The sequence below is a fragment of the Coloeus monedula genome, assembly GCF_965178545.1.
Source record: "Coloeus monedula genome assembly, chromosome: 12".
NCBI classification, from domain to species: Eukaryota; Metazoa; Chordata; class Aves; order Passeriformes; family Corvidae; genus Coloeus; species Coloeus monedula.
In genome coordinates, this window is record NC_138792.1 from 13,501,369 (window position 1) to 13,572,384 (window position 71,016).

A 71,016-nucleotide genomic window follows, 5' to 3' on the forward strand; every position below is an offset into this window, starting at 1 on the left:
TCACAGGCATTTGATGCTTTAAATCAGCTGTGGAATGCTGAAAGATTCACTTGATTTTAGGAAGCCATAAGCCTTTGAGAAGTTGGAGAGAAAGACTTCTTTGCTTATTTTCTCCTTTGGAATCAAAGATGTTCCCTTAAAAGTGAAACACTACAGAGTTGCAAAAATTTGAAACAGTATGAGTAAGCATCGTTTTGCAGCTTCTTTGATGGAATTGGTCAATGGTTTGTGGTTTGGTTTTTTTAAACAGTATTCTGTAGCTGACTTACATGAACATGATTTTTTTGCAGGGGAGATTTTTAAGCTCCCCATGAAACAGTAGGAAGGCAGAATATAGTGTTATCCACTTGCTTTTTTGGCTTAAGTGAATGAAATCCTCTATTTTTCTTTACATAATGATCTGAAGGCATTTTGTACGGGGAATATTGTGACTTCAAATTCTAGGCACAACTGAGTTTTATGTGGAATCATCCCCACCACCCTCCAAATCACAAGCAATACTTTCAGAATGAGATGTTGAACATGTAGAACAATCCATCTCCATGTTAGATGGTTGGATGTTGTGCAGAAGATCTTAAGAACAGCTTGTTCCATTCATGACGAAAATCAGATGGAAGTGTGGCATTTCAGGGAAACTTTACTTTGAAAATTACAACACTAGTACACAGCTCAAGTTTATACATTTAACATCTGCTTTCTGAAAGAAACGTTAACAATTTTGAAATGATATTAAACATTGTTTTAACTTTTCCTCACAAAAGCATAAAGTCATGGAGGGGAAAACTTAACAGGCAACAATAAAAAAAGGTTAAAAACAACTTTTCCTTTTAGTAGTCCTCTGGTAGTAAAGATAGAACAGCTTCCACATTTGAGAAGTAATCTGTCTTGGTCCAAAAGTTTAAGAGTGTTTTTAGTATCTGCTTCTGCCTCCACCTCTATCGGATCTGCTTCCACCACGGCCACCACCTCTGGGTGCCCCACGGCTTGAACTACTGTAAGAATCCCGAGGAGGTGGATAGCCCCTTTCCATGGATGGGGGAAGACCCCTGTCTTGTCTTCCAACACGATCACGGCCACTTGAGTAGACATCACTTCTGCTGCTTGAGTAACTTTCTCGGCTTCCATATCCATCTCGTGTGCTGCCGTAATCATCATAGCGACTGCTTCCACCATATGATGGCGGGGGCCCTCGAGCAGGTGGAGCACTACGTGAGTTACCTGCAGGGTCAATGGTCAGGTAATATGGCAACACCATAAGTTATATAGAACAATTTCAAATCTGAATTTACAGAATTGCTGTACTAAAATGTTTACTGCTACTCTTTCATATGTATTGAGATGGTCTTAATATAATCTGCCACACTAATGGTATTTAAAGTGCGGATTGCATACCAGGCAGTGAGTGGATTTAAAGACTCTGAAGGAATGAAGACGGTGTTTGTTTATTCAGGCAGGCTCTTTAACTGGGTATTCCAAACAGCTTGTTATTTTAGAGAAGAAACTCAGACATATTTTCCAGAGATAGTTGTCATTCTGAACTGTAGACTTTGCTTCTTTAGCTTATTTAACAAGATGATCAAATGATAACCAACAACTGCACTTTCACTGTAGGGGAAAAAAAGTGTGCCACTTCCCCCTAAAACACAAGCGACCTAGTGAAAGTCAGATTTTTTTGACACCTGTACAGTTATATGATCCTCAAAATGGATTCTTACCATAACTCTCATATGAATCTCTGTAGGAGCCTCCACTGGGATGATCGGAGTAGTCTCTGTCACGTCCACCACCATATCCATCACGATCACTATAGGAGGAAAGACTACTAAGACTTAGTACAAATCACTAACACTACAGGCAAGAAAAAATCACTAACACTACAGGCAAGAAAAAAGTGACAGGGGGAAAAATCCAACAGTAGGTACCTATATCCCCTGGAGGGGTACTCATCACGTGAACTGGAATGACCATAATCACGATATGCGTAGTCTCGGGGAGGTGGTGCGTAGTCCCGGGTATCCCTGGAACTGGGATAATCTCTGCTTGAATAACTACAAAGAACAAAAATTGAGATGTTAGCCGTATGTCCTAACAGAAGGTCTGGAATCAAGATCCTTCTCTGAACAAAAAATGCTTCACTAAAATAAAACAGTGTAAGAATTTACCCATCTTTAGTGCTATAGCCATCGTCTCTTGGAGACATGTAGACATCTCTCCGTGACGGCATTGGTTCTCTGCGTGGAGGACCACCGTAACCATCTCTTCCACGTGATACAGGAGCTTCAGAGAAAACAGTCCACATTTTAAATTTAATTAGCATTTAGCCATACAGAACACTCAAGGCAAGTGTCAGTAAATAGTTTAGAGCAATTTAATAGTATCTCTGGAGCCTACATTTAGAACACTTTACATTTCTGCTTGTACAGTTTTAAAGCAGCACCAGAACAAACATACTCAAATTGCACTGAATTGTTCCCAACAGCTATGAAATCATATTGGTACAAAAGGAACCAAAAATTATTAAAACAATATACTATCACACAGCAGACTGAAGTTAGAATCAATGATCTGCACCAGTTCCTAAAGGAAGACAAAGGTGCTACAGCTGACCAAGCAATTAATTTAGTCAGGAAGTCTTTACCTCTTCCTCCCATACTACTGCTACGCACTGGTCCTGAAGGTGCCGATCTTTTAGGTGGAGGGCCTCCACTTCGTGGAGGTGGACCTCTCTTCATAGGAAGTGGCCCTCGAGAAGACCCTAGAAGGATAAGCCATGAACGAATTATTATTTCTGTGATACTCACCTGCATGACCCTAAAGCCTGAACTACAACCTAAAGGTGCCATTATTACCACTACATGATCAACAGTAAACCTCTAAAACTAGACCTCAAAGCCTTCTCTTGTCTTCTAGCCACTATTAAATGCTACTGGCAGAATTGAGAGCCAAACTTTCCACAGCCTAAATTCCTGTCAAGAACTGTCTTTTAGAACTTATCCAAAAGCTACAGGGTGTGACACAAGGGAGAAAGACAGCTAATATCTGTAATCAGTCACAGCTGAAATGCTTAACAAGTTACTGTTCTCAGAAGACAAGAGCCACCTGGGAAGATGTACTAGAGAAGAGCCTACAGAGAGGGAACAGAGGCACTACCGAGTCTGTAGAACCTACTACACAGACTCTTCAAGAGAGAAGCTTCATTACTTCCAGGGTTTTTTTTCTGCATTACAGTTTTTACCATTACACCTCAGGTGCTGCTTGCTAGCTCTTTTAAGTGAGTTTTGTTTTGATACTGAAAAGTCTGAATAAATAGCTGTATCTTAATGAATATCCAGTATCAAGTAATGTACTACCCTTACACTTCAGAAAGCTTCAACTCAACAAACAAGGTTTAGCTGCCCTAACTCTCCCTCTGATCTGGAAGGATCAGCCCTACACTTTTCTCAGTTTAGACCTCTTGCTATTAAGAATGAAAGGCAGTTCCCTTTCCCTGGTGGTAGAGAATCACTTTTTCAACTTGAATACCAGAAAGCTTCCTTTCTCATGTGCAAGGCAGGAGTTTTGCTTTTCTTTCATAGGCAAAAGTCAAGTGGAGTGTTAGTTGTAGAAAGGAATCTTCATATTTGGAAGCCTTTTCTTAAGGTGTACTTGCCTAATCAAAAATTTGACTAAACTGCCGAGATCATATTTCATCATTTTAATAAAGAACAAGGAGTGCACTATTCAGCTGTTTGACTTTTTTTTTTCCAGTAGGATTATTGTCATCTTCCAATGGGATTGTCTTGTATGTTGTCGAAGTATATAATGAGAGAGGTCAATACATACCCAAGTGACTCCCTCTTGAAGGTGGTCCTCTTGCGCCACTTCCGCCTCTTGCACCTCTAAGGCCCCTGGGAGGACCTCTGCTTCGGGGAGGGGGTGGCGGCCCACGCCTACCACCACTTTCAAAGGATGGCTTGGTTGCTTGTTCCACTTTAATTGCCTTCCCATCTAATGACTAAAGAAGAAGCTGCTTTACTTACTGCTCAGTCATGTTTGTATTTCTTAAATCAAGCCCCTCTTGCTTCACTATTATAGGGCTTCCATTTTCTAAGTTAGAGCAATTCTAGAACTGATTTCAGTCTTCAGTATTAGTCCCCAAGTACTCAGCAGCATGTTGGGCCTAATTTCAATTTCTACAGTACTTCATTCTTGTGGTATTGATGGAAAAAAAACCACAGAGCAGCATCAGAAAGGACTTTCAGTGAAAACACAAGTGTCCAACGATTACGGCAGCCCCACGTCATTTATTCTGTAAACGAAATATGATATATGATCTACAATTTACTTTCAATTGCCACGTACTTTTGTACCAAACTAGGAGTGCACCCGTAGGTACAAGATTAAGCTGAAGATAACTTAGCTTCAGTCGGGATTTCTGGCAATGGGGAGGCCGTTTAGCACATTTTCTTGATGTCCTGATAAAACGGTGATCGCTGAAGTATACAGAAGTTATGTCAGCATCTACACAGCAGATTGAGTATGACAATTCACCCCTTTTTTTCTAGTGTTTCAAGGTGGGTTTTCAATCAAGGTGACTGTCACAATTTACACTATTACTTTTCCACAGTGAAGGTGCTTTGTGGTTGGGGTATTTTTGTTTGTGGGTTCTGTTGTGTGGTTGTAATTTTTTTTTTTTTTTTGGTAGGATAAAAGTAGAAGCTTTTTCTGGAATATAGACCTGCAATACCAGGAAGTCTGCAGCCAACTATTATACCTCAAACATGAGCAGGTAGTAACATGTTGAGTAATTCAACCTAGTTAATCAAATTTGTGTATAATCTTTAGATACCACATGTTTGGATATTACAGCAAAACCAAGATCATAAGCTCTGCTGAAATTAGGTTACTGCATGCCTATCCTGGCAAACATGGTTTATTTGCTTTCTTTAGCAGTTAAATATTTAACTCTGCCATGACAACTAATTAATTATCAGGCAGAAAGTGTTCATCGCACTTCTTTGCTGCAATAAATGAACACAAACATGACTGCTAGTAATGTGTTAATCTGCACTGCTAGTAGTATTTTATTGACGTACTGAATGTTTCTTGTTCTCTATCAAAATCTAGCTCTCTGAAAATTCACTGTAGTAGTGCATGTATTTTGCCACCTCATGGAGTTGTAGCAATTCTTTGAAAACCTGTGCATACATACACAGGTCCAACTTGATCCATTGTGAGGGGAAAAAGTAAGAAATACCAGCAAAATCATACTGGTCTTGGCTTTGACTTCATGAAATACTTTACTTATGGAAGGTTTCTCAAAGAGCCTTTTGGTGTGACAAACTGAAACATCCCAGGAGTGAGCATTAGTACCTCCAATCACTGGAACTTCTCAGTTTGCTTAATATTGATTTGCCATCATAATTAATCTCTCAGTTTCATCCTTCTCAAGCAGGAACAGTGGGCTTGAAGCCTTAAGGTTTGCTATGGCCACTGCTGTCCTCAATTTCATGGAAGATGCTTGACAGCTTGTTTCAAGTTTAGAAAGCAAACACTGTCCCCTTCTGCTAGCATGGGTTCTGAAAACCTGAATGCTGGGTTCAAGTTCTTTCATTTCTGTTATGTAGGAGGTACAGTTTTCCTTATAATTTCTCCTCCTATTTTCTTCTGCCTTGTACTTACACATCTTACCTTGGCAAAAGATAGTTTCTTTGCAGACTGCTTTACACAAGCAGTCTTAAAAAGCTATTCCATAGGTCCAGAAAGACCTTTCACTAGGTACAGGAACATTTTTTTGTTAACCAGAAAATATTTGTCATAGTTTGTCCTATTTCAAAGCAGAGGGGACAACATTTTACAGTTTCTTAGCTCAAAGAAAAGTCTTATCTCACCAAACATAAAAGTCACACAACCCATCTCAGAATAAGGAAGCTTTTTCAATGAGCTCAAAGCACCAGCTGTCAACATGAGCACTCATTAGTTTTTTTGTATAACCTTGATTCAGAGTGTTATAGCAGCATTTTTAGTATGATACAAGCACCAGAAAGTGAAGTCACCTTGGTGCTAAAAAGCATTGAATTTAAGATACAAGTCATTTAAGGACAATAATAGATTGGCAATCAAAGTCTCCTATATGTGGAATGAATAATCTGTACAGATTTGTAAAGTGAGACAGGGAACCTTAACCAAACACAATTAGAGAACTAGCCTGCAAACTGTTCCACATTCCAACAGAAAAGATGAATGAAATTTGCATAATTTTGGGAGTGGGGCAAGAAATCAAGTATTTCAAAGAAACTGTTACAATAACTTGAATGAAGCTGGTCCTAACACCACACAGGGCTTTCCTCTCCAATGGATCATTTCACTGGTGATGCTGCAATGACTCCATTTCTCCATGTTCCTTGATGGCACATTAAGTGAGTTTCCCTTAAGATTCACTTCTTAAGAGGCCAAGCTTCTGTGCATTGTATCACTTCTTCACCAAAGAACATAAAACACTTTCTGCCAATTAGAGTAAGACAACCTTCTGCAGTGTTGAGTACAGTTTACACTGTAGGGATTGTAGCATCTGCTTCGATCCTCTTAACACAGAACAGCTGGCTTGGCAGGCCTACACTGGAATTAAATCTTTGGTTTGTGCTGATCTTTTGCCTGAGGTCATATCCTCTCTTTAATTATCCATTTCTTCTTAAGGACTTAGAAGATCATGAGAACAGCCCACTGCACCCAACAACCACTAGACCTGGGAGTATCCACATTTGTGTCCAGGTAAGCATGTGCATTTCGTGGCATCAGGATGTAGACTTGACTGCCATCATTTAAGGTTCTTCTTAAAGAAAGCTGGGAAGCTGCTACAAAGTACTTCTACATTTCTTTTGCACTGCTCAGGCATGTTAGCATTGATTCAATTCAGCAGACAAAGTAATTGAAAAAAGGAAAAATCTCTACCCCAACTCTAAAATAATTATCTCCTGATCTCTTTCTGCAGGACAAACTTATCTTCAACAAGCAAGCTTTGACTGGTCTATGCTTATCCCAATATAGAGTGAAATATAGTTATTCACTTATTATCCCTCACCCAAATTGGTGCAAAACTCAGGATACATGATTTTCATAAACATTTGCGAAGTAAAAAATCAAATGCAAATTCAGTCTTGCAGAATCTATTGGAGTCAGCCTCTTCTACTGGCTACAGCTTCAAATTCCTTTGGGATTACAGAATGAGCAATCGACAGGCAATGCAGAACTCTTCCCCCTGGCTAGACAGATCGCCTAACTCCTTACAGACTGCTTGAACTGCAATCTGCACAGTGCTTCTGCTGCTGCTTCTCAAGTGCATTAAAATCTCAAGAATGCTCCAATCCATCTTTTCCAAATGGACAAAGAAACCTTCAAGTTGTGATTTATGACAATGACCTCTTCTCACACCAGGCCTCAAACACTGCTCTTCCTCAGACCTTTAGTGCAGAGTCCTTTTGGAGTACAAGCAGTAACTGTTGTCCAGAAGGCTTTAAGATGAGAATGAGAGACCACCTCATGAATATCTTTCATATCCATGGTTAAAGCAAGTTGGACCAGAGGACATTCTAGGCCAAATCCCATTTGAGAATGTTCTTTTCATACACTACTTGCTGTTCTAATTTCAAAGCAGATGAAGGTACTTCTAGATTTACAGTGAAGACAAACCATGAGAACAATGATCCACAAGGCCATCCCTTCTAGCATTTCTTGACAGTAATGCAGGTTGTGCATTCCAGAACAAGTAGACATTACCTCAGCCACAAACATTGTCTCATTTAGCTACTTTACCAAGCAGTACTCTCCCAAATGTTTCCAATGTGACCAAACACATGCCACAACATTCAAGATGTAGAACAGTTGGTGATTATTTTCAGAAGGATTTTGATTTGCAAGCTGCACTCCACCAACACGCAGATTAGTGACTGAGTTCCTTTCAGTCTGACAATTACCTATTGGTCCTTGAAATTACCTTATGTGAGGATTCAATGACTGTTTCAGAGAAAATAAAGTATTTAAGCACAGCAGTAAACAAGTCTTCAGAACTGTGGCAAACTAGACGGTGAAGAAATAAAAGTCAATAAAAGGAGCACCTCGAAAGATGTTTAGGCTGGTATAGAAGGAACATCATTTGAACTTGCCACTCTCTGCCTTGACAAAAACTACTAGCTTGTTTGAAAAGGAAGCAAGTCTTCAAAGAAAGTAACCCTGATTGTGATAAGGTTGTCATGAAGCACCCAGAAACATCAGTACATGGAGTAGAAAACCCACTATCCTTCTATAACACATAGCCTGCTACAACACAAATATGACGTTTTACTATTTGTGTTCATGAACACTACAAAAAGCTCTTTTTTTTATTCCTAAAGTTACTTTACTTACTGACTGCAATAACTGATATTTTTCTTTCACTTCAACTTCTTGTACTAAGAAGACAAACATATCAAAATCCCAAGTGTCAATTAATCACAATCACTAAATGTTTCTTCACCTTACTTGCATGCCATCTCAAGAGACACTGCTTACAAGGCCAATGCAGTGTGACCTCAACACAACCATTCAGATTATGCATGGAAAACCAGAGTCTGCAGTTCAAGTGACCTAAGATAGCTTTCACTGCCTGAAGAGACAGCACCTCTATGAAGATAAGCAGCTGTTGACCATAAAATTGCTGACTTACATCTACCTTTTAAAACACATGCCACAACAGATACAGATTACAGCAGCCTACAGTTCTTTGACAAACTATCCTGGTATTATCTTGGAACTTGTGCTTCAAATTCCTGTATTTTTATTTTTAAAAACATTACATTTCTTATTTCTCTGAAAACTAGACCATTGCATTTTAGGGTGTAATGAACAAATTCAGTCGCTGGCTAACTGCAAAGCTATTGCACATTAACTGGAAAGATGCTCCTCACACACACCAGGCAGATCGATGATGCAAGTCACAAATGTAGATTATCCACAGGATACCAGACAGCTCATCAATGCTCCAGCACAGCAGGGAAGTCACAGTCAACCCATGTTAAGGGAACCGTTAATAGTTTTCAGGTAAGTCACTTCCCTGAAGTGTAATTTACAAAGTACTGCATTCAAATATGATCAAAAAGAAAAAAACCAACCCAAAAATCATTATTGAAACATGCAAGAATGAAGAGCTGATTGTCAAAAAGCCCTCCATCACTGATTAAGGAACAATAAGAAAAGAGAGTGTAGCTGACTGACAGCCAGACTTCATTTTCTATTGTCAAATCCATGAACAGGAGAAACAAATTTCGCCTTCATGGAGACAAAGATATTTTGTCAAATTTAAAGTTATAACTTGTCTCCAGGATGTTCTAATCCATTCTCTTTCCAACTTTTATTGCAAGTTTATTTACCCCAAAGATTAATTGTCCTGGTCAGTAGCAAAAGCAATATATAATTGGTTTTAATTCCTACCTTTCCATTCATATCTCTGGCAGCATCTTTTGCATCTGCTGGACTCTCAAATGTGACGAATGCAAATCCCCTGGACTTGTTCGTTTCCCGATCTTTCATCAAAAGGACTGCAAAAAACAAAGTCACATCAGCTTTCCCTGTAATTCCCTGTAAGGAACACTTAACCTTTATTTAACCTTTTAAGCTCAGAACTTCTTAGAGGACATGTAAGCGCCATCATTTCAGATGATCAACGCCAAAAAAGTCATCATAGCTATGTTGCTGTTTGTTTTTATTATTATCATCTTAAAAAAATTTCTCTTTACCTTCCACAATGCGTCCATATTTGCCAAATACAGCCTCAAGGGCTTTCTCATTAGTCTCTGTGTTCAGGCCCCCAATGAACAGCTTCCCAGGACGATCTGCTTCAACCATTTTGATTCCGTAAATGACCTACTAAAAAGAATCAGGCCATTATTAACAAAACATCAGACTGCAATAGAGACCTCATAGTACATAAATGACTTCTGTCCTCAAAAGTACAAGCAATTTTTTTCAGAAAGATGTTGGGTAAGAAATATGAGGTATAAAAAACATTTTAAAAATCACAATTTTTTAAATGGAAGCAGTATTAACAGTTCCTTCTTCAGATTATATAGTGTGTTTCAAGGATATTAAATAGAACTTTGAAAAGTGGAACAAAGCACTGTTAAAATGAAGCCATATTGGTGCATGTGAAAATTCTTCCAGAAGTGCTGTTCTTTTTGCCCTGGATGGCAATTCTAGCACACCTTTCCTTTAAATCCTGGACGTTTCAAGTAATTTACTTAATAAGTCGAAGTAACACAAAACTATTAACTCTTAAAAGCATCTCGGGTGAGTATTTCTAAATTAAGCTCATTCTCTGTATTACTTTAAGTAATACAAAGCCTGTGCTGAAGTCTTGGCCTACACAACGTGTGAGACTGAGCAGACACCAGACCACCACTGCAGTTCTACACACCAATGTCACAGCTACTGCCGCGGGGGCGGGAGGGCTTAAAAAAGAAAAACAACCAAGAGCCGAAGACAAAGCCAAACCTCTCCGTGCCTGGCAGGCCACCCGGCGCCTATGGACAAGGCGCTGCCCGCGTGTCTCCGGCGCGATGGCGGGAAGGCCCGGGACGACTCCGGCACACACGGGAGCGCGGAAAAAGCACCCCTGAGGGAGCCGCGGCGGGGCCGGGTCGGGCCGGGCCGCACGGGGCCCGGGTTCAGCCGCGCTCCAGGGCACGGGGAGCGGGGGGGGCGTTGGACCCTCCACGGGCTCAGGCACCGCCACAAAATGGCGGCCACCTTCGGCAGCGGCTCCGCTCCGTCCCCGCGCCCGGCGGCCTCCTCGACGCTCACCCACCGCGCGACCCAGCTCCGTCCGTACACACCGGCGCGGCGCTCCTGCCGTGCCCACCTCGCTCTCCCCGGGGATGCTGAGGAACCCCCACAACTAAAATGGCGGACACCGTGCCTCACGCCGTCGGGACCACCCTCGCCCCACCGCAAACGCACGGGTCCCGCCGTCCTACCCGGAGCCGGGCGGGAAGGGAGTGCCGGCCAGGTCCGGCTCTGCCGCGCCTCTACTCCGCCGCAAGCTGCGCGCCACGCGGCCCCCACCCCGCGGACCTTTCCCCGCGGATCCCCGCAGCACCCCGCGGTGCCGCCCGCAGAGTCCCAGTCCGCAGCCGCACTCACCTCCACCCGCACCGATCTGCAACTGCGCAATGGGGGCGAACAAAGGCGCTGCGGGCCTTTATATCTTGACGTCACCCACCGGACGGAGCCCCGGATGCGGCGGCGGCGGCAGCGGCAGCGCCGAGCCCGGTAGGGGGCACCCGCGGCTCGACGGGCCGCCGGGGGCTCCCGCCGCGGCCGGGGGTCAGCGGGGCCCGGTGGGGACGGGGGACAGCGGACAGCGGGGCCGGAGAGTTCCGTCCTGCCAGGAGCGGGGAGCAGGCCAGGGACCGTGAGCGGCGGGAAAAGAGCGGGAGTGGGCCGTGGGAAAGACGGATGTGCCTCGTCCCAAAGGAGTGAGGCCACATATGGAGCGCTGTATCCAGTTCTGGGCTCCTCAGCACGAGAAGGGAGCTACTGGAGATAATAATCAGCACAAAGATGATTAGGTGTCTGGAGCATCTATCTCTCTTACGAGGAGAGGTACGGAAGCTGGGCCTGTTTAGTCTAGAGACGAGAAGAATGAGAGGGGATCTCACTAATGCATATAAATATTCCAAAGCCAGGTGCTGAGGGAATGGTGCCAGAATCTTTTCAGTGGTGCCCAGTGGCAGGACGAGGAGCAATGGTCATAAACTAAAATACAAGAACTTCAACATGAGAAAGAACTTTTCCTTGAGGGTGGCAGAAGGTACCAGAACCCTGGAACAGCTGCCCAGTGAGGTCATGGAGTCTCCCTCTCTGGAGACATTCCTGTGTTATGTGCTCCAGGTGACCCTGCCTGGTCAGGGGGATGGGACTGGATGATCTCCCAGAGGTCCCTTCCAATGCTAACTGATTTTGTGAAGCAGCCGACCTATCACTGCTTTGGAAGGAAAATCACAGCAGTATCAGTTTAACTTCGAAGTTTGTGCAGGAGCTTAACCCAGTTCGCTCAAACAGCCTTAAAAGCATTTTTAATTACTTTGATTAAGACATGTGCATGTCAGCACCCCTTCCTTGGAGAATAACAGCAAACCAAAACAAGTGTGGTTTAAAATTAAATGTGTTGTTGATGGCACAAAGTTTTGCCATTTTTGTTCAACTAACTCCATTTGTTAATTATTTATACTCAAAGTTCAAATGTGATTTTCTTTGGCTGGCTAAAACTGATAGTGGAAAACTTAGGAGGAAATCTGCTCACGGAAAAATTGGCTAAATTTTCATTATTTGAACCTGTAGATTATCTAAATTGATATTAATCTGTCCTCAAGGCCTATTTTCTTAATGCCACCCAGTCTAATCACTGCAAAGTCTTTTCTCCCTTGCAGTTCTTGCTTGCAGTTCTCCAGACCTTCATTTCTGGGAGATGCCACAGAGTCTATGGACTCTACAGGCACTGCCCAGTGCTGTTACAATTCCACAGCTGCATAATTGCTGCATTCTGATAAGAGAACAGCATACTCTGTTCTTATCTTCAGTTTTTCAGTCTGTCAGATACTGATATTCAGCTGCTGGTGGTGTTATGGGAAGCAGAAGGCAACATCGCCTCAGACTAGCTCAAGGATGTGTTGAAAACACAAAGGAAGGGAGTTCTCAAACACTGCTCTAAACTCCAGTATGTACTTGAAGATGTCACCTTTCCAGTGTGGATGCTGTTACTGTGAAGGGGAAAAGGGAAAGATGACCTTCGTAAGGAGGTGGGAGGGCACTGCCTATGATATCAATGAAGTTGCCGAAGAATGGCATTACCAGATACTTATCCAATTACCATATGAAAAAAAAAGCTTCAAATTCTAGTTTCAATACAAAATAATTTAAGCTTCAGAGCCTCCCTGGGATGGATAGTGAAAACGGAACCAAATTGTTAGTTCTATAAGAAATATGCTAAAAATGGCCTCCGTCAAGGTGGGGTCTCTGAGTGCTTTTCTGACCCACAGTGTATTTATTGACTGCCTCACAACTGGAAAAATAAGCAAATGCAAACAAAAGTCTCTTTTCCCTCCTCTGATTAAAAGAGTAAAATATTTCATTGACAACTCCAGGCTTCATTTTATTAACATTTTGTTAGCACATACTGTACGTGTAGTTAGGTGGGATTAGCATGAACATAATGACATTTGAAACAGCATTTGAACATAAATGCTGTAATTGTATCAGGGCCAAATTCTTCTGTCCATTGTCCTAAAAGGTATCTTCATGAGGCTTCTCATCAAAACCTAGTTGCATCCTCATTGCAAACCGGAACAGTATTTTACAGTCTCTCACTACATAGTATATGTATGGTCTTGCTCCAAATTCAGTCAGATCTTTTCCTAGAGGATTAGAGGCTATATTATTCTTTAGTTCTTCTAATTCTCTCCTCTCCTTTTTTTTTTTTTTTCCTGTAATTTTGAATTTTTGAAGAAAAACTACAGAAATCATCAGGGAACAAACTGCAGTCTGAATGAAAACTAATTCCTCTTCAGTAAGAAGTTCAAGGCTGAAGAGCTCTGACAATTTCTTTTGCAAATGACCTTTCAACTTAGAATTTTCTGATAGGAAATTAGGTAGTAATAAGAGTTCCTAATACTGGCCCATATGGAATACGAAACTTGGATGGGACAGCTGGGGAAAGAGAGAGCAGGAAACTTAACCAAGGTTTACACAGAGGACAGTTGCTCCCTAACTAGCATAGATATACTTGCCCTTGCATTATCACATTTTTGAAAGTAGAAGAAATGTAATTAAGTATGTTACAAACCCACGTACATATAAGCTGATTCCTTCCTGCCTTTTCATTGATAACCCTAAAAATGAGTCCAGTAGATGGGAGAGGTGGACAACATTCCACGAGGGTAGTATTTTATGGATTTTTGTGATAGCTTTCAACGAAAATGTCACTCTCTCGAATCCTAGGATGTTTAACAATGTAGTTGAATTTACACTGCAAACTTGTTAATGCAGAGGAAAGTGCTTTGGATCTCCCCTGTAGCATGCTGCATATTTTCATCAAACATATTGGCCTTTTACCAAGTTCATCATGCTTTGGGTTTAAACTGGATAAAGGGTTTAGGAGAGCTGGGGGATGGGGACTAATGAATACATAAATAATCTGATCACAAAAGACTCATTCAGAATTAATAAAAAAGGGAATGTAATTCACTCTAGATATATAATCAAAAACAAATAACTGAAAAATCAGTTTAATAGTTTTGTAACAAAGAGTACTGTCAGTTGATAGGTATTTATAGAAATTCAGGAATTTTCCTCTGTAAAACTCAGACTAGAGTAGATGAGAATAGCACAAAATAATTGTTTCTGGCACTGACTCCGCCAACCATTTCTAAACTGGAATTCCCTAATGTGCTTCTCCCAGATCACCTATTTGAGAGCTCACTGTGGCTCCTTTCAGTTTAGCAATACAAGGTGGATCATAGGTCCCTATGACGTAGCTGGAGCTGCCTGAAATGACAACTCTAATTTACAGGCTCAGCCAAAAAGACACGAGAATTCCTGTGCACCCTTTATTCTTTTTCCTTTTGCCTGTTGCTGTTCTATGGTAAGGGCAACTCACTACAGATTGATGAATTGGTTAAAATTATTGGACATGGAGGTTTTGCGGGGTACTACAAATGTAATGTCACAGTCTGGAAACAAGAGTGGCAACGGCTTGCAAAAACAGGAAATAGAGAATGAAAGAAGAAGGTGTTTGCTATCCAATATTGACAGCAATGCCTTTAGCACAATGTCTCAGACAGCTGTGAGTACCAGTCTTGCCATGGTAGGACAGAGCTGGGCTTGCAGCCATCACTTGTACTGACCCTGCTCCTCAGACAGGTTTTGCAGCTGTTCAGAGCGCTGCTCCTGCCATCACCACCTGAACAGGTGACTGTGGAGCTTGGCATCATGTTTGTGGCACCACTGTGCCTGTGTTGTACCAAGAGGCCATGGGGCACATCCCACTGTTGTGGCTGCAAACATCACAGGCTGCAACAAAAAAACATCAAATATAATTCTTCCAGATTGCTATATGAAAACTTTGATTTCCACCCCTGATTTCTGAGCTGGTAATATCTGATTTTAGCCTTTCTCACTCACTCTCTACAACTGCCTGAAAATAGGATGTAGCCAGGTGAAGAAGGCCAGACTACTCTCAGGTAATGAGAGGACATAGACTCAAGTTGTGCGGGGGGAGGTTTAGGCTGGACATTAGGAGGAATTTCTCCACAGAAGGGGTAATTAGACATTGGAATGGGCTGCCCAGGGACGTGGTGGAGTCACTGTCCCTGGGGGTGTTTAAGGAAAGACTGGACGAAGCATCCTGTGCCATGATCTGCTTGACATGGTGGTGTTGGGTCCTATGTTAAACTCGATGATCTCAGAGATATTTTCCAACCTAACTGATTCAGTGTTATTTTTGCTGGGGGCTAAAACCTGGAAAGAGATTCTGGTATCACGGAATCCTAGAATGGCTTGGGTTGGAAGGGGCCTTAAAGATCACCTAATTCTACCACTCCCACCTCACCCGCCATGGGCAGTGACGCCTTCACCTAGATCACGTTGCTCAGAACCCTGTTCAATCTGGCCTTGAGCACTTCCAGTGAACCATCCACAGCTTCTCTCTGCAACCTGCGCCAGGGCCTCACCACCCTCCCAGGGAAGAACTTCTCTCCAGTAGCCCATCTAACCCCGTCCTCAGGCAGTGGGAAGCAGTTTCCCCTCACCCTGTCATTTCCCGTTTCTCAGAATGCCCTCCCCAAGATGGCGCCCGGCACTTCCCCCCCCTCACCGCGCAGCCGCTGTGGCCCCGACCCGGCCGTGACGCGGCCACCCCCGCCTCTGACTGTGTTGGGGCCGCCTCCGCAAGACGTTACCCGGGGTGGTCGGGGTTGCCGTCTCGCCTCATGGTGCCTTTGCCCGTCCAGGCTGCAAGATGAGGCTGCTGGCTGCCGCACTCTTCCTGGTGGCGCCTCTCGGCGCCGCCTTCTACCTGCCCGGATTGGCGCCCGTCAGCTTCTGTGAGGAGGGTGAGGAGACCGAGAGCTGCAAGGTGAGAGTCCTCACGGGCGGGCCCGACGCGGGCCGTCCCCTCGCTCTGCCCCGCTCGGGGCTCCCGCGGCGAGCTGGGTCCGCGGGGTATTTCCAATCCCGCCGCACGCGGGTGTCCTGCCGCGGGCGGCAACCTTTGCTCCGGGAAGACAGACACCTCCCGCTGGTATTCCCTTTTCCCGCTGAACTTTCCAGCCAGCGTCGGGAGGACCCTTAGTTCCTTGTTCCTGGCGTGGCCGGGGCCTGTCAGCAGCCAAGGGTAACTCCGCCATGGGGTAGCAGCACTTGCTAGTTAGCACGCGTTTCGTACCAGCCACACTTAGTTTCTGAAAGTCCGTATTTTCATGCTTTTTCTCCTCCTTTCCTGTTTCAGTCACTAATTGAGCTCTTCGTGAACAGGCTGGACTCTGTTGAATCAGTTCTGCCATACGAATACGATGCGTAAGTATATCCCAACAGGTTTCCAGAAGCGTTTGGAAAGGCGCTTTTCTGTTACCGTAAGGGTGGCTGTATTTTGGCTGTAGCGATGGAAGAGTGAATCCAGCACTCAGTGGCAGGAATGAAGTACAAGAGGGTGGGAAGGATGAAGGCCACACCTGTGCCACCTGACAGTCCTCTGCTATTGTTAAAAAAAAGGCTGCCGAGTTTCTTACGGGTGCATTTTTTTGAGCTGAATACAAGATTTAGTGTTAACTGTTTGACATATTTGAAAGTTCTTTCTGTTTGGCAAATCTAGGAGGTCCGATGCTTGGAGTTCCTCTTTTTTTCCTCTTAGAAACTCGGAGACCAGTTACTGTTAGCTTTCCTTTTTTTGCCAAAGCTCTGTAGCTTATTCTTGGTTTGTTGGTCTTGGTTTTGTTTCATTTTGATTATTTTCTATGAAAACTTCTGTCTGCTTTTGCAGATATTCATAGGCCTACAAAGTAATGATAAACAATATGATTTGCAGTCTTGCTGCTGGGCACAGAAAAGAAAACTTCCAGATGTTTTAGGTCTTTCCCTGGGCAGTGCAGCAATAGAAACAAGACCAGAGACTAGCTAAAAAATCCCCGTGTCTCTCTTCCTGTTAAATTTTATGGAAGCCAGTGAATTTAGGACCACTGATTGAGGAAAAGTACTTATGTAACAAAGAAAAATGTGGGTTTGTTTGTTGTTATGTTGGGGTTTCTTTATGTAACCTGCTGTTACCTGTGTTTAATGAAAAGCCAGAATGGTTACATTCTCCCATATTCAGCAGTTTCGGGTTGTATGTAGTTGAAAAGAATTGGTGAATGGTGTTTGACAATGTGGCACTGTAATACTAAAATCACTTTCCTTCTTTAAAATGTGTTTCATGTTAAATGCTATTTGTAAATATTCCTTTAAGAAAGGGTGTAGTTTTTTAGAAACTTTTTGCAAGAGAAATGAAAAGTTCGTAGCACAGTCCCTTTTTTTTTTCCCCACAAAATGAAACATTGTATTGTTTGTTGAAGTTGCCATTTGTAAAGGGTGGGTGGACTAAGCATCATGCATTTTGTTAAAGATACTCTGGCACGTGTATTGGTTGAAATTGATATTAAAATAGATGCCAGCTTTCTTCGCAAAGGCACTCAGATTTTTTGCTAGCAGTGGCTGAACTGTCAAAAAAAAAAAAAAGGAAACTACTGTTAAGGACATAATTTAAGAATTTGTTTTTGGCTGGTATTTACAGTTATATGTCAATTAAAAATAAAAGGGAAACTTTGCTACTTTTTTCCAGTTTTGACTTCTGTCAAGATAAGGAAGAGAAAAGACCATCAGAAAATCTTGGACAAGTGCTGTTTGGGGAGAGAATAGCATCATCTCCATATAAGGTTATTTTATGCCTTGAAGTTGACCCTTTTTAAATTTGATAGCTGTCATTCTGATGGCTGTAATCCATAGACATAGCTGAAGATTTGATAACTAGATGATTATTTTTGTTTATATTTTTAAATATAAGCACTATGGAGTTTATGTAATAAAACCAACACTCCTCCCAGCCCAAAGGCATCTTAGGGTGGTTAATTACAATTAGGAAACTGAGCCAGTAATCACCCTTCTTGCCTGTTGCTCTGTGGTAGAGATGTCCAGAAACTATATCTTAGGTAGTTATTTAATAGCTGGATGTAAGGTGTGTTAGGTGATCTGAAATAATTTGTTTATTAAATGTAGCAGTGGAGACTATAAAGTGATGGTTCAGAAACTGTTTCGTATACTTGGTTGTAGTATTGGGCAACTTTCAGAGTGGGAAGGGGAAATTACGTTATCGCTCACTTGCAGCTTTTCTTTGCTTGTACATGCTTAACATCTGTTGTCTAAAACTATATTTTTCATGGTTGATGCATATCACTTGGGACCTAATGTAAAATAAATGTAAGGAAATATTTTGTGGTATGTGGTATTTTTCTGTATTAGCAATGACCAAATGTAGCATATCTAAAAAAGCTGTGCCATCAACTTGGGACAGTTAGTAGCAGTGGAGGAGCTGTGGTCAAACAGTGGCTCTTGGTATTTGAGAGCTATATGGTGTTCAAATGCAGTTTCCAGACTGGGATTTGCCAGTGAAGCTGAAAACTCTGCTATGTGTGTGTGTGATGGTTGCTAGATAATCCAAATCTGTGTGAGAAAAAGAAGCAGCAGTTTCTGGGCCTGCTGCTGCGTAGTCATTAGGGACCTGATCACATCTTTTCATTAGTCTGTTAAGCAAGTGATGTCCCTTCCCTTGTATGAGCTGCACTTAGAAATCTCCTTGATTTTCTGAGCTAATGTAATTTTAAGTGTTATGTCCCCTGGTCACAAGAAGCTTTTAAATATGTAGCATGATGGGTCATTTGGACTGGATACATATTGAATAGATTAAGTGTTGTAACAATTGTTTGAAATGGCTGCGCACTACAGTAATTAGAAAGTGCTGTTCCTGGTTAGCATTTGGGCCTTGATAATATTAGAATTTTCAGTTGTGTTTTAAGCTCACTAACAGGTAAATCCTAGCTAGGTTAGAAGTTGGAGATGCAAATGTGAGCATGTTTGTGTTAGATGATGTCTGTGCTTGAAGTTTAGATGTTGTGCAACCTGTGGTTTTGGCATCCTTGTCTGACTTGGTTGTCGTGGGGAAAACCAGCTAAAGGTAAAGTGAAATATTCAAGAAGGGTGTAGTGAAAGGCTGTTTTAGCAGATGATGAAATTACCAAAACAAAACAAACTGGTAAAAGAAAAAGCAATACCTTGTCTACTAATTTTCAATTTTCAGTCTTCGGGGTTTATTCTTTAGAAACTTTTATAGCAAGGAGGTGAGGTAGCTAAAAAAACCCCCCTACTTTACCTGAAAAAAAAAAACAAACCCCTGAAAGAATTTTGAAGCAAAATTAAAGTGACTCTTTGTTGTGTGCTTTTTTTTTTAACAGTTCACTTTTAAAAAGCAAGAAACATGCAAGAAGGTTTGTACAAGATCATATGATCCAGGAAACAGTGCTGACAAAAGCAAACTGGCTTTTTTGAAGAAAGGAATGCAATTGAATTATCAGCATCACTGGTAAGCCAAGACATGTGCTTGAGGTTTGGTTTACTTTCTGCTTTTGGACATTTGTTATATATGTTTTAAGTGGTTGCTTTCTTCCTTCTGTGTGATAGTTGTCTCTCTACTGTGCATCTTGTAGGCACTACTGAAAAGTGTGTGCATTACATGAATGTGAAATGCCACTGTGAAGTGAGGTGCATCCCTTTCTGAGGACATGTTCTTTGATGATTTCTGTCTAGGATTATCGATAACATGCCTGTAACGTGGTGTTATGATGTGGAAGATGGACAAAAATACTGTAATCCGGGATTTCCAATAGGATGTTTTGTTACTCCAGATGGTAGAGTTAAAGATGCTTGTGTTATAAATGTAAGTGGTGGAACTTTTTTTTGTTAGTATAGGGTGGTTTCATTTGTGGTTTTAAGCTTTCTTTTCCTGAGAAAGAAACATACGTTTGTAACATGATTAATGTTCAGACTGTGGGCACTAACAGCTGAGTGCTGCTAGTGTGTGCAGTGTCTCGCTGATACAATTGTCCAAATAAAATGTTCATACATGTCTTTGACCAATATATGTTTTATAAAGCTATAAAATAATGGTGTGGGTGTTTAAAAGCCTTAGAAAATTGAGGTTTTGTTCTGAAATTTCATGTGTATCCATCCTAGTACCTATTCAATCTTTGTCTCTGTCATGTTCAGGTGCAAGACGTTCTTTTATCAGTATCAGATAGAAGCTTTCTAGTGAAGTCCTAGAAATGAGCTCTGTGTTCTAGTTGCAAAAGTTACGTCTAGCACAGTTTACAAGTTAAATGTGTCAGGGTTTTCCCAGATGGCTGAAGGATAACAAACATAGCTGTGACAGGGAAAATTATGTTGACAGTTGGAAATGTGTCAGTCATCCCAGGGGTTTCCACTGTGAACTAGTACAGTTACAGATAATAGTGATAGAGTTTTATCCCTCCTGGGTGTAGGACAACACTCGTCTTGGTGAGGAGAGAGCTCTCCATGACTCTGCTGTGCCACTTGACCTGCTGCTCGTGTGCAGTGCAGTCAGTTCATTTGTATGCAGCAGGTCTGATGCTTCTTTGAAGTGTTGCATTTATCATGCATGTTCAGTTTACTCTGTCTGCAGTCACCTTCCAACTCAGTTACTCCTCAGGCTCCCCAGGCTCTTGAAAGTGATCTTTTATACAGGTGTATTAATGTTGAAGTGTTTCCCTTTTTTTGCTCCTTCATACAATACCTGCCTCATTTTAAAGTTCTTGACTTCTTGCGCCCTCTCCTGTTGGAGAAGTTGCTCAGTCTCCTTATTATGTTTTGTAGTCAGAGTTTAACAAGAAGAACACTTTCTACCTCTTCAACCATGTTGACATAACAATCATGTACCACAGCGGAAAGGATGAAAACTGGCCTGGTGCAAGACTGGTGATGGCAAGACTGAGACCACAAAGGTAATTGTGCATTAAAGCAGCAGGTCCTGGTACTCTGGAGTCCTAACAGCAGTTCCAAAGGGAATGGTTCCTTAGAGATGTTATTGGTGTTAATAAATTCTGAGGAACGTGTTATTCTGACTTTTGGTAAAGCTTTCATTGTGCTGGTTTATGTCTGGAACTGTTTACAAGGACAGTTCCACAACTGTAAATGTAATTTAACTTTGCTCTTAAAGTGTTCCTTGAAGTGCCTTGTGGTGGAAAAGCTGCTTATGCAGACTCTTAGAACCTGACCCAAACAACAGAGCTTTTTTTCATGTTTTGATTGATTTGTATCTGGATATGCATGTTTTCAGATACACTGAGAAACATCCTTTCACTGAGTAACAGTTTCCCATGTTGGATCTATTACCTGTGTCCCAAATGTACTTTGGATGAATGTACAGGTGTACTTTTTCCTGTGTAAGTTTGGATACTGAGGTATAGGTGAAATACCATCTTAGCATTGATATTCAGAACTGCAGATGACAACTAATTTCCTAAGAAGACTAGCTGATTTTCTCAAACAGTAGCTTCTTAATTTTTGTATTGACCAGAGTGGAGGTGCAACAACTCAGAGGTCAGAAGAAGACTGAAGCAACTATTTTGCCTCTAGTCAATCTGTTCATACACAGTTCATACTTATGTATATTTGAAAACTGCAGTCCAGTTATAAGATTTCAAAGTAGGTTTTTTTTTTAATAGCTAAACTTTTCTCTCTTTCCTATAGAAGTAAGTTAATAAATGACAGTACTGCAGTTTCTCAAGTCATGCAGACATGCTTGGTACAACACAACTTGATTGTACTTGGTTTTTCTCTTGAAAAGGTACAATGTGTTTTTAGTGAATTGTACTTGCTATGCAAGTTCATTCCTTCCATGAGTGCCAGGAAGGTTCTACCAAACTTACTCATTTTTCATTAATGCTTTATCAGTAGCATCCTGAATGGCTGAAAAATGAGAATTTGCCTTTTCCTTGGCAGTGTAGACCACAAGAGGGCAGTTAGGTTGCACATAACCTTAATTTTGTCATTCTCTGACCAGGTGCTTTGCTTCAACTTTGAAGCTCTCCTGATAGGGGAGTATTTGTGATTGGAGCACAATGCTAAATTTTAGAAAAAATTAAAGTTTTAAAAAATTTTATTTAACTTCTTTTTCCCATTAGCTACAAACATACAGATGAAAACAACTTAAGTTGTGAAGGTCCACCTATGGAGATTCCTGGAGAATTCACCAATAAACTGAATTTGGTTTATACTTACTCTGTGACATTTGAAGTAAGTATTAAATCTGTTACATGAATACGTAATTCCCAAAAGAGTGAAATCAAAGCATTTGGATAACTTGCTAATAGCCGTAACTGGATTACAGCAGTGTAAATTCTGTAAGGATGGTCTTGTGAAGTATTTTTCTGAAAATCTTAACACATTTTTTGTTCCTGTAATTTAAGTGACACTATGAATATATAAATGAAGACCTGGTTTTTTTCCCCGTGTTTTATTACTAATAGAAAATTAGTAGATGGACTAACTGCAAGAGTTGTCTTCCTTGAGGTAAACTCTGCTTTCAGGGTGCTGAGAGTCTTGTGTTGAAAAACAGTTTGTATTTGGGGACATTGCATTAAGTATTGACTGTAAAGCTTTTCCTTGTGAAGTTGCAGGCTTTGTCTCATTTTGTGTGGTTTTTGTTTTGTTTACTGGCTTTTTCTTGAGTAGGTGATCATTTATTTTTCACAATTAATACTATAATATTACTAATGCACTAATGCTTTATTCAGCCTATAAATGAGTTGGGAGGAAACTAGTCTTTCTGGCAAATGGGTTTTTACCCCAGCATGGAAAGTGAGCCTCCTGTGCATGTGACAATAATTTGATTCAAGGTACTTCAAACCTTAGTACCTCTGTTCCAGTCTGTCCTGGAAGCGTGGTTGTTTTTTTGATGTAAGACACCTATCTTAGAGGGTTTGGCTTGAGAGCACCAGCCTGTTTTGTACAGGCAGTGAAGCAGCCATCATATGGCAACAGCTTTCATCCTGCCAAATTGAATTTGATTTGAACCAGTGACCTTGAGGTGCAAGGCTCAATATCCTGTTACTTTTCCCTTGAGACACCCAATCCTCTTCCAGCTTTGATTTTCCTACATGAATGAGCCTTCTGTCACTAACATTTGTGTTTAAATCTTGAGGTAAATTGCGATTCAGAACTTCAGTGTGAACTTTGTCTGGTTAGTCACGCAATGGGTTAGGTGTTTGAGTACCTACACTCTTTCTCCCTGTCATGGAGCAGGTAAGGCTCACATCCAGTGGATTTGGATACTTCCAGCAGATGGCACTTCAAAACTGCTTATTCTCTCTGTCATCCATAACCCTTGATTTGAAATAATACCTCACGTGTTTTACTTTTTATTAGTAGTTTCAAAATAACTTAAAAGAGGAGTGTTTATCAGTGGGAAGTGTTTGTAAATAGGAAAACATCCATTTCAGTAAGCCTGACTACATAAAGCAGTAAAATGCGTAGCTGTTTTATGGTCCTTTCTAATGTGGCAGCTGATTTCTGACAAGAAAGTTACGGTGTCTGCTTTAATTAACTGAAATGAGCAAGGTATTTAGCTCTGTATGAAAAGAATACATCATCATGGCACTAATGTTTAGTACACAAGTGTAAAAAATGTAAGCATGAGAGCAGTTTGGTACTCAACTGTACAAACTTAGCACCTTGTGAGTAGATGAAGAAATTCAGCAGAACTTCATGCCAGTCAGGGGATAGAATTTGGTAGCAGGACAACACGTGTGTATATCCAAAGAGACAACTGAGGAGGACAAGGCTTGTGGGTCAGAAAGAGTCTTTAGTTGTATGCATGAAGATCCATCACAGGAATACCTGGAAGTACAAGTTGTCTGTCAGGAATCAGAGTGGAAAACTGTCTGTATCAGCCAGCATTATGGCAGAGAGCAAAGAAGCCTGTGCTAAATGCATTAAAAGTGATGAGAAAAACATTTCTAGTTTTCCCTGGAATTTTTCTCTCGAGTATGTTTGACAAAGTTGAAGTTTCAAGATCAGTGTGCTATGCTGGGAGAATCTTGTAGTGATGGCATGATTGTTTTTCAGCAGTTGGGATCTGCAGGCAGCTACATCACAAATCATGGAAATACGAGGCTTAGTGAAGCCAAATTTAAAGGTAGGAGATGTGGATAGGAGATTTCAATGGAAGGACACTCTTTTAGAGTCTCTAGAGATGAATTAATGCAAGAGGAAAGTCTTGCATCCAGGGTTGATACCAAGCTTAGATGTCAATGCTGACTGGAAGGTTTGGGGAAGGGATGTGTTGTGCTTGCTTATTCCCTCTTGGAGACAGCAACAAACTTGTACTTGCTTCTGTTAATTTCTATTTAATTTCCTTATAGGAAAAGAATAATATTAAGTGGGCTTCCAGGTGGGACTACATTTTGGAGTCCATGCCGCATACAAACATCCAATGGTTTAGGTAAGTTTTGCATTTATTCAGTGAGTAACCTTGCAGGGGAGCACAAAGATTTCTTAGTTGTACTTCTAGGGAAGTCTGTAGGTTTTCAGTCAAGAAAACTTTTTGCTTTCCTATGTGAAGTAAGTTTTCATCTCTTGGGAGCAATTGTATTACTTCTTTTTGTGAAAGGAATGCATCATTAGTGTCCAAAAGGAAAGCAGCTTCCATTGTTTTACTTTACAATCTCCGTTCTGGAGAAGTTTTGAGTCATTGCTGCTATGCAGTGTTCTTGTTGTTACTGTCTGGCTTTGACCGCCCAGTGAGAGGTACATATGTGTAATGCATGTTTTGTACTCAGCAGGTGCTTACAGTAAAAAGGTCTTTTTTTATGAGTAAAAGATGCATGTGAAAAGCTCTTGCTTATTTCCCTCCATAGCATGGGAATGATATTAAGTAAGTATATAATTTGTTTTGAAGTGTTAATGTTTTGCAATGTAAATCTTGAAAAGCTAATCCGAATGAATTGTTCTCTACAAAGTAGTGAATGGCACAATATCCTTTCCATTGGTTGATAGATATAAAACCTACTGACGGTTTGCTTTAAGAGCTGTAGCTGTTTCACCAGGGAAATTACTTCTGGGCTATGTAAGGAGGAAAACAAAGAAAAGCAATATATAACTGTCTTCAGAATTAGCAAGGTATCATGAAATACTGTTCTCCTCACTTCTGTCTCCTAAGAAGTCATAGACTTCTAAATTGTGTACCTTTATCTTGTCTGGGTGGGAAAATACTGGAAGGTCTGAATATCTAAGGCTTTTCCTCAGATCTGAGCTGTACGTGTAGTATGAACTGGTACATCTCCTAAAACTTGAATAACTGGATTCAAAGTTTGACTGTTTCTTTATCTACAGTATAATGAATTCCCTCGTAATTGTTCTCTTCTTATCTGGCATGGTGGCTATGATCATTCTGAGGACTCTTCATAAAGATATTGCAAGATACAACCAGATTGACTCTTCTGTGAGTAAAATTTGCAGCTTTTACATGAGCACATTTTTCTGGCCATAGTGATGTCTGTCTCTTAGTTTTGAGTACAGTCTAGAGAGATGTATAACTAGGATGAGTTTGATACATCATAATATCTCTGGGGGTTAAAAATTATTGGAGATATTCTGATTAACATAGGCTGATACAAATTGATGTTATCTGTGGATGGAGAGTTTGGTGGAATCACTTTGTTTAGTTAGGAGATGATAATATTGCAGTTCATGTGCAACACAACTTCTGACCTCTAGCTGTATTAGAACTTCTTGGTATGTGCATAAATGATATTTTATTTTATTTGTAAATAAAATACAAGTTAAACTGAGTCTAGTTTGTTTAAATTACTGAGATGACTGAAGCCTGTTGCCATCCGACTGAACCTGTTGTGAGTTCTTTTGAAATATGTACTCCGTAAAATGGCAAAGTGGCAGGTTTCTATAGTGGAAGAGAATATAACTGATTATGAGTTAAAAAGACTTGACCAGTAGACTGAGAGTAATTTTTACTCAGCCTTTTACTCTTTGGTAAAAGTGGTATCTGCAACTCAAAGACGAGAAGTAATGTCAGATGCAACAAAGGTTTGAATTTTCACTCTTGTTGCTGTCTGTCTGGTTAAAGAAATTCTTCAAAATGCACAAAAATGTTTCATATTGAAACGAAAACATCTGAAAATACTACTTCTTTGTGGTTTTGATATCGAGTATCTTTTGTTAATGTAAATCAGACAGTGATTTAAAGTGGAATGATTTTTCTCACATCCTTTAACTGATGGTTTTTTTGAGGCTTCTGTTTGATCTCTCAATTAAATTACGTTCAATATCTTATACTGTGTTATCTTTATTTGTTGATCATTCTTAATGTGATAAAGAGCAAGACTTGTAGAAGCTTGATTAGGTTTTATGAGTAGCAGCAGGGATAGGTGTGACTTTCAGAAAGCCACAGTTTTTTATTTTCTTGCCAGGTGTGAGAGACTTAAAGATCTGTTGCGGTTCAAGGAGCTTATTTAAAAAGGTGTGAAATAATTGTGCAAAAGAGGACCTGGGCTGAAGAAGATGCAGTGAAGCAAATTAGTATCTCACGTTTAGGGGATGCTGGTGATTGTACTTCAGAAGAGATTGATGCACCAGCCAGTGAGTGTGGTCTTAGAATGTGCGTTTAATGTTTCAACTAGTGCCTACTGGCTTTTAGTGTGATGTGAATTTAGTGAGACATTCATTAATGAAGTGTTTAGAAATCATTAGATTACTTTTAGGGTCTTATGACTAAAAGAGGATTCCTGAACTGAAGAGAACTCATGTCAATATGTTTTCACCAGTGAGTGGTAAAACTTTTTTTTTTTGTTTTTTTTCCCTCTCTAGAATCTCTTTGATAATGACTACTTGAATGTAGGGGACTTAAATCTTTGTTAGAATGTTTTGAGAACTAAGCTAAATTAATGGTAAGATGAGGATTACTGCACCTTTGATAAGTTTAATTTTGCTCTAATATTTTTTGAATCTCTAAAGTATAGCTCACTACTTGTACAGTTCTTTTCGTTATGTTGTACGTTAAAGGTTAGCAATATAAAATACTGCTGAATTTTTTGAACAGAAGCCTGAAAAATACTCTGACTCACAGGTAATTAGCTAGTGATGAAAGAACTTAATTTAAAAGTGAAGCTTTGAGACAAACTGTGGCACATAGGCTCATACAGGGTAAATCAGAGGTCTCAATCTGCCAGACTTGGTTTCTCTTTATTTCTTAAACCAAGATAATTACCATGTAGCTATTTGTTTTAAAGTTCACGTTAGAGCCAGAAGGTGTCTTTTGAGTGCATTTCCCAGATGAGTTGTTGACAAGGATTCTATACAAGCCATTCCAAATCTGTAAACATTTTCTGTGTTCTGTCAGGAAGTGAAGTACTAAGCATTTGTTCTTGCTTAGTGCTCACCATTTTGGAAACAGAGATTTGCTTCAGGTGGTAACCTTTGCCACTCTTTCATTCCTTACTTACAATTACCTAGGAAAAGCCTTTCTTCTGTCTTACGTACAATTTTCTCATCATTATCACATACCCTCCAAGTTCAGACTTACATGAAAGTTTTGTATTTATGCTTCTTTGACCAAACAAATCTTTCTTTACTGGAAGATTGACGTGTTGGAATTATACCTGGATATCTGGTATCATTTTCTATCAGGTATGGGGTGTAGTTTTGTATTTTAATCAGTGTTATCTTGTGTTTAATAGTTTTCAATTTTTGTATTCATATATCAGCCTTCTGAGAGTAATTTCTAGCAAGCAGAGATATCAGTATGGGGAAAGCAAGGACAATCTTCCAGAAAAAGAAAAGTTACATCATCTGTTGCAATTTAAGGTGCTCTGTGTCATTTACCAGTGTGGTCTGGTTTCTTTCTTACCCTGTTTTTTGGCAAGCTGTGATTCTAGTGGTAAGCAGTCCTTTGAACTGAACTCAATATTCCTACACTGAATGGAACCTGTAGCTTTTAACTTCATGAGGAGCAGAGGGTCTTCTTGTGGGGTTGTTTATCTGTGGTTGTGTGTGTTGGTTTTGTTGTTTGTTTGTTTTTTGTGAGGGGAGGTGTCTGTTTTGAGTGACTTCATTAAAAAGTTTTTTTCTTCAGCTGTGGGTCCTTAGAGCCACTGGACTGAGGTTTCCCCCCTCCTTGTTCCATCCTTCCATCCATTCACCTCTGGCAATGGGACAGTGTTGGTACTTGTCTCTCAGGATTCCAGGGAGCAAACTGTCATCTGGAGTACAGAGACAGTTTCATTCTTTTCCAGTATTGTCATTGAGACCAATGTGCTCTGAAATTGAAACAGAAAAAGATAAATGCATGAACCAGATTGAAGTTAAAACTAAACTGAATGCTTTGTTTTATTTTAAATTTAGAATGATGTTCTATGGTTTGGCTAATTACATTTGCTTTTTCTTGCTTTAGGAGATGAGAATTTTCTTGATAAATCTTGCCTTTTTCACTGAACCATTAGGGGGTTATGAAATCAATGAGTGATGAATCAGATGCAATTAGTCTGGCTTTGGATCTTAACTGGAAGCTAATCAAACTTTAAATATGTGTTTTGCATCTTGTTTGTGTTAATTCACTACTGCATTATGTATCTCTGCTAAAGACATTGTTGATTTTACACAGGAAGATGCCCAAGAGGAATTTGGCTGGAAGCTGGTTCATGGAGATGTGTTTAGACCTCCAAGGAAGGGAATGTTACTGTCTGTCTTTTTGGGCCAAGGAACACAAATTTTCATAATGACATTTATTACTTTATGTAAGTAACTTCATTAAGGAGATGTGATTGTAGTGTAATAGTAATAAGAAAGATGCAATATTATTAAACAAATGATAGAAACCTTCTTTTGGAAATGAAGTCCTTCCATTAATAACATAAAATATTAATGCAATTTCATAACAATAATTAGATAGCTTCAGTAATGCTGTTGTGAGCATTGCCATTGAAAGCATTGTGATATCTGGGCTAATGCAGATTCTTCATGAATTCAGAAATCAAACTTCCTTCTTACCAATTTCTTTTTAAAAAACACAGTTTTGCATGCTGTAAATTATCCAAGGGTTCAGTAATGCAAGTTCAAAGATGTAAACAAAGCTTTAATGTTCTGGGAGCCCCTCTGTCCGATGTGTTTGACATGAGCCTGCAGCCATACAGAAATAAGAGCAGGAGTGCAGGCAAGTGAAATAGTACTGACACAACGTTGGCATAATGACAGCCTACCATAAATAGCTATAAATGCATGTGATTATGTAACCTGTCACAAGGTGGCATTTTATTATTGGTTATCTGTAAAGTTTATGAGCATTCCTTTTCTTACTGTACAGACAAATGGGAAAGTACACTGATATTTAGTACAAAAGAAGAATCTTCCAAATTTTGTTCTCCAGGTTTAATTCAGATTTTTTTGGTCTTTCATAGGGGAACTGCTTTTTTCCACTTATTGCATGATACTGCAAGAATACTAGAATTTTCTTGATAGACTTGTCTTTCAGTGTTGATCACAACTCTGTATCTTGCTTAGCAGTGATAGTTTCCTGTGCAATCAGTGTGGTAGCATAGAAAGAAATTGGTGGCAAGAGAAAACCCTTTTGGTGGAGGATGGCATTTTATTTTTCAGCCTTATGGCTATGAGAAACTTTCTATTTAAGAGATGAGGTGGAAATAATGCTTTTGAATGAAACAGTGCTGTTAGGGGTATGGTCATATGATGGGGTTGTAAAAGAGCTTGTGCACTCAGCCTTCATTTAAATATGTGGTAGTGGGAGGGATGAACCTTCACAGTGATCTGTGTTATAGGGGAATTTTGACACGTGTCCACAAATAACTAAATCTTTTTGTTTCTTTAGTCCTAGCTTGCCTTGGTTTCCTTTCTCCTGCCAACCGTGGTGCTTTGATGACCTGTGCAGTTGTGTTGTGGGTCTTACTGGGAACTCCAGCTGGTTATGTGTCTGCTAGAATGTACAAGAGTAAGTACATGCATTTATTTAGTGTGATGCAACATGTTAAATTCAGAATTGCTGGGCTGAATATAAGCCTCCAACTGGAGCTGGTGTCTCAGACAGCATATCTGCTTCTTGCTGCCATGCTGTAGAACAGTTGGAAAAAGTCTTGACCTTGAAATTGTTTTTACTTTTATTCCTCAGCGTTCAGAGGCGAGAAGTGGAAGACAAATGTCTTGCTTACAGCTCTGCTCTGTCCCGGGTTAGTATTGTTTCCCCTCATTCTTTCCTTTACTCTTAAGTATGAACAAATCTGAGGTGGGAAGGAGTTGGGGGAAAGCCAACTGTTATGATGCTTGTCTGTGTGATTTTGTTTATGGTACTCCCAAGCTGCTGTTCCTTTTGTGCATTGCCTATCTGTGATTATAAAGAAAAGTGAATTCTGAGGAGGTGGAGTCTGGTAATCTAGAATACAGCTTCTTGGCTTCTTGTTTTGTTGTCAGCTGTGGGGGTAGGAGGAATGGGGCAAGTCTTTGCAAGGTTGTGTCACAGCCTTTGGGAATCACTGCACCAGAGCATTTGGCACAGTGATGGGGTAATTCCAGTTTGGTACTGTAGTACTCAGTATATTCCAGGTAATGCTGGTTATAATCTTCTTACATAAATGTGGGTGGTGTCCAGTTTGGGATACGGCTGTAGTGTGTATCGTACTACGTAGTGTGGCCAATGTCCTGCTTGGGAAGGGCAATAGCACTTCAACCTTTTGTTTTCTCTTAGCTCTCATGACCTTTTGTGAGAATTAAGGGGGTGAGGGAGCAGAAACTAATTTCTTCTGCAAGTCTTCCATATTTCTTGGTTGCAGCTTTGGGTACGTGAGGTTACCCCTTGGCAAATGTCTTGGCAAAAGTGGAAGAAAATATTATAAATTTCTTAAGGTATTTCTTCCGCCCAAAAACCTCAGAATGAATAAAACATGACTTGGCTTCAAATAAAGCAGAATTTCATCAAATGAAAGATAATGTATTCAATAACAACCAAGTGTAGTATTTCTATGAGAAATCTTACTTCTAAACAAAATGTGCTCCAGTCTCCCTGCTGTCATTTAGATGTTATCAGGAGAGAGAAGAAAATATATATCGATGGAAGGAATACTGTGCTGATCATTTAAACTCCCAGATAAATTGAGTTTCACAGAGGAAGTAAAATGACTGGGGCTGGTAGAATATGAACAGATGTCCTGATTACGCTGTGCTAGTTCAGTGAATTTGCATAATATCATAAACAGCCCAAGGCCTTTTTAATCTCAGTAGACTGATGAGAGTTCATATTTGCAGTATTTTTTCTAACTGTGGATGGGGTAAGTGAGGTCTGTGTTATAAGCCTGGGTAGATGATAAAGATTAGAAAGACTTCTAAAGTGGATTTGATTTTTATTTTTTGTTCAACAAGATGCTTACACCAGGGGTCGTTTGGGTGTGCTTATTGAACAAGTCTGTTCCCCCAAACAGTTTTGGCAAGTGTCAGGCCTCTCCTAGGGAAAAAGGGGCCTGTCTATTGCTCTAATCCTCCCTCCTTCATTTTTAAATTAAATACAGTGGAAGGATGCATGTTCACTTCAGGGCAGCTTAAATTCTGCCTCAGGAACGCTTTTTTAACAGAACCCAGACAATGGTGCTCTTTGCAGGACCCTTTCTGAGGCTGAGTTTTCTGTGCTATATCTTTGAATCCAGGAATAATGGCAATTCACACAGGCTTCTATTTTATATGAGGTTCCTTTGCAGAATGAATGTTCTGCTTTGTTTTCAGAATGGGATGTTTGAAATCTTAATCTCATGTCTCTGAGTTCTTTTTTAGTGTTTGTCCAGGATGTTTAGAAAATGAGGCAGATGTGTTTAATGGGGGAGGGAAGAGCAGGTCTGGAGACTTGTCATGACTGGTGCAGTCTTTATTTAAATTCTCCAGAAGCATAGGCTACTTAGTATGTGTAACTCCATGCTTATACAAATATTTCTGTTTTAGGGCAGAGCCCTCTTTAATCCCCCCTTCCCCTTGTGACACAAACTGCAGCAGCACATTACGTTTGTTGTGAGAGTCCATGGGGCTTCCTAAATAGGAGATTTTGCTATCACTGTATTTATTCAGAAGGAATTTACTGTTTATAAAGGACCTAAATAAAGGATATATCTCTGGTTTTAATAGGAAAGGAGGTTCAGATAAGGAGTTTTTAAATTTATTCTGTATTTTTCCATTCTTTGGATAGATTTTTTTTCAATGGCATGTTTCTGTTACTTTTTGGAATTATGTACAGAGTCTTTATTTAAATAATGGCTTTACTGTATGTTCCTACATTACAAGCATTGGATGGTGCAGGCATTTTTACTTTAACTATACCAGTGGTGAAAGGAGCTAGGACTGTTGGGAAATTGGAAGATTGAAAGAAGCTACATTTGTTTTAACTGATTTATGTTTTGTAATACTAAGTGATATTTATTCTTTCTTGAATATTTTAATATCTTTTCTGATTTTATTTTTCAGGATTGTCTTTGCTGATTTCTTCATTATGAATCTCATTCTGTGGGTGAAAGGCTCCTCAGCTGCCATCCCTTTTGGCACTTTGGTTGCTATCCTTGCTATGTGGTTTGGAATTTCAGTCCCGCTAACATTTGTTGGTGCCTATTTTGGCTTCAAAGAGAAGGTAGGGCCCTTTAAATACAGATTTGAAATATACCTGTCCTCTGTAATTGAGCCATTGAATCTCTAAGTAGGAGTTCCAGACAGGATCTGGTTGGATTGAAACATCTGTGATCCCATGATTGTAAAATGATATTTTACTGTCTTGATACTGAAACAGAGTGTATATTTGTAATGTCACACCAATTAGGTTTTTTCTGTCCATTCACTAGAATCAGGTTTTAATAATGTTCTTGGAGGTCTTACCTGCCTTTTGTGCTTCAGTGATACCTCAGTAGTATTGCTGAGTTTTGAAGTAGTGCTTCAGAGAGGCTTCAGTTTTGTACTTCATTAGTTTGAGGTAATGCCAGACAACTAAGAAAAAGGGGATGTTATTGGATTTTTTAAATTTTATTTTGTTTCTAATTAAGGACTGAACAGATTTATTTCCTTCTTGTTCTACCTTGCTTACTGTCTCATAGTTGTAATGTCTAAAGCACGTGTGCTTTTTCTTAACGATGGACATCGAGTTTGTCGGTTTTTTTGTTTGATAACTTGTGATGGCTTATGAATGAAATTATAGTTATGTTTATCAAATCCTTATATGCTAATATTAGGGAAAAGTAATCTTATTTATGATGTAATAATTAATCTTTTATTTCTGTTATTTTTTTCTGCAGCCTATTGAACATCCAGTGCGCACAAACCAGATTCCTCGCCAAATCCCGGAGCAGTCATTTTTCACAAAGCCATTGCCTGGTATCATCATGGGTGGTATCTTACCCTTTGGCTGTATTTTTATTCAACTTTTTTTCATTCTGAATAGCATTTGGTGAGTATCACTTTTTTTTTTCCCTATAGTTATACAGGTATGATAATAAACACAGTGAGTTTGAACATCCCAAAGCAACTAATATAAGGAATAAACCAATTTTAAAATTTTTTGATAATTTTACAGATTCTATGGAATTTCCAGAGTCTTTATTTCTGTGCTTAGAACTTACAAAACTAATTCTTCTTAATGGCAACTTAACAGTATGATATGAGAGTCCTATTGCCTTGTTTAATTTCCTAGCTCTGAACAGCACAAACGTGGTTTCTTGCTGTTGTGGTTAGGTAGAGCCTAATCCATTGTGTAACTATGTTATGATTTATGAAATTTATGTGATCTAGCAGTTTCCACTCCCTATGAACAATTACTCCACTTCTAAATCTTGCAAAACCTAATCAAGCAATACACGAAAAATTAAACCAGTGCAATCTTTCATAACTTTCACAATGTAAGTGTGAAATGTCTAATACATTGTTGTTCAATGGGAAATATTATCCTGAAGGTGCCAGGTTTTTATGTTGTCATCTGTACAGGTTGAGATGTCTTACAGAACAGTTTTCTAAATCAGATCTTAAATGCAAATAAATTAGTTTAGCTTCTTATATCAGTCCTCAAAAAAATAGAAACCGTGTAATGTAGCTGTGCTGAAAAATATAATCAGCTGACAAACAGGTGTATTGTGGACTTTTGTAGTTGAAATTAGCAAATTCTTAAATTGTTTCTCATTATTTATCCTACAAAAGTGAAGCATGGAGGGAATATGCAACTAATACTCCCTCTGTCAAATGCAGTAATTGTCACCTTCACTCAATAATTTGTTTACTTCCCTTATCTGAAAGACACCAGATTAAAAGTAAATGAACATATTTCCCTTGCATTTATTTTTGTGGGTGATTTTGTGTTTGGTTAGCACTTGGGTTCAAGTCAGCCTTGGTCTGGGGATAGAATGGGAGTGGAGGAACATCTGGTTGTATGCAGAGATGCCTGGAAAACTTAGCTGCAGTAGCCAGAAGGGAGTTAGTATTGTAACTAGGGAAGAGTACAGGTGATGCAGGAGTTGGGGAAGCTAAAGGTCTTCCCAACAGAGACGTGAAGTGATAAACGTCTCTGGTGGAAATTGCCTGTAACTATTGTCTGTGAAAGTTCATAGATGCTGATTTCAGGTATAATTGAAGAGTTTGTTGCTCGGTAAAGCAATGGTTTTATTACTGTTAGCTTAAATATATGCATGTTTACAGAGTATATTCAGGTAAGGAAAACTTCTTATGAATTAGCCAATAGTGGTATAGGCACAGTCACCCCAGTGGTGTAATGTGGATACAAATATGCAGCTAGCAAGAATTTTTCTTGCTTCTTTCCAGTCCTGTGAGATATTTTTCTCTCTCACGGAAGATATTAGTAGAGTTCTATAAACCATGAACGCCTGCAACCTTGCAAACTGTTGTTTATAGTACAGTAGAAAAATACTTTGACAATGGATGTTTTAGGATTTTAGCCAATCACCCCAAGGGGTGGCTGATCTTTGACCAATCAGACTATGAAGAAAAAAGTCTATAAAAGAGTTGTAAAATAATTAAGTAAATCAATCTCACTGCACAATTCCTGCCTGCTGGATCTCTCTTCTCCTCCCTACCACTGCGGGATACCACGATAGTGTAGGTTTTCTGGGTTTGCTGGTTTGGATTTTTTTTGCTTTTTGGTTAACTCAGCATCAGGTAATGTGACACTGTGAGTTAACTCAGAGCCTCAACCAAAAATGAGACTCATGTTTTTATTTCTTTTTAATTTTAGGTCTCATCAGATGTATTACATGTTTGGATTCCTGTTCCTAGTTTTTATAATTCTTCTAATTACATGTTCAGAAGCTACAGTTTTGCTGTGCTACTTCCATCTGTGTGCAGAGGTAAAAGTTACGCTTCTGATGTAGATACGACTTGTATCTGGAAGATGTTAGAAATAGAGGTGAGGTATTCACATACGCTGTGAAGTGCTGGACCCTGAACTGATTGCATTTTCAGCCTTGACATACCTGTCTTAGCCACTCTTCTGAAATGTGCCTTTTGCTTCAAAATCCACTGCTGGCAACAGATAAACAAAAATAAACAGCCTTGATCCTAGAGTAATTTCATGTTCTTAGTGGAAGCAATACAGCTGACTTTGAAGAAAGAAAGTATCTACGTGGCGTGTTGGAATTTTTCCGATCTAAATTTTGCAGAATCAAATGTGTTTCATAAGACAATGTTACTTTTTCACCGTCTTATCTATATTCAATTTCCTACATGATAATTCTTAATGAATGGTTTACTGTTTCTTTCAGGACTATCACTGGTGGTGGAGGTCGTTCTTGACTAGCAGCTTTACAGCAGTTTATCTCTTCATCTATGCAGTCCATTACTTCTTCTCCAAACTCCAGATAACAGGAACTGCCAGCACCATTTTATACTTTGGTTACACAATGATCATGGTCTTGATTTTTTTCCTTTTCACAGGTAAGTACGATGTTCGAACTAAGATTAATATGGAGGGCTCTGGTTTTGAAATGAGAAACATTAGGTGAAATTTAGACTACATGGAACATTAAATACAATTTATGACTCTTTAGGCAGTGTTACTTATATGGTTTGTGGCACCACATAGCACAGTAAGATATTTTTTTTACATTTTCCTCCTAACTTGAAGTTACATTTATTTATGGTAAAATTAATTTTCCTTTATTGAATATTATATTAGCAGTGAGTTCAAACCATTATGTTTTCAAAGGCCTGTTCTTGTTCGCTTTAATATCAAGTGTTAACTTGATCCTGGATTTCATAATTGGTTCTAGAAGTTCTGTAGTTAGAGATAATTTCACTCTGTGTATGGAGGATGAAAGATATTTTCAGCTTTCACTATCAGCAAGTGAAGGAGGATGGTGCTGGGGAAAAAGTGAATGTTGACGATAGAGTTTTAGTACTGTTAGTTGTCTTACCTGCTCATTAAGCGCCACTTCATAATGATGGAAATGTACCTTAACTGGAGGAACTGATTTGAAATATGGCTCTCCAGTGTTACTTGTCCAACTTTTCTGAGGTTACTCACGCAGACTAAGTGTCTTCTACAGTATTATTCTAATGTTCATAATCACTTGACTGAAACTATAAGTTGATTTGATGAGAAATCTGTGCCCAATTTACCATGTGTTAGTGAAATAAGAGGCTCTTTGAAGAGTACTGGCCTTGAAAAATAGCCATGAGTGTTTTGTCTTGGTGTTCATCATACTGCTGCTGTTGTATATGTAGATTTAACACATGAAGTCAGATCTTTTAGGTGTCACTGCTTGGCATCATGAAATACTGCAATGACAGAACTAGAGAAAATGCTTGTTCACATATGACGGGCTGTTCATAAAAACAGCCTTGATAGTCACTCCAAAGATTTGTAGCAGAGGATATCTCTGTGGATGGCATGATAGTTTATATTGATACTTTTTAACTTCTTCTGCCTGTTTGTGGAAAGCTGCTGTGATACTTTGTGTTCACTTTGTGAAATACATCTTTTAGTTAAGTGCACTTAAATGCAGTTAAAAAAGAGTGGCTAAAATAGGTAATGAAAGTAAGTCTTAGTGTCAGACTTCAAGTTTATCAGTGTAGCAGTAAGAAGGACCTCTTTCATCTCTGTTTCTTCTACTACTGGTTGACACAAAGAAAAAAAACCAATGTTCATAAAAAAATGAAGAAGAAAATTGCTGTCTGTGTTTGAACAAAGCAGTTATGCTATAGAAATTATATTAAATAGCAATAACTGCTATTGGTGGTTCTTGTTCTTTAGAAATGTGTCTCTTCTAAGAAGGACAAAAGAAGCAGGGGAAAAAAAAAGGAGGATTTAATTTTTCTGTTTTTTAATTATTAGAAGGCAAACATGGAATATTTGCATTCGCATATTGTCGGGTAACCCCCTGCTTAAATCCTGGTGAAAGAGACAAGCTCCAGGTGTCTTCTGTAATATATATCTATCTATATTTTAAAAAAGCCCAAAAATATAGTCTAAAATGTTTTGATTAGTTTTAAACTAAAGCAATGTGTTAATATGTGTCTGGGTTTTAGCATAGGTTAGTTGCTATCCTGCCAATTTCAATTTCACTTGTAAGATGCAAATTGGTAGAATTAAAAATAGCCCTTTCATATATAAAATGATATTTGAAATTGTCATAGCAGCTGCTGAAATGGTATTAAAAGCTTCAGATATGCTGATCCTGGAGTTCTTGATGTGAAGGCCAGTGAGGCCCCTGAAGTACGGTAATAAACTGTGCTGCTGTTATTTTTGCAGGGTCGTCTTTTTCTTTTGAAAGAAACCTACAATGGTGCTCCCTATGCTGCTTTTGTAGCTCATGAGGAAAACTACTACATGGTCTCCTTTTTTTTTTCCATTTAATAGAACAGCTAATCACTAGAAAGCTAATGGGTACAACAGATACACAGAGTGCCTAATAAATCCTTGCTAATGTAAAAGGCTGTAATAACTTTCTTTTCCATATTCAATTTGATGGTAGATTTTTGGGCTTGAAATGTAAGCTGTTCTAAACAGATGGCACAAGCAGAAGACACTTAACTTTGCTTTGTTTTGTAAAATATTCCATAGCAACCCTTGTTTTAGAAAATAAGGGTTCAGTCCTTCACAGTTTCTGGAGGTGAAGGAGTTTGCTAATGTAATTTTACACACTGTTTGTATGAATAGTGTTCCCAAAATGGGACCTTGATCTGTTTCACTTAAGCTAGCACTAGGTATTTTGGTTTTCTCTATTCTTCCCTATTAGGTCTCAGCAACTATGACAGAATATAAAGGGCAATGTTAATACCTCCTCCATGGCAGCGTGTTGTGTTACCCGGGGCATTACAAAAGGGATCATAATGAATAAGTAAATAGGAACTGAATGCTTGTATGGCAACACTGACAGTAATATAATCTGACCAGTGAAATCTAATGGTGTGTACACCCAAACCAGACAATTCGATTTTAATGTACAAAGTGCAGCTAATCTTTCAAGAAATAACAAGTGTGGTTGGATGGGGATAGCTACATGATTACATGTATTTTATTCGAGGAGGCAAAAAAATGCTGAACATAGTCAAAGCATGTTTCTTTACAGTGACCTCTATTTTTGAACATCATTTTCACTTGTGAGTTAATGCCATTTTCAAAATTGAGTTTTGATCTTCTGGGTAGATTGTGTTTTGAATCTGAGATTCTGAAGCACCCACCACTGTGCAGTGATTGAAACCAGTATGATACAGAGAGCTTTTAAGGTACATGAGAAGTATCAGCCAAGTGCAGAGTGCTTTTCTATTTGCTTTCTTACAATCTGCTCGTGCTTTGAATTCTTTTTTCTTCATTAAACAATGAAGCTAGAAGAGACTGATAGAGCAGAAGAGTCTGCGTAATGTATTTTGACATTATTCTGTGCAATAATCCTTGTTTTTAATTTTGAATTTAAACTGGTTTACTAATAACTGTCCCTTACTCAGTTAGGTGCTGGCTTTGTGTATAACATCTTGTTTCTGTGTATCAGAAAGTGGTAGTATATATATTTTGCAGACCAGGCTATTCAGCAGAATGTAAAGCTGAGGTTGATTGATTTGAGACAATCAAAAAACAACTGAGGTGTCAGTGGCTCCATGTTGGAACCCAAAGTGCAGGGAATATTTCTCTGCCTGTCCTGAAGGACCCATCCCCCTAGGAAAACACTGTTTTTAACCTTTGTCCATGGAGAAAGCTGCCAAGGCTTTGGGGTGAATTAGAATCTACAAGGGTGTGAGTTAGGTGGTAGTATAATACATAGTTCGTTACAGGGTGAAAAATTTAGAGTTTTTAGGTTTATTAATATGGTAAGTAGATGAAGGCAAGATGGAGGATCCCTGTCGTTTTTCAGGTCTCTTCCTTCTTCTTCACTGTCACGGGTTAGCAAACACTACATTTCCACTACATTCACCTACTCCATTTTCTGCAGTATTGGTAGTACAGAACGATTGGTTAAAAAATGCCACAGTACAGGGCTATGTGAATTGATAGTTCATTAGGCGTTGGTAGAAAAGTAAAAATAATGCACGTACTTAGTAACTGTTGGGCGTAATCTACCTTTAAAAGGGCCTTGAGTTTCCTGGATTTTTGGACACATCTTGCTTCTTGGCTAAAGAAGTGTCATGAGTCATCTTCACATCTGGGTTTGTGAGTTTTAAATGGGTCCTGCAAAAGATCTTTTACCTGTACCTCCCTAGAAAGATCAATGATGTGCAGTGAGCTGCTGTGCACTGGGATGGCATCACTTTCCTAGGCTAGTAGGGGTTATTTAAAAAGATAGAATCTTAAAATATGCAGGTCACCCACTTAGGGGAATAATAAGGATCTATCCCACAACAGTGAGTTCTTCAATGCAGACCATTCAGGTGCTTTTTCATTCAGTTTAAGCTGGTGAGTGGTTAGGATTGGTTAAAGTAAACACTAGCCAGGAAACGAATTTGTTATATTGGATTAAACCAAACAAACAGATTATACAGGCTCATTGGAGGAATTGGTGTTCGGTTTGGCACTGGGTCATTTGATAGAGATGTGCATGTGAAAGCTGTAAAAACCTTAAGATATAAAGGAGTTTAGACCAATCAGAAAATAAATGTAATGGTCTCAACTCTTTCACCTTCAAATAATGGGGTATTTTATTTATTTGTTTGGGGATTTTGGTTTTTTCTGTGGGTTTTTGTTTGTTTGTTGCTTTGTTGGGGTCTTTTTTGTTGTTGTGTTTTTGGGGTTTTTTTAAGTACTGAGTGTTAGAATTTTTTTTTTAACAGCTTTACCAAAAATACCTTTGGGTATCTGCTCCCTGTCCCATTGTGTTCATTGAAGTCTGTCAGAGAAGCCTGAGCTGCAGAGGTGTGCTTCTTGTTGATAGTGCTTCAAAACTTGCATTTCAGTTTGAATATGTTTTGAAAGTGACAAATAAAAGCAAGATCCTGGTCTGATCTTACCTAAACCTTACCTAACTAGTTCTCTTGTTCTAATGAGAGGCTCATTTTAATAAGAGATTGTTCTAATTTTTGTGCAAGATGAGCATAGAAAAGCGCTCAAGATTGAAGTGCTACCTATGCTCTTCAAGAAAATACATTTCAAGCCATGCAGTGTGAGATGGTAAGGTTGGATTTTAACTAGTGCAACTAATAATAGCAATTTTACTGGTTAGAGGTACGGGTGGGTATAGGAAACAGAGTGTGCTGTGTTTTAAGATTGTTTTTAGTCAAAACAGTTAAAAGGAGAATCTGAGAACCTGTGATACTTGTCAGCACCAGCCTACAGATCCAGTATGAAGTGCTGTCCAGTATTAAGTGCTAAAATCTGGAGCAAGGGACAAATTTGTGAAATGGGCTAAAACACAGAAAATGTGGAAAATGTTCTGGCTAGAATTTTCAAATGAGCCACACTAGTTCAGAGCTATTTTTCTTCCCTGACTGCTACACATTTGCAGATCCCTTTCACTGGGACATTTATTACTGTGTAGGAAATCAGAAGCTTTTTGACTGCTTTACCTTTTGTGGGCTTTATAGTGTTCATGGTATCACAAGCACCCCTAGGGCTGAGGTGGAAAACACACTGAATTTCAGTGGAACCAGGCATTCTGCTGTGGTTCATGTTCTTAAAAATAAAGGCAAAAGTTAATGTTATGTAGTAACATAAGCAATCATGTAGGTAAAGCAACTGTTCAGGGGAACCTTATAAATAATGTTCTCTTACCTTACAGTAATTTCTGTCCAGTAGTACTGATTTTGCAATGTCAACACAACTCTGTGCTGACCTGAGCCTTTGGAAGCTTCTAGTCTGTTTGGCCCATGTTATTAAAAAAAACAAAAAGCACTAAAGCCACCTAGTTGATTTGGTGTGATTAATTTGCACTCCTAAATCTGCAGTTGGATTTTTAACCCAGTTGAAAACCAGTTTTCAACCTAGTTTGTGCCAGCACCTTTAAACCATTCTGATCTTAGAGCATCATGTGGCTGTTTAGGAGAGGTACATTTGACAGATGATGGGGGTCCTTAGTTTGATGTTCGTTTTTTGATGTTTCTGGTCCTTGTAGCTATCCACATATGGAGTTTGTAGGATATATTTGTTCATGGGAGGGAAGAAGAAATTATAGTGCTGGTAAGCCTCAGTTATTGATGTAGAGGTAACAAGAGAAGAAATCTGTGCTCACCAGAGGAGGTTCTGACTACCTAAGGCTGTGTCTTGGTGATGAGTGTTGTCTTCCTCTCCTGAGTTCATGATTCAAATCTGGTATCTGACAAACATTACCACTTTAAAACAATGTCTTACTCTGCTTCCAGTACATTGGCAATATTTTTAATAAAGTTTAAAAAATGAGCAGGATGTACTTGGTCTTTGATTTGCTAAACAGACTTTTTTTTTAGGAGGGGGAGTTGAAAATCAGTGTTACTGAAATCTGTGAAAATCTGTTTATAGATGAAATGTTTGTTCACAATGTGAAGTCTTTGAGTTCTATTATGACTGAGGCAATGTTTTATAGAAAACCGATGTATTATAAAGATTCAGACTAACAAGGATCAAAGGAAAATATGTGGATTTACAGTGTGTTCCCATATTAAGTTGTGGCATGCTCAGCAAACTATGGTAGCTGTCGTTCTTGGGATAGTTGTACATTTTTGTTATAGTAGTACATTTCTGTTCTAGAACAGCAGATAAATTTTTACAGTACCTCATCTGGTAAACATTTGGAAGAAACTCCTTTCAAAGCCAAAAAAGGCTCGGATTGGGCTATTTTATAAAAACAACCAGGAAGCAGAGGCAGAGAACCATTATTAGGACAAAACTGTGAGAGTAAGGCTTAGAGTAACAATGCTGGTATTGGAGGAAGTAGGAAGGAGTGAGAATTCACCGTGAACTGCAAAGACTCAGTGATGTCAAGCCTACAGAGGAATTACATTCCTTGTATGGTTGGTGTCTGATCTCCTATCAACAGCCATAAATCTGCTGTCTCCTACTGTTTCAGAGAATAACAGCTGCAAACTTGGAGGGAAAGGGTAATCTGTGGCATATAATAATAGTCTGTCAAAACCCCTTTAACTACAAATACACATCGTAGCATGAGGAATGTAAGAATTGGCATACAGATAATAAACATCCCAAGATGGGTTCCTTGCTTGGGAAATGTGCAGATGTGGTCTGAAAGACAGAAATGTAACTCAGGTAAAAAACCCAAGTGCTTAATAAAGAATCTTCTAGTTATTAAGTCAGTCACAACAGTGAAAGAGATTGGAGCTGATGTTAAACGTGGGCTGTACATACAGAAAAGGATAATACAAAACTGGAGGAGCTGAGTGCATGGTACTATGAGTGCCTGCAGTAGAGCTGGGAAGGGCTATTCCAGGGCTGGCATGTAGCTATGTCTTTGAGAGGGAATTCAGTGCAAATGAGATCTTCCCTTTTTTTATCTGTTAAGACTTAACATCTGTGTGGCAGTTTGCAACTAGGTAAAAGTGTGAGGAGCAGTGCATTGCTTCCTTTAGAGTCTGAAGACTAAATTAATTGACTGGGACTCTTGCATATGAAGTTCTTAAAGTAATTTAAAAGTAAATGGGATGGACAGTGTCTTTGCAGTTGCCCCATAATAGTGACTGTTGGTGAAAACCACAAATTTGTTCATCAGTTTAAAACTAGAAAATTGGTATACACTAATCTCATTCAATGTTTTGGTTTGTCACTGCTGCTTTCACTTGCTGCTTGCTTCCAGCTGCTGTAGCACTCAGAGCATTCCTTTGCCAAAAGGAAGTAACAGGATATACAGAAGAAGAAATTTCTATTCTCAAGTATAAACAGAGCACGATGAATATAAAACTGGGACAGGTGAATTTTTCCAAGGCCTTGTTATGTGTCATAATTCATAGGTGGCGGTGAAGTATTGTAGACCAAAAAAAAACCAGGTAGGGGCTGACTTGGTGTGTGTATAAAAGTCGCTTTCTGAACTGGTGCTTGTGTCCCTGCTCATGGTGGTGTCAACACGGTCATTGGTGGCTTAAGTGTACGTGAAGCGGCTTGGTCCCTAAAAGTCATCATTGATCTAAATCAATAACCTAGCCTGGGGATAAATGTGTGTTGTTAAATTTAAGAAGTGCTGTTTTTCTGGGTAGTTAGCTGGATTACAATGTTCTGTTCTGTCCTGCTGGGAAGTACTTGTTAGATTTCTCTCTCAGAGCAAACTGTAAGATAAACTAACCATTTTTACTTTCTCATTTCAGGGACTATTGGATTTTTTGCCTGCTTCTGGTTTGTAAGTAAGATTTACAGTGTTGTGAAGGTGGACTGAAAAGCTTTCAAAGTGTCTTTTGAACGTATCTCCCTTGCTGTTTGATAATTTTTACCATGTATTGAAAAACATCCTGTGTAATTATTCTAATTTGTAAAAGCAGAAGACCAGACCACAACATAAAATACATATTTTTATTGAAGGAAATGGCACCATTGCCATTTTAATGTAAACATTTTTGTTTATATCAGTATGCTCATGGAACATGTTAATTACAGTAATTCAAAAATTATATCCAAAATTCAATTTAGGACAAATAAGAATTTTGTGAACTAGTTTATTTGAAAAATTGAGTGCATTATGCAGTCCTCCAGCTGAATTTCCTTGTGACTAGGGTCTGGGGTTTTTTGTTACCTCTTTTGGTTACCATTTATATGAAAGCCTAGGACTGTCAAGTATATCTATGTAAAATGTGAATTTTTTTAACTTAACTATGATTGTACATATTATCCTGCACCTTCTTTACAACTAGGTTATCTTCTTACAAATGTACATGCATTTAGTGTAATGTAGACCTTATTAAAAATATTGACACTGGTTTTTGTTCAAATAAAACTGCACAACTCCAGCTGACATGTTTCCTTTCTTGTTAATTAGGTTTTCACTACTTGGACACAGATCATATTAGTTTGACCAGCTGATTGGTTTTGAGTTTTATATTGTTTATAAGCAGTTTGATTGTGGCTTTGGCCGCAGATTGTGCAAGGACTGGTGGGTCACTTGAATCTATGGCTGTGGGATGGGCAGGGGCTTCTGGACCTGTGCATTAGCTCCGTGCTTTCTCCAACTTACCCCAAAATATTTTTTGCTGGTCAAACTATTACTTTCTATCAAAGATTAATCCCATTTTTCTTCTTGTAGCCATCTGAAACATATGTCTCCTTATTCTTCATCCTGTGAAGATTAATTGAGCTTGTTGGGAAGTTTAGACGTGAATCTAGTGGGCTTGGGAATGGGTGTTTCATAAAGGTGAAGCCTTTTTCCTCCTCTGCAGAGCTTGTGCTTCAATGCTGGATTACATGAGATGGAGTATCTTAATAACCTCTTCAGCTATAAGATGGCATGGATTCTTCTCTCAGGAATGTTAAGGTTTTAAAGAGGCTCCCCAAATTCTTGCATTGCTGTGGAAACTGAGCAGGGTCACTGCAAAGATGTAATTCCAATGGCTGTGTTACAGATGCTGTTGGAGATGAGTAGGGGGATGTTCACTCAGATTAATGGGTGAAATACTCAAAAGTTATTAAGTGGCATATGGAAACATTCATCACTGGAACCTACTTTTCAGCACCTAAATCCACAATTTAACAAGACCCAAAATGACTCCAAAATGACTCTGTATCTTTTCATAGTCATATAAACACTATGTAACTGCAGTTAATGTTTATTATCCTTTCAAAAAGGTAATCTTTGGTATGAGGATATCAATTGTCACCTCTGTGTAGCTGTTCCTTCCAGGTTACTGAAATGCTGGGACAGATCACCTGACTCAGGTGGGATGACTGCCAGGCCATATCTTTTGAACAGTGCCTGTGGCATAAAAATGAAGCTTTAGACAACTTAAAAAGTGTCAACCATTGGTGTACCAGGAAGAGCTGGCTACAGTAAGCATAGTTTTCAATGAGGTTCAGATATGCTCTTGATGGCAACTCGGCCTCGCAAATATTTTCCCCTCCTACCGACAAAATCTCAATTTCCCTTCTGTTCCCTCCCAGAGGTGGAAAACAACAGCATTGGTATTAGAGAAATCAGGTTGTGGTTGGTTATCAGCTGGTTCAAGAATACCATTCACTCTGTTAAAGATTGCATGCTCTTGAAATTGGTGCTGCTCTGTTTATGCAAGTCCTTCCTATTAAATATTTAAAGTTTGGTGGGATTTTATTGGATACTTATGTTGCATGAAGCTGCTTTTAAATTTTACATGTTCAGAGGGAAATGAATCCATGAGAGAATTTGGAGCTACAATTGCCATAAACTCCCAGCAGGAAATTTTGCCGGATTAATAAATATGCTTTTCACAAGAGGCAAAGTCCAATGGGTTGTAAAATTGTATTTATGGTGCTTTTACTGTGACTGCTACTGAGCTAAAACATAGAAAGTGGGTTGAACAGGTTTCTGAAGCTTGCCAGTAGTCCAGAGCCAAAGCCATGAAGTAAAATTGGTTGTTCTCAAACTGTTATCAGAGAACTTTGTGTGCGTGTGTGAGATTTGCTGCTGCTGCTGCACTCTGCCTGCCAAAGAGACAGCCACCCATTTTGCCTCCTGAGGCAAAATACTAAATACTAATTTAAATACTAAATACTTTTGCTGTCCCCAGATCTAAGATTTGTGCTGTTTTGTAGAGAATCTGAATATATGCCCTCAACATTTTCTGACATCTCTTTTTGACCACGGAAAAGGTGCCAGCTGTCATTTGGCTTTGTGGTTATAGAGAAGACCCCTTGGCTGTAAGTGGTTCTGAGTACATATCATTTAAAGGTGGTGTAAGCCCTAGCCAGAAAATAAGAGACAAACTTCTTAGTTTTACTTCTTAGTTTTAATTTTATTGAGCACAGAATGGGCTGTAATAATGTCATTTTCTTTGGCAGGTTTTCAAGCACAGCTAAAGATCTTGTCCACTCTCTGTTGAGTCAGTGATGGGTTTTGAAGATGAAATGGTCATTATGGGGACATGAATTTTTTGAGTACTTAGATACCAGCAACTGATGCCTTGATACCTAATCTGTTTCATATTAATTTATGAATAATAGCTATCACATGGAAATAACCATTCTTCATCTACTCCCATGAGAACAACAGACTTAGTAAAGCATTCCCTACGTTGTGTTTTTGTGATGCTCTCAGATGACATAAAGCAGCCCCAGTTTGAGACTCTCCTGGTAATAACCACCCAAATCCAGCAGATGTTGTAGAATGTTATGTTTGTCATATTTTAAGTAAAACTTGACAAGTTACAACAGAACCTCAAAGGAAGGGGGGATTTCAGTGCTGATGTTTTACATTTCATTCCACTTGCTTGAACAGTGTTGAACAGCTACAGCATCTTTGTTCCTGAATGGAAATGCCAAGAAGATGCAGATGTGCAGCAGGGAGGGGAGTTGGGGGTGGTGTGGATGTGGGATCCATTCCCACACCTGTATGAACGTTCCTGAGGACTACGAATAGTGCTCCTCTGGGGGAGCTGGGAACATGTGGCACATTCATGACAAGTTGTGGCGGAAGATTGTTTAATGAACAGAATAAGCTTGGCTTCAGTGGCTTGCTGATGTTCCTTATAGTAGTTGTGTTTTTGTTTGATTCCAAGTTCACATTTAAAATTTGTCTCCTACTTAAGTCAGCTATGCCAAAAGCTCGAATGTTTACAGAGATCTGTGTCAAAGGACTGGGAGAGAGGAAGTCCAAACCAAATTTGCCTACAGTTAAATGCTGATGTAGACATGGGATCTCTTCTGGGATCTATGGGTGAGATCTTTAACAACACTCAACATGTGAAGTTCCAGCAGTGAAAATCACATGTTGAAAAGCGTATTTAGGTGTTTTGCATCATATGAATTGGGACCAAGTCCAGTGACTGCTGAGGTGAATGGAAAAAGTTGGGCCATGTTGGTCACAAATGGTAAAGAGAAGGGTGATTCTTGGGTGTGTGGTGCCCTCCATAGTCTTACACCAGATGTTCAGCTGTCCAGTCCTATTCCCATAAGCTGTATCACGAAATCTAATGGAAATGGAGCAGTAAATTTATGCATGGGTGTTGCTGTTTCTCTGCTGAGTGTGATACCACTTTGCATTTTCACTTGCAAAGCAGGACTGAAATCACAGCATTTCTACAGAGCAGCTGTTGGTGCTTCCAGGCTTAAGAATGGAGAGATGAAGCTGCTGTGCTCTTTACCTGCAGCTATGATTTATCTAAGTCATAAAATAACTCTTAAAGTAGTGTCAGCTAAATGTGTGTTGTGGAGATGAGTTATTTTAATATTTCTGGGTTTTATTAAATATTAATTGTGTGCACTACATTATTTTTAGAAGAGATGTTTAGGGCAGTGTGGGTGGATTTGGGTTTGTGGCCTCTATTTTCCGTTTCACTTTCATACCTGGAGAGACTCCTTTGCTCTGAGAAGAGGTCCTTTTGCCAGAAGAACATGGAAAAGAGGATCTGACTTCCATTTCCAGAGCTCTCCAGTGCACTGCTGCAGGAACCAAGCCCAGAGCAGTTCCTGAAGGGCACAGCCCCTACAGGTGTTGGAGGGCTCACGTACATGAGAAGAGGTCAAACTGTTTTGCCTTCTTCATTAAGGCTAAAGTCATGATTTGCCCACAATGTGATTTCCTTGTGCAGAACGGATTTCTTTATGGCAGAGATGTTGGGAAAAGGCTTAACAACAGTCTAGGCTTTCCCTGAGATAATAACCAGCAATGCAGCTCTCCTGGAGACACAGTTCATCCTTCTTAGGATGGTTTCTTTGCATCCAGACGGGATATCTTTGACTTTGCTGGGTTAAAAGCAGGATGGATTTCTTTCATGTTCTGTTGAGATGTACAGCCCCCAACCAAACCTTCAGGTCAGGGTCACCATCTATTTTGGTATCCAAAGTAGCTACAGTTCAGGAGTTCACAGTTCAGTACATCATCCTCCTAATCTTGATGCCTCTGAATTACAGGCTGCACACACTAATTAGCTTTGCTCATACAAACAGGGAGCCCTCAGACGTTCTGTGAAGTTATTAGTGCCCAGGTTTTATAGACAACATTAGTGTCTGCATAGTTTACCCAGGGTAATTTATGCTCTGTTTGCAACTTGGGGAAAGCTCTTAGATGTTTGACATCATAAAACAGTAAAACTGGGAGATTTATTACAGAGACAGAGACAATAGGGCCCTTGAGCTGCTTTGTTTATCATAGAAAATTGGGTTACTCAGACATGCACGTGTATCTCCCATATTTTCTGGATTTGTTTCCCTCCTGCTCCTTGAAAAGCTGAGCAGTAGATGAAAAGTCCTGCGAGCCCTAGCAAAAGTCTTTTGGCGTCTACAGGAGAAGAATTACATTTGTATGTCCAGTGGGTATTCATCTCCTTCTATTAATAGAGAAGAGGCAATACACAACTGAGCTCCTGATGAGGCTGCAGCTTCTGGAGAAAGGTAATGCAGGAAATCCCAGTGGGTGGATTGAGAGTTGATGCTCCCAGACTGTGCTGGAGCTCTCACTGGGATGTCAGCACCTCAGAAACACTCATCCCAAAGGATGATGGTTGCAGGTAAAAAGAGATAAACTAAAGAAACTGTTTAGAAGGTGGCTAGAACTGGTTATGCAGGGAAAGCTGGAGCTTGGTGGCTCACATCAGACCCCAGCAGGTGGGAGCTATAGGCCAGAGCCTGGCCAGTGGAATGGACCTGGGGTGGGCATCCCAGAGCTGGGTGTCCTGGCTGTCCTGGTTGGCTCAGTAAGACATTCCCTCTGCCTGGAGCGCTTTTCCCACCACTGTCCTGAGATCCCTGTGGCTGCCACAGCCCTGCCTCTTCCTTAAGGGTTTCTGCAATACCAATGTGAGTAACATCTGAGCATTTTGGGAGGGGTTGTAGGGAAACACTGTCACTTTGGCAGTGGGTTGACCAGCAGAACGTGGTTTTCCCAAACTGCAGAACCTGTGGCTGCACTTGGCTCAGCTCATCTGGCAGATGCTGCTCATGCCTTTAACTTGTACACGCTGGATGTGTTCTTGGGGTTAGGCTTTATCCCAATTAAGAGACAATCCATCAGAATGGAAGGGGCCAAAGTGGGGTTTTCTCTGAGCTTATCATGGGGTACTTTTTCCAACAAATTTCCTACTGTTGCTGGCACTGGGTGTCTCAGGACAGTCTCCTCCTGCCTGCTATAACTACTCTTTCTAGACCAGTCATCCATATGCCATGGACATGTGTGATGTAGCAAGTAGATGTTTTCTGATTCTCCTATGCAGCAGCAGGAGAGCCCCTCTGAGTTTCTTAGTGGCAGTGATCTGGGAGCAGAAAGAGAAGCACTGTTAGCTTTGCAAGGCTCCTGTGATGTTCAAGCAGGGTGAAATGACTGCATCGGTCCAGGCATCCCTCTGGCACGGGTGTGGATGGGATGTCAATGGGAAGCTCCCTGCCAGACTTGGGGAAGTGGGGTCACGCAGGTGACTGCGATTCCTCGGGCTCCACACAGCCTCATCTGGCTTCCAGCTTCCTCCTATTTCTCCTCTCCAAGCACCTCCTTTGGAGGCTGCATCAGTGGGAAAGCTTTGGTTAAGAAGGAAGAAAAGAAAAAGGCAGATGCTTTATCCAAAACAGGTGCCCATTATCATCTGTGCCCTGCAGGGTGAGCTCATGCTGTGGGAAGAAGTCCTGAGGGGATTGGGGAAGCTGAAGCAGAGGTAGAGGAAAAGCAGGTCTAGCATGTGTCTCAGGGGGATGCATGTGCAGCTTACTGCAGGACAGGCGGGGGAGATCCACTAGCTCCAGCATCAGTGGGAGAGGAGGGAACTGGCTGAACTGGTGTTGACTGTGCAGCTGAGGGTAGTTAAGCAGCAAAGCCAGTGACTTTTTGGGATTGTTACGGCTTTCAGGTGTGGTGAGGAAGGAGCTGGAGAAGGGAGTGTGTGCTGGATTGTTGGCTGGAGGGTCTGCTGATCCTTGATCTCAAACAGCAGGACAATATGTGAGTTAAACAATCCACAGTTTTTGAATTTCCCCTCTCTGAGGGCAGTAATTGTGGTGCCATTGACTTGGGGTAGAGGTTTTCTGGGCAGAAGTGGGCTGTGTGGTCATCTAGAAGGTGGGAGTTGTCTTCCGAGGCTCTCTTGGGGCAGGGAATGTCTCCGGGCAGGATGGTGGCTGTGCTGTGGTGTGCCCCTAGGCTGTGGTGCTGCTGTCACAGCAAGCTTGTTGTCCTCCACAGACCATATACCTCCCCAGCAGCTGGCAGATATATGCTGTCTGGAAAACAGCAGTGGTGCTGCAGGTGGGGCAATGACTTGTCCTGTGCTTAACTGAGACCAAAAGTTTCATGGTGAATTGTGACATTTAAAGCAGGGAATTAGACTCTTGTCATCTTCCCGTCAGCTGGGGTTTTCCTGTGCCTTGGGTGTAAAACCAGGAGGATGCCTGTCCCCTGGTTGCAATGTTTGTCCCTCCGAGATGGAAGGACAGGCCTGTCCCTGCCATGGGTGGCCAGCCTACGATTGCCCAAGAGGGACTCCCAGGGTGTGTGTTCTGTTCAGCTCCTCTGCTGTCACACCATGGCCTGTGCTGTGGCTGGGGCAGACATATCTGCATTGTGCTTGGAATTTGTGAAAGGGCTGACTGGGGTAGCTGTGGGCACAGAGAACTCCTACAGATATTGTAGGACAGCACTGTGTTGGGTGATATAGGGAGGAGGATGCCTTTTGCCCCATAGACTTCTGACTCAGCCTCAGAGAAGATTCCTCTGAGGCCCTGAACAGGTCCATGACATGTGTATCAAACCCAGTGGGTGGCTTTTATCTCCAGGTCCCTCTTTGAGTGACAGGTACTTCAGTGTGTGGTTTGTGAGCCCAGCCATGCTTGCCTGGCCCAATGCAGGTATTCTTCAGGAAGCACAGGGTGCCTTCCCACATTGTTAAAAACTTTAAACCACTGTTCCTGTGTACTACATGTAATGCTCCTTACATACTGACCAGAGGTGAGCAGGCTTCAGACACATGCTCCCTTGGTAGGAAATCACACACCAGTGTGATCCACTTACCCAGCTCCTCAGGATCTTGCCACAGGGTGCGTGGAACCAGGCATTTCTGCCTCTTTGCTTCCTTCTTATTCCAGACCTGAATGACTCCCAAGTTTCCTCCTGCTCTTCCCCTTAATGAGTTGTACCACACTGGGACAGATGCCTCAGCTGAAAGAGTCTAGTTGCTGGAGTAACGACCAACTACCCATTAGAGTGTTTGTTACTAATTGATTATTGCCTGTCACTGCCGGGAAGTGGAAGGGCTCAATTGCAGTGTTAACAGGCTTACTGGTGCTAAATAACTCATGTTATTTACCTGAAGGTTGATGGTTACTCTCTGCTTGTAGGGCTGCTCTTCTGGGAACATGGCAAGGCATAAGCCCCTGTCTGTATCACACATTTTTTTTTCCTTTTCTTCAGTTGATTGGGGTTTTTTGCAAAATCTTGGGGTTTCTTTCTCATTCTCAGTACTTTTAGTGGGTTTAAAATGGATAGTGTTTCGCTTACCTATCAAACCTTACTCTCTAGGATACCTCAGAGAACTAATTAACCTGCCAGACTGCTCAACAACATTGCAAGAAGATTTCTTCTGACTAAGTACAGGACGTATCTGTGCCTCGTTTGCTTGTTTTTAATTTAGAAAAGGTGGAAAGCTGGTGGGGGAATGAGGGGAACTCTGTGCATCTGACTGGAGAACTGATAGTTGACAACCAAGTGGTGGTGATTTATGGCTGGGTAATTTTCCAGCTGCCATAATTTGTGTTAGCTCAAATGAGAACTGATGGCAGTTTGAGTTAATAGCTGATACAGTGAGGACCTGGCACATGGTAGCTTTGATCTCCTCAGCCACGGGAGCAGCCGCTTCTCAAATCACCAGGCTTTGCTGCCAAAACCCAGAGGGGTGGGTGGGCTCCAGCTGCATGGAGGGATGGGTGCATGGGAGAAAGGAGGGAAAGTGTAAATGGATCCAGTCAAGACCCAAGCTCATGTGTGTGGCCCTCAAACTGGATGTTACACTCTCTATAAGGTGTTATTTTTTCACTGAATTATTTTCTCAGTTTTAACACCGTTAAAAAGAGGCTTTTATTCTGATGTTGTTTATTTTCAACGATTAAGAGGTATAATAAGACAATTGCTGGCAAAGTGCATTGCTTATAGCAGAAATAGTCTTTATTTTGAGGTTTTCCTGTGTCAAGGTTCTTCAGTGGCTCTCATTAGGAAATGCAGTACATGCCAGCCTTTGACGAGCAGCAAAGGCAGGAGTGTAGCCTAGCAAGAAGAGTCTAAAATATTTAAATATAAATAATTTACCTCCAAAGTTTACTCTCTGGATGTTTCTTGCCACAGTACCTGACTAATTACCATGTTATCAAAGGAATGTGCAAACCTATGAGCTGTGGGTTTGGAGTGGCTTGACAGATATGCCTTCCTGACAGGAATAGCTGCAACTTTGCTATTATCAGTTGAGTTCACTTTCGAATTTTGAATTACTTTTTTTTTAACTTAACAGTTGATTTTATGTAAAGGGCTCAGCGATTAGGAGTTGATTTCAAAGATCATCCTCCATAAAGTCTCTTGATCATATTTTATGGTTCCTGTGACTCATGGATGTAATCTTGCATCCCTGGGATATTCATGGCATGCTTGTCTAATTCCTCACAGTAGCTAATCTCACTTCTCTACTCTATTTAAAAAAAAAAAAAAAAAAAAAAAAAAAATTAAAATATCTTTAAAGCAGGACTGGTAAAAAGGCAACTTTTACAGCCAATCTCCAGCTCCAATTGCTCCTGCTGGGGAAGTCATAATGATGAATTTGTGACATAATTTCTGTGGCAACATGCTGGGATTTCATAAATGGGGATGGTGATTATAGAGCAGGATCAGGTGAAGCTGGATTGTGATGGAAAAAGCCCCAATTCAAATGCAAATTGTTCAATAATGGCATAGGGGATACCAGAAATTACTGGCAATTTATTTTATTTGGGTTAAGCTCCTCATTCAGTCTTCTTCAGTTGAAACTCACTCTTCCAAGGATGTGAGCAAAAGAAATGTCTGGAAAACATATTTTTCTCCTCTCAAGAGAACAAAATTGTCCTAATTTAATAATAATTAATCAGTTCATGTAATTAATAAGGATGTTCTCTATTTCTATGATTTCTCCCATTCACAACTCTTCAAGTGCTTCACAGACCCTAATTGATTCCACCTTACTACTCCCTGTAGCAGGACCACATAATTTACCTCATTTTCTGGAGACAGGGAGGTGTGTGAGCCAGGCAAATTGATTGAACCAGGTTAAATGATTTGCCCAAGGCCAGACAAGGAGCTGAACTCAGGAAAGATCTGTGTTTCAGAGATCAGCCTCTACCCAGCTGGGTTTTGGCTGTGGGAGAGTGGATGCAGCTCTTGCCATGGAGGGGGTCCATGCAGTTGCAGCCTCCAAATAAATCTGGTGGATTTGTGTTGTACAGCACATGAAGCTGGGAGTAGGAACAAGCCCCATGGGTGCACGTGAAACTAGCTGAATTGGCTGTTCATTAGTTATTCTCACTGAAATTGGAAACAATTTGATTTGCTTTTTGGATTTTTCTTTTCCTTTTCTTTTCCTCCAAATCACTTGGAATTTAAACTGTTTATCTGAGGATTAAACTAATTGCTTCTGCAAAATGCTGTTCCCACACCATCTAGTGTACATCTGTTAACTGGGGAGGGATAACTGAACCAGTTGCCAGATGGTCTCTTGGATTTGGGTGGCAAGGAGCCAAGGAGCTGCCAGTTGGTGGTTTGTGGGGTTCTAGCAAAGAAGTCACGCTACGTGCACATTCCCCATGGTTACTCTTCTCTGCCTTAATGAAGATACTGCCTAATGCAATAAAGCAGCCATTAGCCCCCGCCCTGCACTCCCTCCTCCCCCAAAGGGGTGAGTTTATAAGCCTGATTTGTCTGACTGAGGCAGGCTTTTCCAGGAGCTTGGGTTCTCCGCACGCTATGTGTGCAAAGGCACTTTCTCAAGTATTCAATCCCACGTCTGCCTGCTGCCTCTTTCTATGCCATAGTAGAAAGATACTGCTGTAAAAAAGCTGCTCTTTGAAAGGGGTTTTCATAGCTAGGAACTAAAAAAATCATTGCTTAGTCTTGATTATGAAATGAACATATTCATGTGCATTTATATGTAATACATATTGGCTCACATCACACTGTCTGTTTTAAAAACTTCAACCTGAGGGCTGGATGCTGTGCTTTGTATTTAAAAAGCATGTGATATTTACCAGTGCTTGGAGTAGGACACAACCCCCGCTGTGCCGGAAAGAAGTGTTACATCAGAGTCTGAAGAGACTGTTCATAGTAGGGTAATGCAGGTGTCCTTGACCAACACTCAGAACATCTTTTCTAGGACTGGGCCAGAACTTGGGATCCTCAGGGGTGACAGCTAGGTGGTGTGTTTTTCATGGGACTGCTGTGTGGAGGACAGTTGTGGCATCCAGAACCCAGCCTAGGCTCTGTTTCCGACCATGCCCTTGACACAGGCTGTGGTGCCCATTAGCTGTTTCAATGGATTGAGGAGGGAAAAACACCCATCTTGTAATGAGTTAGTGGGCTTTCTTCTAGTTGAGGACGTCTGGGGTGGTGCAAGGTGGAACTTTTTCTTACCCCTTCTTACACCAGCAAACTCTTGCCTGCCCTGAGAAACTCACAGGAGGGAGGAATTAATGGCTTCAGCATTAAAAAAACAGTTTGCCAGCTGAGATTTTGGTTTACTGTCAGAAAGGTGGTGGACATCAACAAGATGCAAACAAAACCATTTGTTAGCGGGAAGTCAAATCAATAGTTTCTTCTCCATTCTGTGGAGCAACAGCACCTCCAAGCTCACCAGTGTTGGGGCCAGACTGTGTGGTTACACTCCCAACCACACCACTTGGCTACATTAATGATAGTGTTAGATGCACTGCTAAGCAATTCCTTGTACTTTGAGTGACGAATTTCTTTTTTCTTAAAAGGAGGAGTTTGGTGAGGGGCAGAAGTGGTGTGTGCTCCCAGGGCTGGTTTTACACAGCTTGCAAAGCTCCCCAGGGTGAGTTCTGCTGGTGAACAAATCTCCTGGCATTGCAAAGCCATGGCTGTTTCCAGATATGATCTGTCCTGATGTGCAGAGCTGAGACCCCATCTGTGGGGAGCTGGGAGCTGCCCTGGGCACGTGCAGGTCAAAAAGCCCTTTGCTTTGTGTTGGAGAGATGCTTGGCCAAGTTGTTCACAATCTTTGTTGGGGCAATGTCCATGTAGCATCACTTAGTGAACAGCTCTTGGTGGAAGCAGGGCTGGGGTCTGCAAGGCACCTTGCGTGGGCATGGGAAACAGCCCTGGCCTTGTGGAGGTTTCTCCCTAATTATTGTGGTGCCCTGGGCACACTCCTAGAGATTCCCTGGCTGTGCCTCTCATGCAGCACATGAGCACAGGGCAGGCAGGGGCTGTGTGTGATGAGAACAGCACCTGCCTATATAGGGAGGTGCCCGTGCTGTTGATCAAACCCACATCCCTCTGTTCCTCCTGTGGAGGAACAGGATGTTCCCTGACAAGCATTGTTGGGAATGACACCCTGTCCTAAGGCTGCCAGGAGCAAGCAGCTGCCTGAGCCAGAGACTCTGGCGATGTGGGGTGCCTGTGCCTTTCCCTTTTGCTCCAGCTGTAGTGTGAAAATTCCTGTAGAAAAATACACCTGACCACTTGTGGTTTGGGCAGGGACCTGGACAGCACCAGGGAAGGGAGGGAAATGTCTCTGATGGAGCTCCCTGTCAGTTCCAGTTTAAATTTCATCTACCCCAGCCCTGGGAGTGCCACAAAACTGGCTTGAGGATGCAACCACCACTGTTGTCTGTGTGTCACCATTGTTCCTTAACTGCTGCAGGTCTCCTGGGACCATGTCAAACCTGCTCCCAGCCCTCCTGCTGAGGCCTCTGTTGCCTGTTTGGCTTTGTGCCTACTTGGCTTCTCATGTACGTGCAACACCGAGGGAGGACAAAATGCGAGTGTGGCACTGGAGGAAGCAGATGAATGAGATTTGGGCTCAGAAGGGAGTTTTGGCTGCTGTCTACATGCAAGGATGTGGTTAGACCTTGTCTGGAATTGCCAAGGAATAAAAAAGTAGAAAATAGCATGCTTTTTGGGAGTGGAGAAAGCAAAACAAAACATCCTGAACAGGATCCATCAGGAGCACAGTGCTGTTGCTTGGATGCTCAAAGAGAAAGGCCCAGAAGCTGCCCTTGGATATATCACCAAGAGTAGAAACAGGGATGTACAAGATCCATCAGAGCAGTCACATGGTGCCCATCTTTGAGAAGAGAGCTGGTGCTTTCTCAGCCACTTCTGAGAAATGGAAGATGAAATGTGGCACAAGACTTTACAGCTGTTTTTAAGGATGGATCAAAGAGATAAAGGCAAACTGAGATGCTGAGAAGGTGCACATATGGAAGAAGCTCCTTTATTGAAATTACAGGCACACAAATCCAGAAAAGCCTCATGGGTTAGGTCTAGGTGCTGATTTTGGTAAGCTTCTTAATTGGCATGATCCCTCCTTGCCCGGGTTATGGGGAAACTGACCTTCAGAAACCTGGTTCAGGGATGAGCATTGGCAATCCCCATGGCTGTGTGGTGGCATGCAAGGGGTCCCGCTCCACAGGGCTGTGACACCGGGCAGAAGAGTGAAGGAAATGGTCAAGGGCACAAGACAAGCACCTACTCTGAGTCTCAATTTCCCAAGACAACATTGAGCTGGAAAGAGGATCCTTTGAAAATGACTGATGGTGAAACACTAACCTTGGTTTCTGTACCCACCCATTGCACTTTTAGGAGGGGAGATGTTTAACCTTGTCCAGAAGCTCAGGTTTATTGCAGCCCTTGTGCAGAGAGGATCCTTGGAGGCCACAAAAGCTGTGGGTAGCTTGGAAATGCCAGGCTGGCTTTAGGATGGCATGTGGCTGTGCAGGGAGCCATCCTCCTGCACGGGGCTGCGTCACTTTTTCGCACATCCCAGTCGTTAATGTGCCAGGAAGTTCAGGGGATCATCATGCAAAACTCTGTGTCTCTCACACAACAGGATTGATTTCTCTGAGCTCATTTGGAACATGTTTGGGGATCAGATGAGAAATGAAGCAGGGTCAGAGTCAGCCTGAGGGAAGCTCCCATTTACATACATTTCTCTCATTTCCAAAAGAGGTCTCCAGTGTATGCATGTGCAGCAGAGAGAGGTCTGGGCAGGGAACACGCCCTCAAAGCAATTCCAATTCTGCCTTTGAGATGTGCCTCACATTTCACACAAACTGAACTGGGTCCAATATGCTCTGCATGATAGAATATGGTTTTGTGAGCACGTTCATATGTGAGACTAACATTAGTAGGCATTCACGCTTCAATTTATGCTAAAAGCCAACAGATGGGGAAAGTAAATGCCAGGAAACCAGGCCCTGATCAGGTGGCTTGAGCTGTGCTCATACTGTATTTAGACAATAGGCCACGTTGCATATTTTGAGTCTGATCTTGTGAAAATGAAACCCTGCTGGTGCTAACCCACAAGAGGCTTTGCACACTGGGAAAATGGCCAAATTCCTCTGGAAAATGGTGAACCTCCAGCTGGGAGAATTAATGAAAATTCACTTTTGCCAAAAAAGCAGAATTTCATCTTTTTGCATGGAAAAGATTGGCTCTCATTGGTGGAGATTCCCCCTCTCCTGCCACCCCATCTCGCACACATGCAAGAGGAAACGTTGCAGTCAAATATCCAAAACTGCTGCAGGGATCACAAGTAACTTGTTCCTTGTATCTTCAAGGGGTAAGGCAAGAAGTCAGGGTTTGGGCTGCAGCAGGAATGGGTAGGCTTCATGCTGAGAAACCCTTCCTAAGTGTAAGGGATGGGATTGCCCAGGACATCTGTGGCACTGTGGGGTGAGAGCAGCGTGGTATGTTTGCAGCCATGCAGGCTTATACAGTCTGTGTTGAAGTGGGGGAACAGACTAGGGCATCTGTTCTAGCTCCGTTTCCTCTGATTTCTGGCACCTTCCAAGCAGTCCATTGGGCAACTTGGGCCCAGCTACTGGAAGAAGGTGCACAGCTCTCCTGCTCCCAGCACTGGCCTTGTCCTGGAGCCTCACTGCTTTTTTGGAAAGCTTCGTGATGATTTGGCTGTTCATCAGTCGAATCTGGCTTTGTCTGGATGCTTCCTTAAGTCTCTCCGTCCAAAGTGAGACTGCACGTTTTCTACCAGCTGTGTAAGCGAACTCCCAAAAGTGCTCTGCCCTATCCCACTGCCCAGGCTGGCTTCAGGACACCCAATTCACGAGGGTTGTGTGCATGAGTCAAGGTGTCTAGAGGACAACAATTCCTCAATCCTCTGTGGTTCAAGACTTTCAGAGAATTTTGACCTAAATAACTGTCCCAGGCCACTTTTTTTCAAGTTTTCTTCTCTAGCTTCCAACACTGAGTTTCCAAGGTGGGCCTGCAGTTCCCCTCTGCAAGGTCAGCTCCTCTCCTCCCTGGGCACAGACTACAGGATCTCTGCTGGTAGCACAGGCAAGGTAACCAGGCACCTCAGATGAGTACCAATCCAGGCACTAGTTTAGTTTATAAAACTCAGCAAAGAGCATTTCAAGGATCTTGCTCTTCTAACAGAGCTGTCTGCCTGTTTCTGAGCAGAAACCTGATCCAAGTGCTCTTGTAAAGCTCCTACTTTCTTCAGTACCCCAGTGATTAAATTCCTTGACAGCACCTCTTAGCCAAACTTCCTGATAATCACAACCTGACAAAGCAAGGACAGTTTATCTTCAAATACAATAATTATATGCAGAAGAAAAATAACTCAGCATGATGCTCTGCTGTATCTGCTACCCTGCTTAAGAAGGATGGGCAGCAGGATGACCTGAAGGATTGGGTGCTGCTGTACTGGGGTTGAGGGCTGGTCTTAAATCCAGCCTTTGACCTTGCCCCACTGGATTTTAGCTTATCATGGGGGAAAAGGGGGCAATTCAGGATATTTGTGAATTTCTAAGGTGAAAGGGAGCAAAATGATCTGGGATCACTAATCACATATTATTTGAATGACCTTCAATGGGTTGCATTTAGGGAAATTTGACTAACTTTAAAAGAAGAACAGTATTTGGGCCTAAACTTCTGGCCTCCTTGAACAATATTGCTGCACTACCTAAAGAATAACCTGCAGAAGGATTTTTTTCCTTTGGGGAAAGGCAGGTTACGGTGCTGTTGGAGCTGGGGGTAAGTGAATTTATTGCTTTTAGTGCACGTGTGGAGCCATGACCCATTCCTTGCTTGGCTCCAGCAGGTTGAGTTTGCCCAGCCACGTATTTTTTGCTCCCTGTAATGTAAGCTTGTCTGCTCGTCTTAAAAGCTAAAGGCTGGGGACTTCTGGCAATTGATGGAAAGGAGTTTTTGGAGCCTGGTGCTGTTGCCATGCAGTGAAATGGAGGGTGTGTGCAATGCTCTTGGAGGGGCAGGGTGGCCAGGTGGAGCTCCTCACATTGTCTCCCTCCACATGCAAGAGCTTCCCTGCTGCTGGATAGGTGGCCTGAGTGGAGGTGCTGCTCCTTTGCCCTGGGCTCCTTTGCAGGTCCTTGGCCACTGAGGGCTTTGGGGTCACAGTGTGGGTCCAGCTGCTGCCCTGGCTCTGGCTGCCCATTCCCCAGGGTATCCCACTTACAGCTGAAGCGCAGGCCTTGGGAACTGCCTTGCTGGATTTAACAAATATGGGCTGTAGGGAGAAATGAGAACATCTTTAACCACCCGGAGAGATTTGGGTCGTGCTTACAACTCAAATGTTTACTTGATGAAGAGTGAATTGCTGCAGTCCCCTTGCAGCCCTCGGGAACCACTTGTAAAAGGAATAGCAATTGTTCTCTGGTTAATTAGTCATATAGAAGTGAATGCCTTGTGGTGGTCGTCCCGAGAATGGTGCATAACCGATGCATTTCACTGATGGTTACACTAGAAGGATCTCACTTTCTTTGCGTGGCAAAGTATGGGGAAAAGACACAATGCCAGTGCAGTTGTCCTGGGCCTCTGGAGAGGGAGTGTGCAATGGCTATATGGGAACCTATTGTGCCCAGTGTGGTGATCTTGAAACATATTGAGCCTATTAGAAGTGCATGCTGACTCTGAGATTTCAGTTTGACTGCGTGGCAAAGCAGTTAAGCCAACGAATATGTGATAATGTTTTTATAAGTGTGATAATTAGATAAAAGAAGAGGGAGTTGGAGTTTAGACTCGAAGACACTAATTAAATTCACATTGACAAATCAACATATTGGTCTCATATGGATTAAAGCAGCTCTGAAATGCTTCTTTTGTTTAGATTACACTAATTAAATTCACACGTTTTGTCAATCCATAACAGTTACCTTGAAACACAGAAGGCTGAACCTAAAGCTTCAAAACTCACATCAATGAACATGCCGAAGTCAGAGCATTTTTGCAGCGCAAATAGCTGAGAATTTTAAGAAATTTTAGGACTAATGTTTGTGAAATTTTTACACCCTCACAACTGAACACTGTCAGAATGATGCATGCCCTTACTTAAACACTGAGTGCTTAACTGCAGTTTTAAATTATGCTCAGTGATGAGGTAATAAAGTATTTCAACAAATATGTCTCAGAGGAGAACTTGAGAAAGAAAAAACCACATCTATTCCCAGTAGCTGGTCTTTTCAGGTCAGTAGAGAATTATGAGCTGCTGCTGGCAATATTTTTGGAAGTTAGGACTTCATAAATATATCAACTACTTAATGCAGCCACCACTGAGCCAAAGCCAGGGGATGGGAGTTTTGAAATTTAAACTAATGTTTGTGCTCAGCAGTGACCTTGTGCTGGGTTAAATCTGAAAAAACTGAGCTCATTGATGTGCACATTGCCCAGAAATGGGAGATGTGGTGTCAAACTGAAGCACCCTGTGCTGGGCTGGTGAAGGCCCTATCCCTGCAGGGCAGGGAGGTGCCTTGGGAAGATGGTTTTTAGGGTTGCAAGGTGCTGTTCCAGCCTCCCCTGGCTGGAGGGGACCCCAATGGCATCCCAGGGTTGTGTTTTGTGCTGTACAGTCCAGGCAAAGCCTCACTGTCATCTTTAAGGACAAAAATCTCAGTGTAAGCATTATTGCCTCATCTCCAAAGCCTTAGGTGTGCGGGACCTGCAATAATCCTGAGTTGTCACCATCTCATCATTAGTGAATATTCTGTTTTCTGTCAGTAAACACAACCACTTTACAGTTAAGCTTCTTAAGATTCATAGCTGATGAGGAAGCAATTAGAACAGGATTTTAATGAATACACACAAACTGGGGGGGGTTCCTGCTGGGGGAAAGGAGAGGTTCAGGCTCTCTCTAGAAAAGTGTTCTAGGCCTATGGCAGTAAAATGCACTTAACAAGGAACTCTTTACTTTGGGGCTAATTATGCTAATCTTTCCCATGTTATCTGCTTCAAATCTGGCTGTTGAATGGGAAACTGGTCCTGAAACTCTCTGAACTGGGGAGGTTTCTAGTGAAACTGGTGCTGTGTTATTGCAATAATTTAGTCTTATTTCCTTGATTAGAGGAAACTCATTGTGTTCCTCCCAGAAGATTCAATAGTTTACAGGATTTGATCAAGTGCAGGGAAAGTTTTGGGACTTTATTTTAAAGGTTTCACTTTAAATGTGTTTCCAGCTGCAGGTGGAAGGTGAGCACATGTGGGGCAGTGGGAAAGCCAAAGGAAGGGCTCTGTGGGAAGCTGGGGACTGTGAGAGGTGATGGCACTTCTCATCAGAGGTTTTTCATATTTTTTTAAAATCAAAGCACTGAAATACTGGTGAATGAAAAGTGTTGTATAAATGCAAATTTCATTCACGTCTGTCTGCCGTCAGCTGGGGTGCAGGTGAATCACAGCACGGGAACAATGTGGGAATGCGGGGCTGAATGAGCATCGTGGGGAAATTCAGCACCTCTGGGGCTCTGCTCTCCCTGATCTGGTCTAAACCGCCTTGGGGACAGCTGGACAAGGGCACAGCCTGGGGATGGCACTGTGCCCCTGGAGCCCTCACACCCCTGGTGTGGGTCATACCCACCAGACTGCCTGTGGGAGGGAAAGGGGATGGCACAGTGGCTTTGACCTTGAGGAGGTTCCACTGGAGTCCCACACAGAGCAGCTGCAAATCCTTGTCACCTTCAAACTTCTTTACAGATGTTGATTAATTAATTCTACCTAATTTGGTCTGCTTGTCAGTGATTTGCCCTCAATTATCACTGTTGGGGCCCTCCCCCTGCCATGTGGTCCTGGGAGAGGGGCCCTGGGGGCAGGCACAGGGTTTCCGTGGCCCTGGTCAGCCTCATTCCCCACTGGTTGTTTTGTGTCCCCCTGTGCGGGCACGGACCCTCGGGTCCCGTGATTGCAGCAGTTCCTTGGCAGATCCTCAGCCAGGCGGCTGGGAAAATAAACATCTCTCTGAAACATCTATCAAGAATCAGTCCATATATATTTCTTTTCCACGGGCCTCGTTGTCTGATACGCGCGTTGCAGTATCCGCACTGTAACATATCACCAGCCAGATTGAGGAGTGGCTAGCTGCTGCCACGTGTATAAAGTGAGAGCTGGTTGCTGAGAATCTTCTGATAACAGTCCTCATTTTGGGGAAAATTATTGGTCTGTTGCAATATATGTTTTCTGTCACCAGTCTTTGCCCAAGGTGGGATTTCTGCGTTGCTCCTGCCCTGCACTGTGGTGGGTGGGCTGGCCCTGGTGCAGAGGCTCCAGCTCACAGGGTGCCCAGTGGGGAGGTGGCACTGCATCCCTGATTTGGACCAAGGTGAGGACAGTCCCTGCGCACAGCTGTTGCTTCTCTGGGGTGGGTGAAAGTTTCCGTTTGAGCACTGAAAGCTCCTTAAAGGCTCCGCACACCGGAGCCTTTAACTTTGTCTCTGCACACCGCGGGAGCCGCTGCTGCAGCTGGATTGCAGTTCTTGTGTAGCTCTGCTGGTGACAGTGTCGACTGAGCTAAAACCCACTGTGGCTCTTGAGGGTGGAAAAATGCCGACTGCTTCTGTCCCAGCCCTGCTGGCATGTCGGGATCCAGCTGCATCACCAGGATGTGAGTGGCTGTGGACAAATGGAGGGCAAGGGGATTGGAGATTGGGATTTGGCTGTGGGGGTTGGAGAGCAGTTGGAGTTTGGGATGGAAGGAAATAGGTGAGGAGGAGGGATAAAGCATAGGAGGTTCAGCTAAGTTTTAGCTAACTATCCAGATGTGACATTTGTGCCAGGTAGCCAAAACTCAAGATTGATACCACTGTGACTAATTTAAAAATGTCCATTGTCCTGGAAGATGCTGAGGTCCTCAGCCCTTATCCAGAGAGGTTCCCTGGGAGGTGGGCTGGTTCAGACCTCTGAATGCAGGGGGTTTTTTTGTGAGGCTGCACCAAAACAGCCACCCTGAGATGGTCATATGAAAATTGAAAGTGGCAACTGGGCAAGGCAGCTGCAGGTCTGGAGCCATCCAAACTCTGCATGGCAGGAATGCATTTTTGTTTTTTGTGTTGGATCCCAGTGGATACAAATCCCTGTACAGAACAAGGTACTTGGATGAGTCTGCCCCTTTCCCAGGATTTACCGTGCCCGTGTACCTTGGCTGTGTCATTACACCTTGCAGAGGATCTGTCAGTGCCACATCCCCAGCCTTTAGCCAGTGTGTGGGAGACAGCCTGCCACTGGAGAGACAAGCTGGGCTATTTCTCTCTGGTGGTGACCAGTGTCCCTGGAAGAAAAAATGCTCAGCTGTGTATAAGATGCATCAGAAAATTGCACAATAGGTGAAGTCAAGCAGAAACTTGGATGGGAAAGGATTAGTTAATGAAATAAATAATTGCTCACTGCCAGTCTTCCTTCATGTGAGGGTAATGAGTGCATAATTCAGGTAATGAGCAGAAGCCAAGGGCCTACCCTGCCCATGGATGGGCAGCAAGAGCAGAGAACTCCTTGGGACTTGGTCTGCCCCTGGTGTAATTTAAATTGTTGATGTTCCACAGTGCTTCCAGTCCTCTGGAAAATCAGCTATTCTTAGTTGTTGCCTGTCCCACCCTGTGGCAAATGCTCCCTCCTGCTGATTACCTCTCACTTTAAAAATAAAAAGTACCCACTGTCAAATGTGAGGATGATGAATACTTCCAACTTCTGCTGCTCTTGGTGAGAACTTGCACCTTGTGGGCACCCTGGGGATGGCAGCTGTGGTGTCCCCAGACTATGTGGGTGCCAGGGATGTCACTTACCACACAAATACCTGGTGGAGAGCAGCTGGGCATGCTTACATGCACAACTCATTTTCCTGAGACTTTCTAGCTGCAATATGGCTCTAAAGATAAGTTTTCCCACCCTAAAGGATTCTGGCAGGTATCATAGATGTCTTCTGGGTAACATAGCAACTCACTTTTTTGGCTATTTGCAGGCTTCTAAGCCCAAAACTATCCTTTCTTTTCCAGAACAAGCTATGCTCTGCAAAAAAAAAAAACAAAAACAAAAACAAAAACAAAAAAACAAAAAAAAAAAAAAAACAAAAAAAAAACAAACAAAAAAACAAACCAAAAACAACAACAACAACAACAACAAAAAAAACCCAAACAAAAAACCCAAACAAAAAACCCAAACCAGACCAACAGAATAATTTGCTTAAGACTCAAATTCACAGCAGCAAGTAAGATATAATTACACCTTTTGATCTTCAAAGATCTCATCCAGTGTCTGCTGAAGTCAGTGAAAGCCCCTCTGTTTGACTTCAATGAACATTTATAATATACAGCTCTGAAATATCCTTCCATTTTATCTGTACATGTCTGAAGCCTCTCTGGTGGAAATAAACTTCAGTGTGTAAGTTTGCGTGTTTTAACATAATTTTATGTGGCATGAAAGTGTTTCATATTTGAGCATGAAAGGAATAAAATTTTTTTGCCCTGAAAAACACAACTGCTATTAGAGAAGCATGTGGCATCAAGCCCAGATCACCTGACAGGAGTTAATACAACACTTGTAGCTGCATCAGTATTGCTGAAACAAATGCTCAGTTGCTAATGAGCTCCCAGCCAAGCAGTGATGCTGCCATCTGAAAACCTTTCTGGTCCTTGGCATCTGCCTCTAAGAGAGATATGAGATATATAAACCCAGAAAATTATCTTCATTATGTCAAATTAATTCTGCACATAGTCCAGTGTTTCAGCCTACTGTAAAACTGGAACTATCTTTATGTAAATGCACTAAATAATTTTCTGAGATTTGCCTCAATGTGGAGGTTTGGCATTTTCGTTCTCTGTCCTTATGTACATCCTCAGCACCAAGTGTTACAGGCTAGTCTGGAGGGGGAGGTGTAGCAGCATGAGGAATTTGTAATAGAAATCAAATATTAGTACAAGCAAGATGGTATCTTGCCCAAATGAGACATGATTACATTATTAATCTTGATAGTTATACATGATTATGTGTGCATGTGGTTCGAATACTGGATTAAAAAGCCAGGAGATGAGCCGCTGAGATGATTTGCTTTCTAGGGAAGTCCAGGCAGAAAGGTGAGCAAAATTTCCATGGGCTCTGGGATAAGTTTGAGGGTTTTCATCCTGCTCAGGTTGTGATGGAGGCCTTTCACTGCAGAAATCCTGGACCAGAGCTACCCATCATCCAGGCCACACACAGCAAAGCATTTCAGCACTGGAGCTGAGCTCTCTGGTGCAGTTAAGCACATGTTCATGGTTTTGATGAACAGGGATGGTTTTAATGACACTTTAATGACAAACACTCTTGTGGTCTCAGTACATGTTCTTCAAATGTGTCATCACATGATGGGATATTCCCTTTTGTGCACAGCCTTGCTGTGGTGCCCTATCTCCCTTTCAGTCTGGCTTCTACCTCATTCTCTTTCCTTTATTGTTTGTACAGCTTTGTACACCTCTTTCCATCCCCACAGCACTTTCAGTCAGGGTAGCACCAGGCTGGGATGATGCATCCCTTGGGGTGGGCATTGTGGAACAGCCTCTGCAAGCTCAGTGAGGGCTCTGTGGCACAGGAACCTGGAGCATCTCCAGCCATGGAGTGGGAGGCACATATGTGTATATTAAGGATCTGTCAGACTAGATCCCAAACATTTCAAAGACAAAATATTTCATATTTGGGGTTTTTGACGTGTTTTTTTTTTAAATAGACTTTCAATTCCCTAATTTTTGTATGAACTAATGGTAGTCAGAGGAGCGGGATGAAGTCTCAGTATTTGATCCTTATATTTACTTTTCAGTGGAATTGCTCTGGTTCTATGTGCTTTCTGAGCACTGCTCATAGAGTATGAAGTTCAGCAAAGCAGAATATTGCAAGAAAAGATGATTTCTGCAAAATCACTGAAACCTCAGTTTGCGTGCTTATTTATTTTAATTACACCAGGATAGTTGTTATTCCTCCCTGTACGCAACACCTGTACCCTAGAGTCCTTTAGGAATCTGGAGTGATGGAGAAAAAGCCCCTGAAGAGTCTTTGGAAAAGTAAAGACATGCATGTGTTTGGTCCATAGGAGTGATGACAGAGAATAATCTGCTGTTGGAATAGAAATTACTGGCATTTCTAAAGGGACTGAGGTTTTGGACCATGCAGAGGGAATAGTGAGTCATTATTTTAACCACTGTCTTTGAATTTTGCTTTTTAAACACCTGCTAACTGTTTGTTCTGTGGTGGAAATGGCATGAACACAACCATGTCCCCATATGGGGTGTGATGCAGCAACACTTTTGAGACCTGAGCCTGAGGCTTTCCACAGGATCCTACTCAATAGGGTATTGGCAAGCAATTATTTTAATTTTGATTTAAATCTCTGAGAGTTATTCCACTCTTTCCCCACTCCCTAAAACCCAAGACCACTTCGATGAAGCCCACAGGGTTGCTGTCCCTCTGACAACTTCTTTGGTGACAGTCACAGCAAGTGTGTTTTCCTCAGCAGAAAGGTGCAGGCAGGAGAGAGGATGTAAAAAGTTCAGGAGATAAACCTGGTGAGAAACCATGAGCACAGGTGACACTACAGGGAGCAGTGGGGTATGTACAGCTGCATGTGTTGGACTTAGTGCTTATGGATGGTTTTGTGATTGGTGTTTCAGTCTTGTTGGTTTCAAAAGAATTATTCTGTGTGAGGGATTTTTTATCATATAAACCGGATTCAGGGCAACATGAGAGGAGAAGAGGATGGAGCAGCAAGCACTGAGGAGAAAGCGCTCTCCATGGTGTGGGAGATGAAGGTGGCAAGGAGAGGGGCCTGTGTGGATGGGGTACATCGCCAAGTTTAGGTGCCAGCACTGGGTAATACTGTAAATCTTACTGCTGCTGCTTCGTGCATGACATGATGCTATTTTAGGAGAAACCTTGGGAACCAGATACAGCCAAGATGGGAGATGGACACTGCGATGGATACTGTGCCCGTTGGTGTTTCTGGTGTTGCATGGCAGCATCAGTCCATGACACAGAAACCTAATCCAGCATCACAACTGGAGAGAGTAAATGCCACCATGTTCCCAGGAATATTTTGGAGCTCCTGCCATTAAAAATTGCCTTAAGTACAGATGGGATCAACTGTCCATAGCTCAGTTTTAATGGTGCAAGAGTGACAACCAGTGGCCAGCGGGGCTAATCTGGGGCTAGTGCCATCCCTCCAAACCAGAGCTGAGGGGCCTGGAGTCACACTGGCACAGCTCTCAGAGAGGCTTCTCAGAGTGTCAGGCTTTGATATTTCCATCTTCAGGGTCATGATCCCACATTACTAATGGGTGAAATGTTAGTGTAGCGTTTTGGGGCTGAATTTCTGCTACTGGGCACTCAGCTGCTTGAACACAATTTGAGGACATTTGGTGTAAATGGTTGGAGACGGCAGAGCACAGGGGAGAGAAGGCTTAAACCTCTAATGATGGCAGTTTACATTTGGAGTTGTGCCTCACCTCCAATAACTTTATTTCCTTGTTGCACCCTTTTGTGCTGAAATGGACATGACCTCAGACACAACACAAAACAGTACGTAGTTGAATGTCTCATATAAGACTTTGTTTTACCCTCTCCTCAAACTCATAGAAATCATTTAGACTCCAAAGTGCTTGTCCTGCTCTTTGTGTGTAGAGAACCCTACGGTTGACCAAACACTTTTTTTTTGCAGGAAAAGCAGAAATTCCCCTGCCTGCCTCCACCTGGGCACTGCTGTATCCCACTTACAGCATCCCAAGGACTCAGTGCTGTGCCTGGCACACCATCCTAGTGCAGTCTTTCCCCTCCCAAGAGAAGTTTGAGGCTGTGTGGGAGCTGGCAGGGCTTGAGGTCCTCCTGCTCCACGTCTGCCATCTGTTTTGGGCAGGCCTTGGTCCCTTTCCCAGGGAGGTGACAGCATCCCTTCCCAGGGCCACTGCGGGGAGGGCACGTGGGGGAGGGCAGCCTTTGCTTTTCCCCTGCATGTTTGGCAGTTCAAAGGCTGCTGCTCCTGGTTGCTGCTCTCAAATCTGTAGATGACACAGATGTGGATATCTGGTGATAGCACAGAGGAAACTGTGGTTCTGTAAGCAAGGGTCTGAACAGCTTGAGGACTGCCAGTAAGGTGCCATTTGCAAGGCCTGGACTCTTGAGAATTTAGGACAAAGGTAAGCCCCTTGTAAGCTGGCACAGGCAGCCCAAGGTTATTGACCCTTCTTGTGTAGTGGAAGGGATCTGGTGTTGGATCAAGCTGCACCAGAGGCACCTGTGATGCCCCTATAACACTTTGGGTCTCAGCAGGAAAGTTTTGCTGAAACCCAAAAAACTTTGGGGAAACTTTTTGGTCTTTCTTGTCCCAGTGCAAATGTGTTGTGTGTCTCAGTTTGGTGAGTTGCAGCTACCCGTGATATGATGCTGATGTCCAGCTGCAAAGTCAGTCACCTTAACTGAGACTGACTCATTGATTGAAGTTTGTAGTTCATAAGATCTTTAATTGTTTTCTCCTTAGCCACTTTGACCTCTGGGGCCATTTGGAACTATTCTGGTTTAGTTTGGATTTTTTAATTTAATAATTAAATTAGAAGCCCAAGGGTGTGGGGTGTAGGAAAATCCATGCATGACATGGAGCTGCTTCCTGGTGGGGAGCGTCACGGCAGAGCCTCAGCCAATGTTGGGATGCACCCACGGGACTGAAGAGCCAGGATGGAGCGATGGCCTGGCAGTGTGGTTCCCTCTTCCAGTGTGCCCTGGGTAGGACCTGCTCTCCTCCTGTGCCTTGTTTCCCTGGCCAGATTGGGCTAAAAGTAAAAAGTAAAACAGGAGGTGAAACCCATTTACTTCTGTCTGTTAATCTTTCTTCTTCTATCTTTCTTTCTGATTTCTTTTTTTTCCCCCGTGCTTTCTTTCCTTCTTTATCTTTTTTCCTTTTTTTCTTTTTTATTTTTTATTATTAGGAGGGCTCCTTTTTTCTCTCTCTTTTGCCTCAATAGAAAGAAAAAAAGTTTTGTCAGCACTCCTGTTTCTTTTGTTGTTTTCTTTTTCTCAGAAGTCTTTTCTGCTTTTATCCTAATCCCAGGCATGCATGAGGGAACAGTTGTGCTCTGTTGTTTGTCTGTTCTGGTAGTTTTGAACCAGTAGGGCTCCTGCTTTGTTCTCTTTATTTTCTGAACACAGAAAGGTAAAAGAGTAGGAATAGCGATTGAAACTCTTAAGAAGAGAAACCTTCGATATTCATTTAGATTTAATTCATTTTTTGCCATGTTAGTAATAATTAAGGGATGATGACAAATTAAAAAAAAAAAGGGAGAAAAAAAATGAAAAGGAAAGAAACCACTTTTCACTCCCCTGAGATCAGAGTTTTTCTACCCAGAGCATTTTTAACTTGTACCCCTTGAGACACAGGTTTTTAACTCTGTTGTCCAATTTATTCACTCTCTGGAACCAGACAACAATTTAGCATATGCCAGGGTTGGTTTTTTTCCCCTACACACAGAATTACTTCTTTGTAGAGCTGGCTTTGTGATTTGAAAAGGAGTGTTAGCCTGGTTTACCTGATGCGATGTCAGCCAAACTTTCAAGTCACATCTCGGTTTTAAGCCTTATATTTATGGCTTTGAATCCACTCTGGTGCTTCTCAGCTTTTTGAGGGGCATGTTGCAGAACTGGCACTAAAGTTTTTTTATGATTTTCTAGGTATTTCTTTACTAGTTGGGCATGCTGGCTGATAAATTGCCTGAAATGTTTTTAAAAATTAAACTAAAGCTAACATGGATCCATCTGTCTCTGTTTCAACCCTGCAAAACAAACCTTTTATGATTTTGGTATCCAACGTGTACTTGTTCTCTGTTGCCATGGAGATGCTGTAGGCCTGAATTTT

The 71,016-nt window shown here is 41.5% G+C and overlaps 2 protein-coding genes across 4 annotated transcripts; one reads left to right on the forward strand and one right to left on the reverse strand.

Annotated features, from left to right (window-relative positions):
* Window positions 1-768: 768 nt before the first annotated feature.
* Window positions 769-11,172, reverse strand: RBMX (RNA binding motif protein X-linked). Of its 2 annotated transcripts, none has more exons than XM_082289508.1 (9): window positions 11,152-11,172; window positions 9,750-9,876; window positions 9,445-9,551; window positions 3,823-3,994; window positions 2,639-2,755; window positions 2,163-2,277; window positions 1,923-2,048; window positions 1,716-1,804; window positions 769-1,218 (listed from the first exon to the last, which is right to left on the reverse strand). In XM_082289508.1, exons 2-9 carry the CDS (start codon window positions 9,856-9,858, stop codon window positions 911-913), a joined length of 1,143 nt encoding a protein of 380 aa, XP_082145634.1. In that variant the 5' UTR covers window positions 9,859-9,876; window positions 11,152-11,172; the 3' UTR covers window positions 769-910. The 2 variants fall into 2 exon arrangements, with proteins under 2 accessions (XP_082145634.1, XP_082145633.1); XM_082289507.1 differs by having other exon boundaries at window positions 1,716-1,819.
* Window positions 11,173-15,937: 4,765 nt separating this feature from the next.
* On the forward strand, window positions 15,938-44,496 carry LOC309577392 (transmembrane 9 superfamily member 2-like). Of its 2 annotated transcripts, XM_082289376.1 has the most exons (17): window positions 15,938-16,141; window positions 16,514-16,581; window positions 17,879-17,972; window positions 19,545-19,672; window positions 19,897-20,026; window positions 20,980-21,107; window positions 22,290-22,401; window positions 24,528-24,607; window positions 25,498-25,606; window positions 28,781-28,913; window positions 30,002-30,121; window positions 30,299-30,356; window positions 32,629-32,788; window positions 33,444-33,595; window positions 35,387-35,498; window positions 35,913-36,084; window positions 43,867-44,496. In XM_082289376.1, the coding sequence occupies exons 1-17, from the start codon at window positions 16,025-16,027 to the stop codon at window positions 43,932-43,934; spliced, it is 1,941 nt and encodes a 646-aa protein (XP_082145502.1). In that variant the 5' UTR covers window positions 15,938-16,024; the 3' UTR covers window positions 43,935-44,496. The 2 variants fall into 2 exon arrangements, with proteins under 2 accessions (XP_082145502.1, XP_082145503.1); XM_082289377.1 differs by lacking the exon at window positions 17,879-17,972 and having other exon boundaries at window positions 16,076-16,141.
* Window positions 44,497-71,016: the final 26,520 nt, after the last annotated feature.

What these genes read in the sequence shown, in the direction of transcription:
- RBMX (XM_082289507.1), bottom strand. Translation starts at nt 9,858, where the DNA reads ATGGTTGAAGCAGATCGTCCTGGGAAGCTGTTCATTGGGGGCCTGAAC. An exon ending in ATATGGACGCATTGTGGAAG is followed by an intron (nt 9,552 to 9,749) that starts GTAAAGAGAAAT and finishes TGTTTTTTGCAG; the next exon opens with TCCTTTTGATGAAAGATCGG. An exon ending in CCAGAGATATGAATGGAAAG is followed by an intron (nt 3,995 to 9,444) that starts GTAGGAATTAAA and finishes CTTCTTCTTTAG; the next exon opens with TCATTAGATGGGAAGGCAAT.
- LOC309577392 (XM_082289376.1), top strand. Translation starts at nt 16,025, where the DNA reads ATGAGGCTGCTGGCTGCCGCACTCTTCCTGGTGGCGCCTCTCGGCGCC. An exon ending in GTCTGCTAGAATGTACAAGA is followed by an intron (nt 30,122 to 30,298) that starts GTAAGTACATGC and finishes TTTATTCCTCAG; the next exon opens with CGTTCAGAGGCGAGAAGTGG. An exon ending in ACAGCTCTGCTCTGTCCCGG is followed by an intron (nt 30,357 to 32,628) that starts GTTAGTATTGTT and finishes TTTATTTTTCAG; the next exon opens with GATTGTCTTTGCTGATTTCT.